General features: G+C 38.6%; 1 protein-coding gene across 2 annotated transcripts; it reads right to left on the reverse strand.

Moving 5' to 3' along the window:
* Positions 1 to 33,272: 33,272 nt before the first annotated feature.
* hnrnpr (heterogeneous nuclear ribonucleoprotein R) lies at positions 33,273 to 53,948 on the reverse strand. Of its 2 annotated transcripts, none has more exons than XM_004911580.4 (9): positions 53,751 to 53,948; positions 42,337 to 42,419; positions 41,107 to 41,232; positions 40,793 to 40,969; positions 40,115 to 40,250; positions 38,927 to 39,132; positions 37,542 to 37,691; positions 36,522 to 36,643; positions 33,273 to 35,754 (listed from the first exon to the last, which is right to left on the reverse strand). In XM_004911580.4, exons 2-9 carry the CDS (start codon positions 42,415 to 42,417, stop codon positions 35,142 to 35,144), a joined length of 1,611 nt encoding a protein of 536 aa, XP_004911637.1. In that variant the 5' UTR covers positions 42,418 to 42,419; positions 53,751 to 53,948; the 3' UTR covers positions 33,273 to 35,141. The 2 variants fall into 2 exon arrangements, with proteins under 2 accessions (XP_004911637.1, XP_002938875.1); XM_002938829.5 differs by having other exon boundaries at positions 41,119 to 41,232; positions 53,751 to 53,947.
* Positions 53,949 to 72,089: the final 18,141 nt, after the last annotated feature.

Raw genomic sequence — 72,089 nt, forward strand, 5'->3', positions numbered from 1 at the left:
TCAACTATTGATGATGTGGAACCTTGGAGCTTGTACCACCCTGAATGAGATGGTAATTCCAAGTTTCCTGGAAACGCAATCCCTGGGGGAGTATCTGCATCGTGTCTAGGAGTAATTTTCTGCTTATAACAGCCATGTTTGTCTTTAGGCCTGGCCCTCAACTACTCAAGTGCCACCAGGACTTACTGCATGAGAATCCAGTGACTCCAACAGGGGCAGGCAAGGGAGCCAAATGTTTACTGATGGGGAAGGAACCAGTAAGAACAGAGCTGGACAAAGCCAGGCAGGCCGGGTCAGAACCAATAACAACTATAGAATCTTGATGCAAACTCAAATTCAGGAACAAGTCAGGGTGTGTATATATAGAGCGGCGGTATGTAGCACTATTATGACAGTATAAGGCCACACCAGGGGCTTTCACTCAGGGCTGGGCCCTCTCTTTGTAGTGAGAGGATTATCAGAAAGGTTGTAGTGTGAATTAAGATGAAGAGTAATGGCTCCAGGAATTCTTTAGAAGGTATATTTATGTATGCAGCAACTGAAGAATAACATCTCACCACACTGAGTATTACAGTGGTGACAGTGAATGTAATAACATAAGCAATCAGGCAAACTTATATAATAGCAGGAAACAATGCAATATAACTTTAACAAAGAATATGAGCAATGCTCTATGGTCTCACCCAGCCAGATCTGCTGACAGACACTGCCTGTAGACTGGGAATCCTACCTATAAGAAACACCCTCCTTATCACTAAGGCCCCTATTCTGGGTTGCCAGACATCAACCGTACAACCAGGGACCTAACCCACTGACCTCCTGTTGGAGCTTTGGGCTGCTCAGCTACCCTGACTGGCACTAAGTGGGTGCTAACCCACTCCTATAAGACAAGCTGGCTAATTCTTACTAAAAACTAAGAGAGGATTCCTTGGGGGTCTTACCCTCTATGCAGGAAAACAATTATCTCTTTCCCAATGGCTGTCTGAAGCAGTCCCTGTAGCTACCAAGACAAACAAGAAGTAATAATTCTCTTCTGCTTCTCTAAAAATCTGGAAGAAACAATTCTTTCCCCAGAGACAGGGGATGTTGGTCTCTCAAACTATTTACAGATAGGATGAGCTAAAGATATGGTGACACCTACTGGTAAGGTGTCAAATAGCTTACCAATTTCATTAGGTCAGCAGAACATTTAATCTCAGTATTTGGTAAATGCAACCCTATGGGTTACAGGTATAACAGACTGCATAAAACATGTAGGTCACTGGTTTGGCTCTAGGTGGGATGATACACTTTGCCTCAATAGGTGCAGCAGACTTGCACCATAAAAAGCACACACAAACAATTAATTAACACAAATAATTCAATTTAAATGTCCATACAAATGGGATCCCGACTCCGAAAATGTTAGCTGCAATTTGGTACCATATGCACCAACAATGGCATTTGTTTTATGCTTGCAATTGTGCCAGGCGCAACTCCCTATGTGGCCACAATTACCCTGGAATTATGTGGGGAATGCAGTATTATGGGCAAAAACATGGTAATTTGTGTCCAAAATTGCAAATTGACCCTTAAGATTTTAGACATATGAGTGTGTTTACTTTGCAGAAACAGTTGGTATAATGGCCCTTCAATAATTAACTTTTGTCAGAATGTTAGGAGCCTAGGACTGCTTAAACAGAGTGGATTTTACAGCCCATTTTTTCAATATGAAAATACTGTTTGGTCTGGCTTGTATATATTTTCTAGAATACTATTATTATAATAATAATTATTATTATTATACTAATAATACACCCCTAGCCCCTTCAGACTTTATGCTCCTCTGAACAAGCCCAATATTTAATTTGCACTGCTCTGAATTGACAATGTTTTTTTCCTATTCATGTACAGTGGCAAGGGAAATGCTTGGCAAAATAAACTGATAATAGAATCAGGATACAGAAAATAGAATTTGTAACTAGATTCAGTCATTCTAAACATGGATAAAACATAGCAGCAATTATGAGTATGCTACAAGGCATGAAAGTTGCATGTATTTGCCATGTTTCAACTGAATAGCACAACATTCATGACAACACAAGTCATAATTCAATGTAATCCCAGAAATAACCACGTCAAAGAAAAGAACTGAAAATTATTAACAACTGTGAAATCTACTGAAGCATCAAATTAGTTTGTAAGCCCTGTGTAGGTCATAGCAAAAGCAGTAACTGAGCTCCCTTGCAGTTTGGGTTAGGTTCAAGCATTAAAGTGGTACTGACACCCAATAATGATTCTTCAACATTTTATTGTGCATTAGGAGTTACCTAAAGGTCATATTGATCATTTTTCACTGATAGGGCTGCTTGAAGTTCCTAAACCTGACTGTTTTGCCAACCTGACTGTCCCTTCTCAACCTGTCAGTTATAGCTTCTAATGCTAACAACCTATTGCTGCACAAATATGGCAGCCCCCTCATAGAGGAACTTGGGGGATCTGTAAGTTAATGTAAAAACATCAGGCAAATACTTTGAAGGCAAAATTATAAATAGCATGTAAAGACAATGTTATGATGGATTTGGAAAAGGTTTCGTTTCTGATGTCAGAATTTCTTTATGGCAAAAAATATATAAATATTGGTCTATAAAGTATTAGAATAATTGCTGATTTAATCAAGTTGTTTGTGAGCAACAATTTACTGTGACAGCCACCAACTCAAGATCTTCTAGTAGATCATAATTTACATTTTAGTCTAAATTGACATATTTGTAGATGAAATATTTCTTCATATTTTACATTGATTAAATATTTGTTATGGGTCTCTGAGTTGAAGGGATACCAAAAGAATGTAAACAGTGTACCTTCTTGTACAGGGCTTGTGTTTCAACTTGAATGTATAGGTGCCAACATCCATGCCTCCACATTAACTATGTAAGCAGTAACCAATATGCATAATGTACCTTGCAAGCTTAACTTATTTCTGAGCATTTCATTGCCATTACAATCTTGGGTCAAGTTACATAAGTTTGAAAATCAATTTGCTACGGTACAATGCATGAGAAAACTAAAGTAATAAAGTCCATATGGCATCAAGGTAAGAATCTGATAATTCTGATTACCTGTTGTAAAAAAATATATATCATATTGCCTTTGTATACTGTACGTGAAATGACATATCCTCTGATATAATGTGCCCATTCCCTAGAATCTTAACCAATGATGTAAAATCCATTTTTCATTTCACTGTTACAGACTAAAACTACAGAGCTGAGTTTTTGAACAGCCATTTGGATTGAAACTTCTACTAGCTGTCAGGAATATATAACTGAGGCCTATTTACACTCCTATATATATATATTTACTTTTTTATTTAAATACATGCACCATTCATTTATCATATGGGGAGGTATCTATCCGCTGTCAACTGTCCGCCGTCACTAGCTAGTTTTAAATGATAAGTTGGAAATTTTTAAGGAAAGGGAAAAGGGGGAAAGGGAGTTCCAGGCAAGAAAAACACAGCAGTATGGATAGTCCCATGTGTATCCAAATGGTTGTGTCATTGTTTTATACTTAAGAACATTCCCAAATATTTTGAGCATCAGTCAGTGTGTCCTGGGTAGCTACCTGGTTTGGCATACACCTTATCAAGAATTACCAAATTGTGCAGATTTGGTTATGTTAGATTGTCCATGTAAGAAGACCAGAGATGCCAGACGGCCCAATGCTTCCTCCTAGCGTCGTAAGATTCTGCATGTAGTTCCTCAAACCGCCGGATATCTTCCATCTCTGCTATCCATTCTGTAAGCGTAGGTAGTATTTTAGTTTTCCATTTACGAGGAATTATAATCTTGGCAGCGTTTAATTTGCCGCTGGGTTGCTTTCTAGTTTCATTTGTAAATTGTTGTTGCAAATATCAATAATCTCATTCCAGAATTTTTGTATTTCTGTGCATTCCCAGAATATGTGTAACATTGTTCCAGGAGATTGTTCACAACGCCAACATTTGTTCGATACACCCGGAAACATTTTGCTTAATTTAGTCGGAGTATTATACCAGTTGGTAAGGATTTTATAATTGTTCTCCAAAATTCTGCAACTTCTTTGGCCAATGTGTGATTTGGCGATAATTTCCTCCAGTTCTTGTTGTGAAAAGGTTGTGTTCAGGGTTTTCCCCCATTTCGCTAGGTGTGGTAGATTTGTTAAGGAGATATTCTCCTGTGCCGAGAGAATTTGGTATATTGCTGAGATATTTCGCAGGGGAGGTTGCTTTTGTCGGCAAAGGTTTTCAAAGTTAGTGTAAATTTGATCTCCTGTACTAACTTTAAGTGTCGCCAAGATAAAACTTCGAAGCTGTCGGTATGTAAGGTAGTCTGAGGTTGTAAGTGCGAACATCTTTTTAGTTTGTTCCCAAGTAGGGAGAGCTCCATTAGGGCAGATCTGATATAGTTGAAGAGTTGGGCTGTGTGTCCAATTCGCAAAGTAACCCTTTTGAAGACCTGGAGGAAAGTCTAAATTAGATGTTAGAGGAGTAAGCAGTGAATTTTGCGAAATCAGATGTAATCGATGCTTTTGGGAGTCCCAGCTGTTAAGAGCGTATGTTAGTAATGGGTGCTTGTTCAAAAATGCTGTCCTCTTGCTAGGGTGCAACCATCGAAGAAGCTTTAATGGTTGAGTTGTTAATGTTTGTTCAATAGCTATTCATGCTTTAGAATGTTCATAATAAGTCCAGTCTAGCAAGCGTTAAAGGACACAGGCTTGGTGATATAGTTGGAAGTTTGGTAATCCTGTTCCACCGTTTGCTTTGGAGCGCTGCAAGATGGATCGCCTGGTCCGTGGTGATTTATTACTGAGCATGCTCTTTACTGTTATACACCCTGCTAGAGGAACAGGTTTTTTTTTTATCCTAAACTCTGAGCTCAGTTTAACTGTTACAGGTCACAATCCAAGCAGGACTTTTTATCAAAGTAAGTTCTGCCTGTGTAAGCTTGCATTCTTCATTGCATTAACTTTACAGCGCCATTCCAGTGCCTTTTTAATTCTAATTTTTATCAGGGTAGTGAGCAAGACAGATGACAGGGATCTCGAAACTTGCTAGTAATAGGGCATTCATTAGCATATTAAATGTTAAATACACAATTTTTGGCTCTAAAAAGTTCAATTTGTGCAGTTTGTGGAGCAGTGTAAGCAACAGTGTTGTTTAATTAGATCAGATGGTTTTTGTATCCATGTTTTTCTGAAGGCCACTTGCACAATGAAGGTTATCCCTGCTTTAATAGGACATTTAGAAGGCACTGTTTCAAGTCGCACAAATAGAGCAGCAAATAATTCTTTTTAATAGACAGGGGACTTTAGTTTAAAAGTATGGATGAAGTTGAGGAGGGTCTATTAGTTAATTAATGGAGATGAACAACCCATAGTATGCCTGCTTAAGAAGTGGAACCTTTTTTTAATATCATAAAAGCTAGTGCAGACACAAGTAAATAATACCAAAGTACACAAATAAACCTCCCATGCTTTGCAGAGTCTGGCACATTCAGTAGTGCATGACAAGGGGACTCCTCAATTGACCCTTCGCCTTGAGGCACCCCACTGAACCCCCTTATTACATACCTTAATGAAACATCAGGAGACAGAGGAGTAGAAAATGGCCACAGCATTTATTCAAATTTTATCAAATAAATAGGACCTTGCCAGCCTAACCCAAGGCAATATTCTAAAGCCATAATTCCATAAGAGGTCATTACTATGCTCTGTCGTTCTTTGCTGAAGACTTTAATGAGTATTAGACTGCCTCTACGTACAGAGAGGATTGGCCCAAACTCTTCTACCAGCAGGAGTTACATTACCAACCATGAGAGAAGTTCAGCAGCCCTGCTGCCGCAGGTACTGAATCTGCAGTGTCTCAGTCATAGGAAATCCAAGCAGGCTGTCACCTAGCACAAGCAGTAGTAGCGTCTGTATCTATCAATCCACCGTGCAGTCACAGGAGAAAATTACCTAAAATTACCTGTGCAGTACTCTGGCAAGGTCCTACTGCTGCTGTGATAAATAAAACTTAAAATACATTATGATATATCCACTGTTTTGATCCAGAGTAAGCCAAAAAACCCAAACTGAAGCTAGTGCCAATTATGCCTCAAAAAATTCCTTCCTGATGCCCATAGTGATCGGAAACATTCCCTGGATCAAGCAATCGTAGTTAACATGAATTAGGTACAATGCTGACTCTCAAGTTTATACCGTATAAAGATACAGAAAGCACAATATAACAATGCATTCAGGAAAACATCCACATTCAGTTATTAATAGATAATATGAGAACAAAAAGAAGTGAAACACCTGACATTTTGCAAAATATGCAAAAAGGGGGAGGGTGGGTTGGATGTTTCTACCTGCTCAGAAGATATGGAAGTGAGTGCTTCTTTTTCTGACATCACATCCCTCTCTTTCTCTGCCCCCCACGCCAGTTTTCTCCCGCCTTACCTCTTTCCTTCTCACCTAATCACGCTTGTACCTGGCTCTGGCAATCTCTAAACATAAAACAGTGTTACCTGGCTGCTGGTCCTTCGGATCCCTTGTCATGCAGCCCCTGTGCTTATAGCTCCAGGGCTTTCCTTTATTTGTTTTTGACCTTTATATTATCTGATTTTGTAACATGTAATCTTGTTATTAAGCAAATACCAATATCTAAAGAATTCATTTGACTTTATTATCATAATCATTTATTAATGTTTTCATGTAATCAATGTTTCACTCATCCTTATTTAGTTTTAACTTTTGGAGTTATTTTCTTTGTACCTGACAAACATATATAAACTAATTTTGTATTTAACTTTTAGTATTCATCTTTGTGGTTTCTTTGTGCATTTCAACATCATTCATCATTCCAGCATTTATTTCTGATGTTTTGATGTTTATGACATTTATGTTAAATGTGTATACTTCATGAATTTCCTATGAATGTCAGGTGCATCATATATTAAGTGATTGTTATGCTTGTGTGAATTGATTAGGGTAAATTATGGTGATTTTAGTTTAGCATTAGGTGTTGAGGAGGTAACTAGGTGGTATTAGTAAGCATTTGTTATTGATATTTTTTAATACATTGTTTAATCATTGTGGATGCTTTTACCACTTTTGCTTATTTAGTTTGCAATTTACCGCAAACTGCAGCTTCCCTGTAATATGAGTATTTTTTCCTTCTCTTACTGGCATGTGTCTGCCATTATTGGTGGGTCTCATCAAATTGGGGTTTATCTTTTTTTCTTATATATTGGTAGTATTATTGATACTTGTCAGACATGCATAGGTTTTTTTTTTTATAAAGGTGGCCATACACATTCAGATTTTAGTCTTCTTCTGACAAACGTTTGGATATTGGTTGTACATTTAAATGCAACAATCTAAATGTAACATGTAGACTGAAATTGTAGGATAAAGCCCTAAAAATAACAGTGGATGTTCTGAACATGAAATAGTTGGCAGACACCAGTTGTACAAAATTGACTTCAATTGTAGGTCACCCAAGGATATTATCAGATACACAATACATGCACAGATTTTATCGTTATGTAACCAAAATGTTCTGACCTGCCCAATCGAGTAAACAATCAATCACCATGGTATGAAAACAATAATTCTGAGCCCACACATGGTCCGAAAGTCATACAAAACTAGGTTTTGTTTGACTTTATCGGTGCAAGTATGAACTTTAGTGTCTGCACATTAGTATCTATTTACTTAGTTCATATATATATATATAAATGGGAATGTTGTTTGTAATAACATTGTTACTATATATAAAGAGAGAGCAGAGGTATACTAAGGGGTCTAAACCTTAATAGTGGTTTACAAGTCTGCCCCTAACAGTAATAAAACTAAGTATATTATATGCAGGACTGTATTAAGCACCAGGCTGAAACATGACCCCATGATGCGGAAGTAATATCACATGCACAGGTGTGCATGATGCCACTTTTCCCCAGACTGTATGAAGATTGGCTGAGTAAGCAGGGTTAGAGAGCTGTTGGTGGTACAAAGGAGAGTGGGCTAGTTTGGGAGAGAATTGGAGCAGGTGGGGGTGTAACCACGGGGATTTCAAATTTAGTGGTAATTACCTTGCTACCAAATTTGTAATACCGCCCAAGGTCCTGGCTAGACTATTACTGGTTAAGTAGTGAAATACTGGCAAGGTGGCAACCCTACCCCTAGCCTCTTACTATTTAATAAATCTATCTTATAAAATATGAGGTATGATTATCCAATTCAAGACACATTAAGACACTTTATCACTATATTCATGTTGACAGTATTCTTTACTGTGCCTTTTTATTTTCCTTACTAATCTATGAAAATGAAAACCAGTCACCCTAAAATAGCATTTACATGAAATAATGGCTCACCTACTCATTAGATTCATCTGACCTGGTAGAAGTATTTACTAAAATAATTTTTAGCTCTGTGCCCTTTGCCAATGGGCAGAGTTAATAATACCCAGACTGCAGTCAATAAGACCATAGAATGTGGATAACAAAATACGTGATCATGACAAAATGCAGCAAAAACCAGTGTAAAATTATGCCACTGTATGAATCTCAGGTACGTTATGTTTTCACTTACTGCATAAGTAAAAAGCATTGGAATGTATTGCTTAATGATACCTAGTACTGTATATACTGATCATTAAGAATTTCATGCAAAAACAGTGGAGCAACACTGACATCTGCTGCCACAAATTGTTATTGTTGTTGTAGGGAGCCTTTGCATTTCACCAAAAACTTACCTGAAGGTTATACACAAAAATGGGGGCTGTGGGAGCACTCCAACACTAAGTAAAATATACAAGTACAATGGAAGTGCAGCTGATCTGCCCAAATTAGCTACAAGCATACAAAAGATCAGTGCACATTCTCAGTGCAAAATTTGCACCAAAATCTAAGAGTTCACCTGTGACAAGGTTTATAGCAAATTTGTGGCAAATATTCACCTAGGGATCACACGCAGGAGATATGAACAGTTAACTTTTAGTATGTTATAGAATGGCCAGTTGTAATCAACTTTCAAATTGGTCCTTATTATTTATTTTTTATAGTTTTTAAATTATTTGCCTACTTCTTTTGACCCTTTTCAACCTTCAAATGGGGGACACTGTCACCGGTTATGGTTATGTGCTATTCTCAAATTGTGAATAACAAAAAGTTCAGCCTGTTCAATATGCGCGCTCCTCTCAGTGGGAAAAAAAAGACTGTTTGACGGACTGGGAACATACATTGGCTTTGTGGGCAGAAGAGGCAGGAAATCAGCAGCTATAGATAATCCAGTGTTGCTGCTGGGTTGAAACGTGCCATCTTCTTGTAAACTTGCTGGCTGCACTTTAAACGTAAAACTTTTCAAAAACCTTTGGGCTATGCCACTGGGACCAGGCAATGTACATTGATCAACCCCTTCTCTTTTGTATGCTTAAAGCAAGGTTTCACAACTAACATCCTAACAAGTCTATATTATGAAAACCATTGCCAAACCTGTGAAAGACTGCTATCCAGGAAGTACAAACGTCAAGAAAGAAAAAGATCAATATATGAATGTAGCACAATGAACTAACATCATTTATTACATCCACCAAATGGTTAAACCCATCCCTATCCCTTAAAAACATGTAGGCAAAACTTTTGAGAGGGGCCCCATATCATATAATCATAGTATTTATGTTGGGTTGAAAACCCCAACACACTGTTATTCAACTTTGGCTTATTCTTCCGCTTCTTGTTCTTCTTCACGCCCCCCATTTTCTAAACGCTACTCCTCCTACAGTTTTAGGGGTACAACACCCAAACTCCCCACACTTCTTCGCCCTATAGCGGAGCAGGTTGCTTGTGCTTTTCTAAGGGATCTGGCCCCCCATCTTTTTGTGGCGCCCCTCTGAACACCCCAATTTTTCCATTGACTTTGACAGGGAAGATTTTCAAACTGCTGCCACACTTACAGCTTTGAAGCTACACCCCCCAAACTTGAATAACATAATAATGAGGGGCACCCCGAATGAAACAGTGACATTTGTTGGATGACCGCAAAGTGGGAGGAGCCAACAACAGCCAATCAAATTCCACCCATTGACTTTAGTGGGGAAATTTAAACTGCTGCCAATCTTACAGCTTTGAGGCTACACTCCCCAAACTTGGATCACAACCTGCTGCCATTCTCACAGTATTAACACCAGGGTCCCCAACCTTTTTAAACTTGGTCAAAAGGAGACTGCAGTTTTAGTTTTTAAAAGTGGGCAGAGCCACCAACAGCCAATCAAATTTCACCTATTGCATTTTATTGGTTTGATGCCAGAGTTCCCAAACTTTGCACAATCACTGGGTGACTACTCATTCAAGTTTTTTTTGTTTTTTTTAAACAGCAAATTGGGAGGGGCCAACAACAGCCAATCAAATTTTACCCATTGACTTTTATGGGAAAACTGAAACTGCTGCCAATCTTACAGCTTCGAGGCTTCACTCCCCAAACTTGAATCACATAGTCATGGGGTCAGCCTGAATGAAAATATGATGATTATTGGATGCCCAAAAGTGGGCGGAGCTGTGAACAGCCAATCAGATTTTCCTATTTTTCCATTGACTGACATTATGTTGTATTTCAGACAGCGTTCATTACAATGCTCTGATATGATGAGGGGCCTCTCTCATGGGTTTTGACTAAATGTTTCAAAGGGGGAAGTCTGCCTTCTGAACCAAAACCCCTATTATACCTTTCACTGTGAATAAATACCATTTTTATATGCTGAAATCTAGCTGCAAAATAGACCTTCTCTTTCTGCATTATTTGAAGTGCTAGCAAGGGAGGAGGGACTAAAACATTGATGTTACAAATTGTAACAACTTCACCACAGCATACAGACAGCATGCAGCAACTACATAGCCCACAATGCATTGCACTCCGATGTTACTTTCCTTATTGACATCACATGTGCAGGGGATCGTTGGACTTGGAGGAAGCAGGCTGAAGGCAGGCTCAGGAAAGTCAACTACTGTTACATTTTTTTTTTTAAGAGTATCAAAGTAGTCAGCCAGATCAACAGAAGAACAGGGGGCCAGGCTCAGGCAACTCTTCCAAACCATACCATTACATTAAAAATCATGAAAAGTTGCTTGAAATTATGTTTACTTTTCAAAAAGCTTGCTGTGTCTGGGCAGAGTTCCCGTTAAAAGGACAGGAATGTTTTTAAACTTTTGGAGGATGTAATAAATTATATTAGTATTAATAGTTTGTGTGCTACATTCATAGTCATTTACTTCCTGGGTTGCACTAAACCCCCCTCAGGGGTTCTCCTAAGGAACAATGTTTTACAGGACCAAGTATTTAGCATTCTGCATAGAAGACTTTGGAAAGGGCAAAAAGCCAGGAAAAAGATATCAAAATTGGATTTATGCAAATTTGGATATAGAAGCAGAAATGGCTTTAGTTGAACTTAAGTCTTAGAATGAAATTTGTGTGATAATATCATACCATTTATAAAAATGAAATTTAATTTACTTGTGATACGTGTCCTGAAGATTGCTGGAGAAAATAAGACATTTTGCTGTTCAGTTGGAAGGCAAATTTTTTTCTATAAATTAAGTGTTGGATTTTTGATAAAGCAACAGAAGCCAGTCATACATCTCTAAGCACAGACATGAAAAGATCATAAAACTGGTTTTGTGAGATTTAACAAACCTATGGCAGACCTACACAATGTAACAGATGTTATTAGCATTAATATAAAGCACATACAGTAAGTGTGTACATGAGAGTCTTTAGATTTTTTTTTGTCACACCACAATGGGTTTTAAAAATGGCATCTGCTGATAATTACATTTTTTTGACTGTGAAAAATGTTCTGTTCCCAATTTTTACAAATGATGTGTAATTTCTTCCCAATGGCATAATATACAACATTGTCTATTGTTAATATTATTGGTAACTGTCAGGAGTTACAGTATATTTTTGTGTAAAGTATTTATATGGCACCCTTGTTATGAGTTAGTCAGAAACCATGTTTACAGCTTTTTCCTTTGATATGCGCCAGTTTTTGTGCGCAACTATTCTGGTGTGTGCCAATTTTTTGTGTCTTTACTGCAGAAATGACAAAATGGAAGAGATGTCACTTGTTTTTTCGTGTGCTTGCAGTACCAAACAAGGTGTGTCTTATGGGTACTTAAACTTGCATAGAATGCCTGCTCATCAGAATCCCTTAGACAAAAGACTGTGTTCCAAAACGGGGTTCTCTCAATCCCCATGTGTCTGCTTTTACTGTTTATTACATTTTGGTGGTATACACAACTACATAATACATAACTGGTGGTATGTTTATTATGCACTGCAATTGTGTTTTCCATTTTGTGAATATTTACCATATAAAGAGCATGATATGTATATGTAATATACCATTTGCTGCCTTTTTGTGGTTAGTAGGTGCGCATTGAGTAATTGATTGATTTGCATTAATATTCTGTTTTCCCCTATGTGGGCTTGGGGAACAGATTTGTAATTGCACCCCTTTTTGTTTTTTCTGTTTTATAGCCAGCTATTTTTGCTTTAGCAATTGTGGTGTGTTCTCTGAAAGTTTGTTTAAAAACAAAATGGCATCCCTAATGCCAACCCATAAGCCTGCAGAACCAAGCCCTTTATCTGCATTACCTTTACAGGACCCATTTTCCTAGCATTAGAAGATAAACAACTATCTAACAGCCTGTGATCTTTAAGTTCCCAATAAAATCAGAATGGTGATGCTGGTACACTGAGTTTGAACCAACTGCCAAGAGAAACATTCTTACGAAGGCAGAATGAAGATACCTGGTGAAGTGTTTGCCTTTGACAAGCGGAACACATTTCAGTAAAACTATTCCAGATAAGGCAAATTATAAAAAAAACCTTGTGTATTTCACAAAGTATCTTTTATGGTATTTGGCTCTGCCAAAATAACAAGATAATAATTCTAATAGAAGTTTAGCAAAGGAAGAGATATAGTAGGTGTGAAGTTAAAAAGCAGCAGTGAGCCCAATGTTAATGGTATAAGTAACCCATTTCCCTTTAGCAGCAGAAATATTTTCCACAATTTTTCTGATTTGAGGAAATATCTAATGGTAAGAAGACAGACTGTTCAGGTCTCATTGTGCAAATCCTCACCCTACCTGCACATGTATAATTGTTTGCCCTACCCACAACTGATCTACTTCAGAATGAAGTGATGACTTTTGGGGCTGTGAGGAGAAGATGCATATAATTAATCTAAATGTTATCTTAAAATATTTCCTACTTCTGGATAAAGAGGGGAATTAGACCCCAACATTATTTTTTGTTATAGTACCTATATAGAGTTTCCAAAAAAGAAATGATTAGGTGTTGCACAAATTGGTTTGATCATTTTCCAGCAATAATCCCCTTCCCCCTAATAGCACCTCACAGATATAATGTGACTCAGTGTCTGCGGTCTGTTTAGCTGGAAATCATTTGGTAGACAAAACACAATAAACCTCCCTGTGAACAATGCCCTAAGTCAGTGATCCCCAACCAGTGGCTCGAGAGCAACATGTTGCTCCCCAACCCCTGGAATATTGCTCACAGTGGCCCCAAAGTAGGTGTTTATTTGTGAATTTGTGGCTTGAAAGCAAGTTTAAGTTGCCTAAAACCCCAGTTTAATTCCAAAGGAGCCTTCTGTAGGCTGCCAGTCCCCATAAGGGCTAACAAATAGCCAACCAAAGCTCTTATTTGGCACCCCTGGAACTTTTTTTATGCTTGTGTTGCTCCCCAACACTTTTTCCATTTGAATATGGCTCATGGGTATAAAAGGTTGGGGATCCCTGCCCTAAGTGATCACTAAAACACAGCTGTAAAGAGCATACAATGTACACTAATAGAAAGTATGTATTAATTCTACGATAGATGCTAAAGATTATTTAGGACTGGGATATATTTGCTCAAATTGCAGTTTGCTCTGTAGGACAGTAAACAAATAAAAGCATAAAAAGTGTTGTGTTAGTGCACTCTACCTCAGCAGCACCAAATGTGTGGGCCGTTCCTTGTGTGGTGCTCTGAGAAATTAGTTCTGGACATAGCATCTTCTTTTAGGTGCTTTAGAACTTGAGGTTGTTGTTTACAGGGCTGAATAGCTTGGCAAAAGTAAGTAGTAGCCTGGAACATGATCTTGCTGTGCAATTTAGATCAAAAGGGGCATGTCAGTAAATACATACAGATGCCATTACTTACCTGAGTAGAAGGGAATAGCAATTCTTGGATGAAGAAGAGCCCTAAGCAATGCCAGGACACCCAAAATTACATCCAACCACGCTGCTATTACTGCTTACTGGAATTGCATGAAAATGCCAAATATATATTAAATTCTCACTTGTAAAAATGTGCACCTCTGAGTTGCCAGCTAAGAATCACTTGCATATTCAATTTGTGGGCATACCATTTATTATAGCAGACATGGAAAGCAATTTTAGTATTTTCATGTTGCATTTGTTAAAAAAGGGAAAAATTACGTCAATTGTTTAGTCCTCAACCAAGCTGGTAATTACACTGAGCCTCAGGCCCAACCTAGATAGTGATTTTCACTGTTTCATCTGTATTATATGCTGTAGCACTTAATAGGATCAAGTCATTTTCTACTCATTACTGTATTCATTTTATCCCATATACTCCATGATGCACACTTAAAATGAAGGATACAATTGTTTGATGAGTCTATTCAATAGGGAGAACTATGTTTTATATATTTTGATGGCAACACATTGTGTGTACAATTTAACAGGCTCTCTCATGAGTGTTGCAGTTATAGTATTCTTTTCATTTCATAGATCAAGTTCCAATCCAATGAGCTTTCAATAGTGAAAAATTTTATTTTCTTGTACAAGTTTCAATAAATTAATCTTAAAGTTTAAGTCTGATATAAAGCTAGAAACACCCTCTTTATAATGAAAGCCTCAATTTATAATGCTCTACACACACCAAGAAAAGACAAAGAATACTTTAGAAAAGATTTTATTAGAAAATTAACAATAAAACAATAATGCAAGAAAAAAAAAATCAACAGTGCTAATACTACTTATCTATGGTTCTTTAAAGGGGAAGTTTACCTTTAAATTTATTTTGAGTGTGATGTAGACTTTGTTGACTGGCCTCGCTCCAGACTGGCCAGATTAATTGTGAAATTATGTCCTGTATATTAACTATCTTTCTATCAATAATCAATCTGTCAATAAAGCCACTTCACAGTTGCTAGGGTAAGTATGACCCTAGCAACCAGATAATGGTATAAATTCCAAACCGGAACCTAAAGGACAGAAACCACAGAGTAAAAGCACAAAAAAATTAATGCAAATTGCCTTAGAATTACACACCAATAAAATTTAATTACAAGATGAACTATGGCATGGAAGACAGTAACGAAGCCTAAATCAAATTTGAAAGAATTTTTTTGATAAGAAAACAATCATCAAGCATCTAATCATAGAGCATTCTATAACAAAAGAATACTGATGCATGAAGAGCAGTTAGAGGGACATACAGCAGATATTTTACACTAAAATGCTAATACTGGGCAGCACATTCAAGTACATATAGCCAAAAGATAAAACCTTCCTCCATATGTAATAAAAGGCACTAAGTTTGCCCAGGAGCATGAACCCATTGTAGCCAATAAGATGTTTGCTCTTTATACAGGTAACCAGTAAATGCTACCTGATGATTATTTGCTATGAGTTGCTACTTCTGGGCAAACTTAATGCATTTTATTACATAACCCCATTTATATCAAATAACATCACCCATTGAAATTATTTTCAGTGACTTATCAGGTTTATAATATTTGTGCTAAAAAGACATTTTGCACATATCTGAGCGTTCCTATGGGAAATATTGGGTGAAAACACAGACTACTGGTACACATAGGCCCAAACAGCCCACTAGTGACTTTCTATGGCATCTTACAGTAATCCACAGATTGACAGTGTGGGCCTATGTGCATGTGAAAATTTACTAATGCAAACCTGAGTGCAAAACTACTTCCAAGAAATGGCATTCTAACAGGTACTTGCAGCAATGCATGCTCCTCTTTCATCGGCTTTGGTGAACAAGGCGAAAAGTATAGCATGCAAAGATTTCAAGGAAGTATTGAATTAATAACTGCTGAGGTGGTGTTAGTTTCAGGTTTTCATTTGTGTGAACAAACAACTGGCTTGCATCTTATTGATGCAAGCAAAACTCAGCTTGCTAATGATTTACCAATGCAAATTCATATTAAAGTTGCATTAGGTTGTGAGTGAATTTTGAACCCTGCTCTCGCTTTTTAAATGAGTCTTTATACACTTTAAGTCAACATGTTTTTTACTTGTGAGTCACACTCAGATATAATAAATGTTGATGAAAAAAAATGTTCTTTGGCAATACCAAATAAGGACTACGATTGGCTATTTGGTAGCCCCATGTGGACTGCTGGAGGCTCTGCTTGGAGTAAAACTACACTTCCAAAACTTGCTTCCAAGCCAGAGATTTAAAAATTGGGCACCTACATTGAGGCAACTGGGAGCAACATCCAAGGGGTTGGTTACCAACTAGTTGCTCACGAGCCACTGGTTGGAGATCACTGCTTTAGGTGGTGTTTAAATCATCTACACATGGCTTAGAGAAAATGTATTCTTCCTTAACCCAGCAGACCAGACGTACAGCTTACCTTCAGCGCTTCATGATACCCCAGAGCAATAAGGAATCGTTTGTCCTGTAAAGTAAAAGGCATGGAATAGGTAATTCCAATTTGTTGTACCAAATCACTTGAAAGAAGAAAACAAATTGAAAGACAGACACCACAAAGCATTAATATTCTTCCAGATAAAATGTATATTTACCAGTTGACTTCCATGTGATTCTTTAGTCTTCACTGAACAAAACTATTCTTTCCTAGAACATTAAGAAGAATGTCATGTAACAAATAGGTAAACTTTACATTTTTAACTTGGTTACAAAAGACCTATCAATACAAATATACTTCAACATACTTACATTTGTATATAGTTACCTCTTTTTAATAGGTATCCATAATGTATTAAAAAAATGGCCAGTTAATTCCTCTGCAGTGCCTACAGATCAGTCTTCAAGAAAGCCCCAGTTATCAAATAGAAAAATAGTTATGGATTTCCAGAAGGCAGGTGAGATTATGTTTATATTTGCAGGAAATCTGGGCAGATCAGAAAAAGGTGAATCTATTGGTATTGCTATTACATGTGCATGGTTTCCTATATCTGAATAAATACATTTGTTTCTCTGTAGTTACCAGATAACTAAATAATAAAAACCTTGCAAATCATTTAATATCAAATGCGGTTTGTTTGTTGGCTGAACTGCATGGACTTCTTCCTGGTCCCAACTTATTCATTCAAAAACGGCTAACCCTATAAACACTACCTTTTTTCGTTGTCCCAATCCTTCACACTCAGACACACTCAAACATCTTTCTTGGATTTCTAACTGGCCTACATTGTCCTCAGCATCTGTTGTTAACTGAACAAGTACACTGACCACAGACTCTTTCATGCAGCTGTTGAGGTTGAGCAACGAGGTTGAGTAGGAAAACAATGGTTTCAAGATAATTTCTTCTAGTACTGACATACCTGCCAACATTCTCATTGCCCAGGCCACAATTTTTTTAGTTGTCTAAAAGTCATCCCTTGCTCAATGCACGAGTCTAGTCTGGGAGTGCGTACATGTTGGAGCATTGTGTGTCACAGATTTCTATAATTTTTCTGTCCTTAAGCGAACACAAGCACAGGTGTTGTTTGTGTATAATGTTGCTGATGCCATGCACAGAATGTTAATTGTGGAGATATCTGGTTCACTGATGCCAGGTGGATTGCATGTATACCAGTACACTTTGGTTAAAGAAGTCTATTTCCACTTATTTGAGAGAATGCAGCAATAATAGCGATTTTTATTGACAATTTGCATTTATTTCTAAGGACCTGCGCTTAAATGAATGTCAGTACTACTTTTAATAGAAAAGAGCATTTGCAGTTAACAAAAGGGAATTGTCCACGTGGAAACTTAACTGTAGAATTTTTTTTAAAAAAAAAAATCACAGCTACAAGGCAATTCTAGAAATAAATGTAAAATATAAAAAAAATGTAAAAGTACACATGTAGCCAATGCATATTTGTGCTACCCACAAATCTTGAACAGAGAATCTTTAATTTCCATGTCCTCCATCACATCCCAGAGTACTTATTACCTTCAGCGGGAACTTTCGTAAATCAGCTTCAAGATTCAGTAAGAATGGCAACCAGAGGCAAAGAGATGTCATTACAAATAAGAGTATTTAATTAATGATAATAACTTGCTTCACTAATATAGTGGGGTCTATTGTGCTTTGGAGAGATGTTGCCATTTTTATAGCCCCCAGTCTGCCCTAAGGCTTCACAGACTTTGCATATCATTATTTTAATATAATCTGGAACATACTGTATGAGAATGAATCAGCCCACAACATGTAAAACATTGGGCAACACTGACTGGGGTACACTGAGTGGATCACTGTGCTTTGTATGCAGACAAAGGAAAGCAGGTCCGTTGTCATCCAGTCTTTCATGTAGACCCACTGACAGGCAAACATTTGCATTTCCACGTCAATATTAGCTCAGTGTGTGAACAGATATGCATAGATATGCACCAAACTTTAATGTGTCAACCAGAAATTTAAACCTGCCCTAAAATTATCATTTGCCCAGAATTTTACTGTATGTTAAAAATTAACTAGAATGCAATAACAAAAAGAAGGATTAAACCTGGGTTTTAAACAAAATGGGAGCACTAATTAGAAATTCAGTATTGATACATTTAAGGTTATGCACTTGTAATAAAAAAATGTTCAAGCCACATATACCTTTAATGTGATTAAGTTATGGGGGAAACTCTTGATTGAGCAGGAGCAATTATGAAGGTTTAATCTTTAACTGCGAAAAGGGAGAGCGGTGAGCTTGTGGCATTCTCTCCCTGAAATGGGAACACATCAGGCACATACATAAGTTAGTTTTAAGAAAGAGTTGGATGCCTTATTAGTAAATGAGAAAACAAAATGTATTAAAATTAATATACATTTTAGTGTCGGGAAGGAATATTTTTCCCCTGTAAAAGAAATTGTAGATGTATTTTCACCACAAACATAAAAAGCTGCAAGGGTCAATGCTACATTTTAAAGTAGAATGCAAGTCAAAATTTAAAAAGCATACTGCCCAATAGTGCATACTGCCCAATAGTCCTCCTATTGTTTAGTAAAAACGCCACACTTTTGGCTCACCTAATCAAATATTTACTCAGTCACACTTACTTCACATTTTCTAGAACAGGCAGCCATCTCTAAAAAGGTTTTCTCCCTTCCTTTCCCTCCTTGCTTCATACTGCACATGTGTTTCATTTCCTCCTCCCCCCCCCCCCCCTCTGCCAGATCCGCTTCTGATTGGCTGGTGGGAATGTGTAGCTCAGAACAGGAGACAGGATCAAGTTACACACATGCTCAGAGAATAGGAAGGCTGCCGCTGGCAGCCTACAGGAAGGACAGAGAGATTTCAGTGATGTCACTGTAGTCTTCACACTGCTGTAGGCTGCCAGCACCATATCTCAGAGAAGCAAGCAGCGATCTGGGAATTTAGATATGCAGGAAGTACTTAAAAATAATGCCTTTAGATGTACTTTTAATTTATATTAACCTTTCATTGTCCTTTAAACAGAACTTTCCACATAGCCAGATATTATGCAAGTGAAGTGTAGATTTGTTTTGTACCCAGCTTTAAAAGACTCCTAGCATGCTGAAGACATTGATACTGGTATGTTTCTGTGTGTTTTTAATTTTTTTTTTTTTTAACTTGACCCAGACATTCTGGCTTCATTATCCCTGTCATTTCCCATAGTGTCCATTTAAGCAAAATAATTTTATATTTCTAAACTTTATATATATATATATATATATTATATAAAATTATTTTGCTTAAATGGACACTATGGGAAATGACAGATTCTTAGTTTATGGAACAGATCCTAAATTGCTGTGTAAAAAGGACTCCATTAAATCCCTTACAAACGTGAAATCTCTCAGAAAAAAACTTTTTCTTAAATTGTGTCCTCTGAGAAAAAGATTACGAAACACTGTTGTTCAAGGAAACCTCTTTGTAATGGATTAATACTTAGGGCATATTTCCGTTCTTATTTTTGACATTTTTTTCCTTAGGTGTCTTCTATTCCACAATACTATAATTCATTCTATTGCCAGTATCACTAAGTTGTAGGTTTTTTTTTTTAAATACTCCTCAAACCTGCAGCACCTGCTCCAAATAAAATTCCAAGAATCTTAACCAAGCAGTCCAAGTAGTGCTAGTTTATTCAGGCACACTGGGCTGGACAGACAAAAGCTAGGGTTTGGTTACGAGTGTCACGAAGATAAGAGCTATTGATATGACTTCAGTAAAGAATGTCAGAATCACCTTAAAGAACTGCAGAACAAATAGCTCAAGAATTGAAAAATAAAAATGTCTATAGTGTACTAAAAGTTAATTGAAAGGTGATAATTTTATTCTTCAAACAATGGGGAGCGGCAGGGAGACAATGGTAGGTAAATCCTTCTCACCCTGCAGGATTCTCCACCCATGGCCCCCTATAGTTGTAAAATAGCTGTACATGATAAGAACAGAGGAACGAATATCTCCTTAGGAAAGTAAAGAAGAAGTTCATATACTCTCTCTGAACCCTTTGGTCACCCTTCATTTTCTCTAAGCAGAAAAGATTTGTTGATGCAGTTTTACATAGATATGGTAGTGGAAGGGCCTTATTTAGTACACGGTCTGGATTCATGTGTTAATAAGGGGGTTGAAGGTAAGGTCTGCACATTTTTTTTATATAGCTATGTGATAGTAGTGCTCTGCCAAGATTTTCTGCAATTTATGCCGTCTATAAGCCAAGCATCTATCTTAGCATTATGTCTTCATTGTGCAACACAGTTCTAAAGCCAGCGGTGGCCTAACAACTCCTAAAATTACCACTATTAAAGAAGTAAGCAGTGTACAGGTGAATATATCATAATTCCCCATTATGCCTGAGCTAGTCTGGTGTCCAAGGTCCAGCCAGAAAGCCACCCAAGCATTTGGCCAGTCTAATTGGTGCCCACAGCAGTTTACTTAAACAGAAGAAACATAAGCAGCAACAACACTCATCACTTGCTTGCTGAGCTGAGAACAAATAGATTGCATTGGTATATTTGTGGATGTGGACTGTTGCACTAAAGGTCCAGTTAATGAAAGATGAAAGGGTTTTGCATGCATTTAAATGCAAGTTATTATTACTCAGCATGGAAAAACCATGTATTTGTATACATATTGAACTTTATATTAATAAGCTGCTGTAGCATTTGTCAATGTGGCCAATATGGTATGTTTAAAGTGCACTGACAGGCACAGCACTGGCCTGTGTGCACACATGGAGCTGATTTTGGCCTAAAAATGCCTACTCTTGTGTCCTTATTGGGAAAAACAACAATTACATTGTCAATACTAAGCAATATAGTTATCAATAAGATCATATCCACTTATTTCAGTTATGTAATGCCCATGTGGAAGAATTTTTTACACTGTTACTTGGTTTAAACATGCTCCTTTATGGAATACAAAGCTGAGATTTTGTTATCTGGCAAAACTCCTTCCTCAATGGTTTAGTGGGCAGGTTTATTTTGTTTGATAGCAGTTTGGTTATAATCTATTAATTAGCTTATTACGGATACACCAAGTCCAATATTCGGTTTTCTATTTGGCCGAATCAATGCGCCTGGCCAAACCGAATCAGAATCCTTAAAATCACATGACTGTATGTCACTAACACAGAACTTGAAGTGCTCTTTACCCCTTCCACGGCCTTATTTGCAAATTACAAATTAGGATTCGGTTCATCCGAATATTATATATATATATATAATTTTTTTTTCTACATGTGGGGATGCAGCCATATTCAATTAATTAGCTCAGCTGTCAAAAAAAAAAAAAAAAAAAGATTCAGTGTTGTGCTGTGCTATGCAGGCATGTTTCAAAACAAAAAAAGGCCATTTCCAAATATGTAATTGTATTACTACATATATCAGTAAGGCTCTCCCAACTTGAGGTCAGGGGGTCAAGAGCAAAGCCAATATTTCTTATAAAACTTCACGGTTATCTGGCCCTCAAACATGAGTGGATAAATGGCCCACAATATATATAACATTATCAATCTATTAATGCAAATGAAACTTTGATTTGTTGAATGTTTGTTTTTTGCAAGAGGATTGCAGGACTGATTCGCTGGGTATCACACATTGAAAAATCAGTATGCCTAAAAGCCCAGTTTTTTTTATAGCCACTGTCTTTCCCTTGATACACTTACCTTAATGCTTTATCCAACCTTGATACAGTGTTTGTAGGCATCACTGCTTTCCACACCAATAAAAAGTAGCCAAACAGGAACAGAGGGTTGGAAGCAAGGAGGTGCCCCATCCTAACTGGCTGGTCAGCTGTAGCAAGCTACATGAAGATCTGATGTTTAGAGCCTAAAAAAAGACTTCTGTGGGTGTTTGGAGAAGAAGCATTTATGTGCTTATGTTTGTAAATACTAACACAGGGGTATCAAACTCAATCACATAAGGGGGCTGAAATCTAAAACCCAGGCTAAGTTGCCGGCCAAATTTTTTATTAAGCTACTGTACGGTCGGCACAGTACAGTCAGGCGATTGCCTGACCGTGCAGCACCAAAGTCACCACAGGCCACATAAAACAGCCAGAAGGGCCGTATTCGGCCCATAGGCCTTGTGTTTGACATCAATTCTTACAGCTTATTTATTAAGCATTTAGAATCATGTTTATTTTATGTATGTATATTATATAGGTATGCCTCTGACAATTTAAGGTACCTGAACAGTTACAAAGCCAAAATGACTGTATGAATCAACTACTTAGCGTGCAGTCATAAGATTTAGCCCTGTAAGTGATCTAGTGCAATGTCTTTGTCTATTTCCAAAACAGGCTTGCTTAGACTAAAGCTGGCTATACACTATTATGGCCACCTAGGGCTAGACGATCAGATCACAAGGAAATCAAAGTAATCAAATGAAAATGAATGAAAGGCCCCCATATATAGACAGATAAGCTGCCAACTTGGTCTGAAGAGGTTGCACGGCCACTAACTGTGGGTGTAGTCAACTGTTCTGCTGAAAGGGAGACAGAGCTGTATCATACAGCTTTAGAGAACTGTACAGGGGCCTCCTAGCACTTACAAAATGGTCACGTATTGTTGCTAGCAAAAAAAACAAAAAACCTTTTCCTATCCAGTTGCATTGAATCTTGCTTTTATGTTGATATACTTCTTTCTGTGTGATTACAGGTTTCAACTGACTTGGATAAAATAATTTCATTTAATGCCCTAAGTGTATTTTAAGGCAGTTTCTCCTGCAGTGTTTTTAGTCGTCATCTCTTTATGTACTGGCCTACAAAAGCCAGTAAACTTGCTAATTAATTAAAGGGGAGACACAGCTGTCCCATTCCACCAGGCTAGTCACTTCTGGTGGGACACTGTGCAAAGTCCTGATGTCTGCAATCTACTAAGCCTTCTTAAGGTGTCCCCATGACATATGGCCACACCATGGACTCTGGAGCATAGTAAAATAGTTTATTAGCTGAATAAAGTGGATATGGCACAAAGTATATAACAAATGAAAAAAAAAAAAATCTTACCAAAATAATGCGTTGTTTATCATCTGTGAAAATGTAGTAGATCCCCATTCGAAACATGTCAGGGCAGAGCAGCTTCTCCTGATAGTCAGGTAAAAGGAAGCAGTTATTAGACATACTTAATATCCTTCTTTATGGATATCTGCATAAGAAACAATATATTGTCCACATATGCAGTATTTATATATTGAAGCATCCAAGACTTGGTAAGAATTCAGGATACCCAGAAAAAGACAACATACAAAAGGCATACAAATAGAATTTTTCTCTGAAGTTGGATCTCTTGTCCACCAGGTTCAACACATTTTACAAAGAGGCTCCAAGACACTATTGAATGAAAAGCTAAACAATTTCACAGAGACATTTATTATTAACTGCCGTTGGACAAGCTATCAATGTTAGATCAAAATGCAAGGATTGGTACAATAAAACTGCAACCAATTTGGTATAAAAAAATAAATAACTAAAAGGATGAAACCAATAGGTATTCTTATTTGTATAAATCTGTTGAAATGGACAGATCTTTAAAAAAAAAAAAAAAAAAATATATAGGAAAAACTTAGTTCACCTATTTCTGTCTATGGTAAGGCTCAAAAAATAAAAAAAGTAGAATGCTGGAAATAAGAGCACCATAAAAGATGCACTAGTAAAATGCAGTTAGGGATTTGGTTTGGGCAAAAACAGGTTTGAGTTTACAGTCTCAATTGTTAACTAACAAAAGGTATAGAATTGATTTTAAAACCATTCCACATCATTATCATACAGTATCTATGTAGGCTCTATGTAGAAAATATGAACATTTTCTGAGCATACTATAATGCCCCCAAAAGATCTGAATGTCAATTTTCAATGCAAAAATGAAGTTATATAACTTTTTAAGAACATACATTGTATATATATTTCCATATCCCCCCCATAGAGGTGCAGCAGACCGTTATTTTCACTTTCAATTAAGAACTTCTTAGATGTTGCTGCTCTCCTCACATTCCCCCTCCTTCCTCACAATCTAATTCTGTAATCAGTGCATGGACATGGGTATCAGGTCCCCCCATACTGGCACAGAAACAAGATTTTGGCAGGATGCAAAGCTTGCCTTAATAACACAAACTGGCGCCTGCCTGCTTGCTGCAATTGTAAATTCCAAGGCTGAAGAAAACAAAATAATTTTCCCTAGTGTAAGTGAAGTTTAGGTCCCCTTTAATAATTTGAATCTTCATACCTTACGCCTACTAAAAACCATTAAATAAAATCGATAACTGTTTTGCCACCAACACAGCTTAGTTTGGATTAAAGGAATACGGTCATGGAAAAACATGTTTTATTTCCAAAACGCATCAGTTAATAGAGCTTCTCCAGCAGAACCCTGCATTGAAATGCGTTTTTCAAAAGTTTTTTTTTTTATTTTTAATTTTGAAATTTCACACGGGGCTAGCCATATTCTTAATTTCCCAGGGCGCTACAGTCATGTGACTTGTTCTCTGATAAACTTCAGTCACACTTTACTGCTGAGCTGCAAGTTGGAGTGATCTCATCCCCTCCCAGCAGAACAATGGGAAGGTAGCAAGATAGCAGCTCCCAGTATATATCAGAATAGCACTCAATAGTAAGAAACCCAAGTCCAGCCTGGGACTCATCCAGTTACATGAAAGTAGGGGAAACAATAGGATACCTGAAAGCAGTTCTAACATGTAGCGCTGGTTCCTTCTGAAAGCTTAGACTCAGGCACAATGCACTGAGATGGCTGCCTACACACCAATACTGCAACTAAAATACTATACATTTGTTGGTTCATGAATAAAATTTGAATAGTTGAGTGATTTATTTGCTATGTAAACAGTGTAATTTAGAAATAAACAGTAAAATCATAAAAATCATGAATTAATAAATTAAATATAAAAATTTGCCTAAAATGTGCTCTATGGAAGATGGCTTCACATAGGTTGGAGCTTTCTGGATAATGGGTTTTCCATAGCTGTACTTGATTTAGAAATTGTGGAGCACTCCACTTTTAGATTAGGCTGCTGGGATGTGATAAGAAAACATTTTAGCAAAGCTAAGCCAGAATCACATTATAAAAAAAGAAAGTAGACAGGTTGATGAGTACCAGGAAATATGAAGTGCCTACTACATTCTCAGAATTAATATAAATATTGTTTCCTAAAGCTACCCATTCACTGAATTACATTGCTTTTAGACAAAAACACTTTAGGATAATCTCCCTTAAATCTCACTGTTTGCTTACAACTGAATAACCTGAATATTTAGTCAACTGGGCTTGAATGAATGTAGCATTTATTGTGAAATAATTAAAAATATGGGTTTGCTGATGGGCATTTATTGAAATTGCTCCTAGGAGTGGAGGCAGTTGGAACAGATATTTTACATATATCTTGTACTCAAAGAGAAACAGCCAATGCATAAGAAATAAAAAATGTTTTTCCAGTTATAAGCATTTTAATAAGACCTTTTGTATTCAATTTGGATTATTCTGAGGGATCCTATAACAAATGTGTTAATAAAAATAAAATATATTATAATATATGGGTTCTTATGGAGAGTTCAAGAGGACTATATTACTCTAGAAACAACCTGAATAATGGTAACTATACCATAACTAGAAAGCCAGTTTTTTACATCTGTTGAGTCAGACCTCAATGTAATTATTACTTCCCTTTTCCTTATAAAGTTGAGATACATTGCTGCCTCTACATGCACTGCTTGAAAAGAGTATATGGAATTAAAATGATTTAGAAAGATCTAAAATGTAACAAATCTTAACTTAAACATCGCTAAACCTTATATGAAGGCAATGGAACAATGAACAATTCTGAGAATTTTGTCACACTGGCAATTAGTAACTCAATGGGTTGGTGACAAAATGCTCATAATCTCCCCCTCTGATCTCTATGACTACCACGTGCAAACATGCGCACTGGCTAGTTGCTCCAAGTGGGAGGTGATTTCAAGCAAAGTGTCTCCCCAGTCGAGGACCAACTAATGGCTACAGGAACAAATAGCCTTAAGGCAGCAGTTCCCAAATAGTGTAGCCCTAAATGGTTCTTCTGGATGCTCCAAAATGTATATTTCATGCCACTCTGAGTTCAAAATAAGGTGGGTAGTGTCTAACCAAACATGTGAATACAAAGTTTGACCTGAGCTGCAGCCATAAGATAATACAACTGCCAATGCCTACACAAACAGATAAGTAAAACAGGGCAAAGAAAAAATAAAGTATTAGAAAAGTACAACTATATTCTGCAAAAAAGACTGTTGTACAAGCAAATATTTACACTTTATTTAAGGCACATTCATAAGGTGTGGTTGCTTATTGTAATGACTGTAACCCACTATGCTGTAGCCAGAGTTAGTATTTCACACCCTTCACTGATATAGACCAACCTGAACCAAACAGATACTTCTTGAAATTCCAGTAGGAGAAGCACCACCTCTACACAAAACCAATATAGACATCACCTTAACTCCTTTGCACGACATAAGCTGAAAAACACATAGCTGTTTGACACTGATCTCATGTATTGCGAAAGTGAAAAAAAAAAAAAAACAACTTCATTTATGACTCCCCAAAATTGCACCTCTAGCATCAAGCTGTTGCTTTCAATTGCACGCTAAAATGAACTCACCGTTAACTAAAAATATCAATTTAAGATACAGAATATTTTGTTTTTCTTTGCTAGCCTAATGCTCAATGGAGATAAAAAAATACAATTATGAGATATCAATCTACATGCTAGAAAACAGAAACAGAATTAAGGGTGCTGACGCTCAAGTGTCAGTGCTGTCGTTTCTAAGTTTCTGGGTTATGCAGTGTCTTGCATAAGCATTCCCACTTGATTTTTTGTTCAGTTACTGTTACAAATTGTAATTAAAATTGTCACTGATCTAAGGGAAAAATTCCACCCCCCCACCCCACAGGAAGAATACAGAGTGGCACAACTAGCCCCCTTTACACAACAACAGGCTAAACAAGGAGATCATAACATCATAAGTTCCACAGGTCTAGAAGCAATATGCCAACAAACCCTGCTACAACCAGGAACCCTTAGCTTGATATACAAGCTAATTAATCAACCACCTCCAAACAACAACAAACCTAACAGTATGTTAAAATGGGAGAGAGACCTTAATACCTCCCTTACAACAAAACAATGGGCCCACTATCTGGTCCCATACAGACTGAATAAACTCTACCCAACCTGCAACCCACATTGCTTCTGAGGATGCCCGGAATTGGGGACCATGCTACATATATGGTGGAACTGCAGCATTGTCTCGAACTTTTGGGACTCAGTAACCCATTTGCTATCAAGAATCTTTCACTCAGAGTTCCCTAAAGACCCCCTAACACTGCTTCTGGGAAAGAAACCGCCCATGTATACAAATTCAGCTCACAGGCTGAGCCAACACATACTAATGGCAGCCAGACTGATCATCTCCAGCAACTGGAAAAAAACAGGACTCTCATTAAGATCCCTAAAAGCAAAAATAATCTGCATAGCCTCCAACGAAAAACTTTCATATGCGCTACGGAATGACATGGAAGCCTATGAAAAAATCTGACTACCCTGGCTGCTACATGAAAACGACCCCCAATTATTCATGGCTATAAGAGCCTAACCACAGAACCATACCACTAACCACAGAACCTGGATAAAAATAAAAAAGAAACGTACCCCCCCACTCTACCAAAAGAACAGGTCCCAGCCGCTACAACACTGTTTTATACTGTTATTAGTTATTGTACTTTGTGCCTTTAATTACCCCTCCCTTATTTTTTATCTTTTCTTTTAATACCATATCTGTATCATTACTCATGATGCTAACTAATGCCAGTTTTGACAATGCAGAGTATTGAAGCGAACAGCCTGCCAATGTTGTAATGCACCATGATTAACAAAACTAATAAATAAAAAAAAAAATTGTCACCGATCTGCACAAAATAGTTAAAAATGTGGGAAAATATCTGCAGTTATCAAAATTATTACAAATACAATTAAGTAGCCTTGATTGCACTGATTTTCACCCACCTAGCTGGGACATTGTTAAAATCATTTTTATGCAAATGTTTTTAGAAGTAACTGATTATCTGAATGTGCACCTGTGTGTGAATAAAGTCTCAGAGTTAGAAAGAGATTTCTAGAGGGTCCTTGAGTTTGTTAGAAAACATATCTTAAGAAACAGGGTTGCATTAAAGGAGAAAGAAAGGCAGTCACTTGGGGGTGCCAAAATGTTAGGCACCCCCAAGTGACTTAAATCGCCTACCTTTTACAAAGGGGTGGTACCCCTGCTCAGAGAGAACAGCACCAGCCTGGGGTAGCAGTGATCGCTTCCTGGTTCCCTGCGCGCGCATGCGCAGTAGAGTGAAAAGCCGAATTTTAACAGAAAAGTCGGCTTTTCACTCTACTGCGCATGCGCCGACCGCTGGCATTTTCGGAAAGGGAAGCAGGAAGGGAGAATCTCTGCGCTCCAGGTCCCCCGGGCTGGTGCTGTTTTCTCCGTACAGGGGCACGAGGTAAACGATTAAAGTCACTTGGGGGTGCCTAACATTTTGGCACCCCCAAGTGACCTTGCCGTTCCTTTTCCTTTAAAAAAAACCCCAAAAAGAACAAAAGATAAACCCTAAAATGTTAATATCAAGGTAGAATAAGGCACAACCATGACTTAACAAAGCTGTCCACAATAACTTAATTATTGGGTAGTAACTTAGTCATTGGGTAAGAAGGGCATTAGACAGACATACTTCTGATGGTGCTGGAGAAATACACAGCTGAGAACAGAGATACAACTAGGGCAACTGTTAGCGGGGAATGGAAAAATAGTCAGGATGGAGCCTAAGTACATGACAATTCAAGAAGAAAATTCATTTTAGTATGCAAGACCCTTGCATCCTTGGAATGAGTTTGAAAAGGCCAGTCTTTAATTAAATGTCTGGTTTTAGACTGATCATACTTTGAAGGTGCAATATATTTTTATGACACAAGTTGAAGTTTTTAATCAAGTCAATAAAATCCATTGATATTAAAAGTTGTGCTTAATGAATAGAGCTTGTGCTGAACATAATTGTTATAAATGAAACAATAGGTACAAAGCCCGTTGATTTTTTTCTTGAACTAAACTCCCGAACAGGGAAACTGATAAAAATCCATATTTGGTCCTTGAGAGGTAGATAATGAGCTTTCTTCTCCATAATAAGGAGTAATATCAATATCCCACCTAGCTCAGTTATTATAAGGCTGGCCAAGTTGGGATTATTTAGCTGGATAAGAGGCACTTAAAGGGGGAAATGATAAGTATGTATAAAAATATAATATTCTCTCTAATGCTTTATCTACCAGATCCTTCCAGCAGAAATGTGGGCATCTGTTCCAATTAAAAGAAATGTGGTTCCATATAAATATTCAGAAACTGCTTTTCATTACAGTAAGAGCAATGAAGTTGTGGAATTCTCTCCCTTAATCAGTTGTACTAGCAGATACATTAGATAGCTTCAAAAAAGGGATAGCTTTTGAGCAGGTGAGGAAAAAAAAAAAAAAAAGATATATATATATATATATATATGTGCAGTAGAGGCCAGCACTCACAGGCTTCAAAATAATATCATCAGAAAAAATAAAGGTTTTACAAAAAGTATTTCAGCATGGTTTTTTATTGTCCGACGTTTCAGTTCCAAACAGGAACTTTCTTCAGGGAAGAAAGTTCCTTTTTGGAACTGAAACGTCGTACAGTAAAAAACCATGCTGAAATACTTTTTGTAAAACTTTTATTTTTTCTGATATTATTTTGAAGTCCTGTGAGTGCTGGCCTCTACTGCACCACATAAAAGGTTAAACTTGATAGTGACTTGAAAAGAGACACGCAAGTCACTATGTAAAGGCCCCCCATACACGGGCCGATAGAAGCTGCCGATATCGGTCCCTTGGACCGATTCGACAGCTAATCGGCCCGTGTATGGGCAGAAACGTGCGGCCTGGCCGACTCCAGGGCCAAACAATCGGATTATTTTTTTTTAAAGCAACTTGCTACCCGATATCGCCCACCCGTAGGTGGGGATATCGGGTAAAGATCCGCTCGCTTGGCGACATCGCCAAGCGAGCGGATCTTATAGTGTATGGGGACCTTAAGTCTAAAAATGAAAGGGGGAAGGGGTTGCATAACAGGAATCCATCTGCCTCGAAAGACCAAACATGAAGTACTTAAAGGAACAGTAACACCAAAAAATGAAAGTGTATAAAAGTAACTAAAATATAATGTGCTGCTGCCCTGCACTGGTAAAAGTTGTGTGTTTACTTCAGAAAGTCTACTATAATTTATATAAATAAGCTGCTGTGTAGCCATGGAGGCAGCCATTCAAAGGAGAAAAGGCACAGGCACATAGCAGATAACACACTATTGTATTCTACAGAACTTATCTGTTATCTGCTATGTAACCTGTGCCTTTTCTCCTTTTTTCCAGCTTGAATGGCTGCCCCCATGGCTACACAGCAGCTTATTATATAAATTATAGTAGTGTTACTGTAGCAAACACACCAGTTTTACCAGTGCAGGGCAACAGTGCATTATATTTTTATTACTTTAAAGCTCTTTCATTTTTTGGTGTTACTGTTCCTTTAAACATAGTTTTGTATGCAAGTGAAAAGAAAATGAAAGAAATTCAATTTATCTCCCTTAAAATACATTTTTAAAAATCTATGTATTTAATGTATATAGCACTACTTATGTATGCAGTACTTTACAGTAGAACAAAAAATGAATAGAACAAATAAGGTTCAATATAAAATTTAGTTACATTAAAAGTGCAAAGTGTTACAAACAAGAGAAAAAGAGGTCCCTTTGCTTGAAAAAATAGGCAGAAGTTTAGCATGAGCTCTATTCACTGAACTCACATTTAACATGGTGGCAGGTGCTATACTGACCTCTTAAGGTTAATGCCTTTGGATAAATATCCAGCTTATTATAAAAGAAAAACATCTAGCTAACATCGAGCTACAGTCTGTATATATTTTTACAAGTTCTGTCTTCATTATTCTCATATTCTGTCTATGCACTAACAAGGTTGATAAATGATTATTTATTTTAATTGAAAGACCAAGCAGTTTATAAATTCAACTTGATTCCAAACAAAAAATGAATGCACTGATGAAACCTAAATGTATTTTCTTATTTTTTTGCATTTTGACTTCAACTGCATAATTACTCATTTACCAACTCAGTGGGACATTACCTTTCAAACAAGAATCTCTCAAACTGAAAGATCCTTAAATATGTAATGATTTTTTTCCAGTCACCTGTCTATCTAGATCATTAGGAAGTCTTGAAAGAACCAAGTGCTGGAGGAAACTAACAATCACGAAAAAAAAAAAGTAAAAAATATATTGCATGTGAAAATTGCTTTAGAAGATGGATACAATTAATTTCCACAAGGATCATGGAGTGCACTTTAAGACACAGAAGTAGATTGGATTAGTCACAATTCAAATTTCACTTTAATGCTGTATAAACAATTTAATCTTCAATTTCATCTTTAATGAAATGAGTTTTGAAACACATTTTGGTCAACAAAAATCCTTTACTTTACAAAATTAATTGTACAGCTGAAATTTGGAGGAAGATTCTTGATGTAGATGCTGACACCAATGGTAATAGAAATCCACGGTCAGTAAAGTACTGAGATCTTTGAACTGACATGTTTCCTCTGCTCAGACCTGTTTGAAATATGAATTGAATTTCCATACATATAATACAGTCAGAAATATATTCTAAACACTGCTGTAAATGAGTGATCAAATAGATTTAGAAATCATGAAGTTTTCTCCACCACTCCCTACAAAAGGCTTGTTTCAGGAAGCGGTCAGGCAAATCCATTCAAAAACACAATTAATGTATAAAATATCTAAACACAGGCTTTAAAATTAATTTTTGTATTTTGTCACCATAAAGTTTTAATGGATGGCAAACCTCTTCACAAAATCAAACTGGTAAACAAGTTCAATTTCACACAAGGCTCATTTTGCCTGAAGCAAATGATTTGTATGCAGTTGTTAAAAACATTAAAATGATTAGCTTTAGCTTTTTGCCCCCTGGAGCACAGAAGAAATTAGTCACGAAAATTTTAAAACGACAAATAGTTATTTATTGGCACTTGACATTTTAGGATTTGCTTTTTCCTATTTTTAATACTAGAATGGACACTAGAATCCAGAATCTAGTTGTGACATTTAGAGCAATGACATTCATTTGTCATCCAAGGGAGTTAAGTCTTTCCTGCAGCAAAAAAAAATGTCTGACAATACCCTGTAATGCAGAAGAATGGGGACCACTGTAAGTATATTTTGCAAGCAAAAACTCAGCTTAATCATGGCTTAATAAACATATGTAAAGTGTTTTACAAGGTATTTCCGGACGCTTTATCAACCACAGGAGGAGACACCCTTCTGTGGGCAACAAGCCACTATTGTTGCCTTAAGAATTAAATCCTGGTAATTTTGATCAAATTTTCTTCATGTTAATAGCTAAGAAAATGGTCATCTGCCAAAATCTTAGTATGTGATCATTATATAACAAACAAGGCAATGCTATGAAGATAGGGTGGCAAATAAAATATCCAAAGAAAAAAAGACGTTAGAACCAAACAAAAGGGGGGAAAGCAATCTTTCCATAAAAATGCTGGAAAGAAAAACAACTTTACTTATAGGTGTTAGAATTTTGTAGCAGAGAGTACGATTATATGTACCCTAAAAACTACTACTATTGAAGGTAGCTGAGCACTGTTGGAAACAGGCAGTCTAATGTGTTACTGGATGTAAGTGTGGAGAGATCATCTATATTCTGTAAGCCACACCTTGATACCTTACAATAACTGCTCTACCAGCCTCGCTGATGCATATTGACAGCAAAAGTAACCATATTTTGGTTTTTTAGTGGATACTAGTATACAAACCTTAAGAGGGTTTTATGAGCCAGTTTGTTTTTAACAGAAATTATCAAGAAATGTAGAATTTTTGTCTTCTAAAGTCTGTATATAGTGTAGTCTGGTCTTCTAGACCATTAAAACCATTATTTGTTTTGTGGGTGTGCACAGGGAAAATTCAAAACAGAAAAATTATCAGATTAATCAAACATAAATTACTGGAAAAGCCCATTCTCAATCAATATGTAGATTGAGGTCATATGCATATATGTATATAAAATGTATACAATTTCATCTTTTGCCTTCAAACCACCTAAGAAAATGCACATCAAGATCAAGATAATTTGGCAACCAAGTGTATTTAATTGATTTTACAAATTATTAATTTAAAACCCACTTTCATAGCTTTATATCATGGATTAAGTTTGTAGTTTACAGATTTGATCACTCACATATGCAGTTCAGTCTTTTGGAAGTTTTTGTTGCAAGAATCACAACTCAGTTTTTGCATTTTTGTTTTTTTTGTTTTTTAATGATTCTTTTAACTTCATATATATGTATATTTAGAATTTTTTTGCAATAGGATTTTGTGGAGTTTTATTGAAATTGTACATGAACAATAAATTTGTAAATACAGTCACAGAACAAACGGTCAAGGCTTTTGTTACCCAAGCCAAACTTGTTAGGCATATTTTTTGCCTTCATAAAAAAAAATTAAATAAACACAACTTCACCTAGTTCTAGGAATCCAAAATGCACAGTCATTTAATACATGAATCTTTAAAATATTTTTTTAATTTTTTTTTTTTTTTTTTTTTACTTAAGACAGCACTAGTGTTATATACAGCTTAATCCTGTAGAAGATACTCCAAATCCAAGGGGAAATTGTCAATACTGCATCCTGTCAAAATCATGATTGAACATTGTCCAACAGCATTAAAACCCCTCACATAATAATAAAAAAAAAAGTTTAAAAACCACTAAAAACACTGGTAATCCTTAGTATTCTTGAACTGGGGAGGGGTTGTAACCAATTATTTTAAACAAAATGACTTAATAGCACAAAAAACATTGCAGTCCATGTATAGAAGACAATGCCACAAAGTTACTTCTCTAAATATAAGCAGACAAAAACTTTCTGCACAGGGGTGGAATGGGAAAGAAAAGCCCAAATACAGGATACATGCTCTAGTTAACTGCTGACTTATGCCCATAATACTCTCCAAATCCCCATATCCAGAACACAAGGTTCAGCAATACTTAAAATACCATAACTCTACCAGTGCATTCCATTTGAATACCAACTGTAACAGAGCAATAAAGCAAAAACTAAGGTATATACAGCTTAATGATGAAACACTGCCAATAAAATTAGAGGCAGAGTTCCCAAAGCACAAATATATATATATGAAATATATATTTAAGAGTGGGTGTATGTGTGTTTTGTCTGAAGAATATGACCTTGCCTATTTCCACTGCTGCCCATAAGTATCCTGATAAAACTCCTGGTTGTCATTACTGTAACCATAGTTACCAGTATAATCACCACCTTGCTGCAATGGCTGCTGGGCGATAGGCTGGGTCCCCCAGTTCTGTTGGTTGTTGGTCTGGCGGCGCTTTGAGTCTGGCTGGGTATAACCATCTGCCTTTCTTTTACCACCAACGTTCCCACCTCTGCTGCCACGGCTGCCCCTTGAGTTTCGCCCTCGTGGCTGTTGCTGAGCGGGTCCTCCACGTCCACCACGGGATCCGCGAGGAGGGCCCATTGGAGAACCTCTAGGGGCATAGCTGGAGCGCCCTCCACGCTGGGGAGGAACAGATCTACCTCTGGGGGGCGGTGGTCCACCCCTCCCACCTCTGCCTCCTCTTCCTCGCACAGGGTAGCCATCGTCATAGCCATAGTATGGATCATCATAACCCCCACGGTAGTCATGATAGTCGTATGCATAGTAATCATCATAGTAATCTTCATAGCCATAGTAATCTTGGGGAAAGGAATAGCCCCCTCTGCCTCCACGGCCCCTGCCCCTACCAGGAGGTGGCATTCGAGGTGGAGGGTAATAGTAATAATCGTCATACCTAATGAATGGGGGGGAAAAAAAAGTAGTATTAAAGCATTTTACAAATACATATTCATACCATTTTTAATATATTAACACATTTGAATTCTTATAAGGAGGCTGATTGAAAAAACCAAATGCTGCCTTATGCCCCAAGCAACCTGCCCAACTCAACAAGGGCCAGATGGGCTTATCGGTCATTTAACCCTTGGCCACTGAATGATTTCATCCTGGGAGTCTTGTGGTTTTCTATCCTAAATCAGATATTGTGACTAAATAAAGTCACAATCAGATATTCTTCAGGAAGGCAAAAGTTTTGACTCCATTCACAAGCCAACATGCTGCTAACTAAGCCAAATATGTCCATGTCACCCCCAATATCTGCCCAAGTACAGGCACAATAAAAATCAAAGTTAAGCCTTGGTAAATATAAGTTATAGGAGAAACAGAAAAAAACACAAAAATTAGGTTTAACTGCAGACAGATTGAAAACAATTCTACAAAAGCAAAGTAAAGGCACAAATGAAAATTACACAAGAATTTTTTAATACTGCTATTTGAAAAATCCAAACTGAAAAATTAGGCTCTAGCTTGAGTCTAACGAGATACATTGACATTTGTATTAAAATTATTACTAACAAAAACATAAAAAAAAAAAAACAACAAAAATTGGTGAACTAGCAGTTCATGCCAGCATGAATTTTATAGATTAGTTAAAACATCCAGAGCTTGACCTTTCAGTTGCTTCAGTTGACAATGTTTACTCAAAAATCTCAATATACTCACGAACTTCCCCGGGAAGCCTGACGTGCTGCTTGTCGTTCCTTCCTTTTTTTATCAGGTGGCTTAGCAAGAACTATTTCAATCTCTTCCCCCTCCAGTTCTGTTCCATTCATTTCATCCATGGCCTAAATAAGAAATTAAAAAAAAATTCAAAAAGAAAAAAGTACAAATGAATACTCAAAAGCATGTTCTAAAAGTGTATATAAACAAGAGGTTGGTGGACTAAAGAGTCTGAGGCAGATTTCTTAGCATTCTGATTTTCATAGTTTTTTTTAAACTTATTTCCACAAAACCCAGCTTTCTCAGTTCAACTGACTGGTACGAGAAGACCTCAGAATATAATTTATATGCCGAGGCACTTCCCATAATATTCAATTAAACTGAAGAAGCTCCTCATATGAGAAGTGAAATGTCTTCGGTCATTACAGCAAGTCCAGTTGCTCTAGATCAGTGATCCCCAACCAGTGGCTTGTGAGCAACATGTTGCTCTCCAAACTCCTGGATGTTGCTCCCAGTGGCCTTAAAGCAGGTGCTTATTTATGAAGTCTTGGCTCAGAGGCAAGTTTTGGTTGAATAAAAACCATTAGTACTGCTAAACAGAGTCTCCTGTAGGCTGCCAGTCCACATAGGGGCTACCAAATGGCCAATAACAGTCCTTATTTGGCACCCCCAGAAACATGTTTCATACTTGTGTTGCTCCCCAACTCTTTTTACATTTGAATGTGGCTCACGGGTAAGAAAGGTTGGGGACCCCTGCTCTAGATTTACTTATACCATGACCTAGTTGAATGAAAACCTTCATAGACTTATCTGATTGCAGATCCATTGTAACAAGCTGGTTCTTTCTGAAAGCACAGGATCAGGAATAATGAACTGAGACTACTGCCTACACAGCAGCATAACCTGGGGGGATTGGCAAGGTTACCTCTGTTGTGCCATGGCAACCAAATCAGGAACTCATTAAGCAACAGCAATTCAATTTTATACTTCAAAATAGCATTCATCTTCTCCAAACAGTCTTACCCTTACTGCAGCATCTCTTTCATCAAAGTGTACAAAGGCATAATCCTTCAGCTTTTTCACACGCTCAAGCTTTCCAAAGACAGAGAAAGCTTTTTCCAGGATCTCTTCAGTCACAGTGGAGGAAAGATTTCTTACAAATAGGACTTTGACCTGACAAAGAAACAGCAGTAATTAAGACTGGTACCCAAATTTTGTTCTCTACATTATATGCAAAATCTTGTTAGGAAGCCTACAGCCACTGCAAAGAACTTAAATCAGTGTACTAGCAAGTCTGTATAGGAGCCCTTAGACAAATGTACACTGAAGGAAGGTGAAGGTTTCAGCTTCTCTCACTAATGTAGCAAAGGAATGTTAAAAATGTAACTAGTTTCTCGATGCTTGTTTTGCACACAAAAGCTAAACACACGGGCCTATTTTAATTCCATGTGTAAATTTTACAATATAACTTAAAAACTGTAAACATGGTAATACCAACTATTACTCTGTAAGCCACTTACAACCAATTTACTGAAAGGTTTTCCTGAATGTTTGATAACCAATTTTATTAACCATTATCACTCTGATAAGCAGACTGAAAATGTTTTAACACCTAAGATGTAATTTGCAGACTTAATTCTCCTTTTTGCTTGGTTGATGTCCGTTACCTTAAAAGCAGTAGCTTGGTGTGGTGAATGTAAAAGATTTAACTATAATATTTGATAACAGTTTCATAAACACAGACTTTCTAGGGCTTGAAGTGGAACTTTGTTCAGGGCTCCCTTCGCTCATAACAACATGGATCTAAGAACATCTTTTAAAAAAAAAGAAAAAAAAAAAAAAAACTGGGACATCAATAATCCTGCTTTATTACTAGAATATCTAGAGCAGTAAATACATTTTTTTATTCGGGCACAGTATTTTGTAGAGCAACAAGGATTTCTATCAAAATCTTACTCTTTCCAGCTGAGCCCCACATGCCAGGGTGCCAGTCCCACAGTTTGACAATGGCTTTATTGTGGTTTGTTTACCTGTATATTTATTGTTTAAAAATGCATTTTACTTTTTTCCTTGTATATATATTTATTTATATAGCATCACCAATGTACATAAACACAGATATAGTTATTACAAAGTATTCAGTAAAAATAAGTCAGTCAATCTATGCTGAAGTGCTAAATGCACAGTTGGGATGAGATCCCTGTTCCAAACAGTTTATAATCTATTACTGTACATATTTAAGAGTGCATGAGTAGGGGGACATTGGGGACATTATTAAAGTGCACTTTGATTTTTTAAGTGGGGGTGTAACAAACTGCTACAGATTATGCGTAGCTATAGCACAAAATACACTAACAGAGCACTTGAACTTCAAAAGGTATAAAACTATCATAAGGCATAAATCTAACCTTTGCCATTATTTCTGGATCAGGTTCCTCAACAGGATCTGCCCACTCCACTGTCACAACATTGCCCCACACCTTCACTTTGCCACTCATCAACCGGCGTCGAGCCTGAGCTGCAGTTTTGTGATCTTCATATTCCAGAAAGCAAAAGCCACGATTTTTCTTTTTATCGTCTGGTTGATGGTAGAGGATCACATCCACCAAGCCCTCTGGAAGGTGAAGTACATTTAACTTTTTTTAACTGGTAATTCTCTATTTTAATGCTACATTTGTCAGCTTCTAAAAAACTTTTTGGATGCTCAAATCTATACAAATTTGAAAATTACAATTTACTTGTGAGATGTGAATGGGAATAAAAAAGTGCAACAATTCTGTGCAATAATGTAAATAGAACATTAATATGTGTCTTACATCATCATTCCCAAAGCTGAGAGCTATAGTACGACCCAAAAAAACCAACTCAATTTCACTAAATAATGAATTATTATCTTCCACTCTGTATCTGTGTAATGAACCCAGACATATTAAATGTTACTTGCTTTCATGAATATAGTACAAATGCTGCTTTAGATATGACATTCAAGTATATTTTATGTTTTTAAGCAATACCCACCCAATTTCCATAAAATAAATTGTTATTCTTGTGTAACAAAAAGCTCACAACAAAACTAGCCCTGAGGGTGTGGCCAAGTGACTATGATAAATGTAGTTTATACAATGTAGATCCACGCCTCTGCATTTGGCAAAATGAAAAAATATTTGAGATCAATACAGTGGAAATCATACCTACTTTGAGCCCTTCAAGATTAAGGGCCAGATTTATCAAAATGTGACATCAGAGCACACAACAGAAAAATTCAACCACTTTATATAAATTCATATGGGATTTTTAGAAGATCAATGAACTCTAACTTTCATTATTAAATATGCTTCTAAATATCAGGAATGACAGGAATGAATAGAAAGTGGGTGAATTTTTCTGTGGTGAGTTCTAATTTCTTACTTTAATAAATCTGCCCCGTGTAGTGATAATTCAAAGTAAGCTTAGCAAGAAAATTAAAAAAAAAAAAAAGAAGCCTCAGTCCGAGACAGTTACTTTATAATATATATCATATCTATCTAACTAACAGGATTTGTCAACAAAAAACTGTCCAGCAGTGAATACAGATCTCATTCATCATTTTACATTACCTGTAACTTTGCTAAACTCTTCCAAAATGTTCTCTTTAGTTTTGTTTTTTGGGATGGACCCAACAAACAGTCTGTTGTTAGCCACCGAAATGCAAACACCGATGTGTTTACCCGGACGAATTTCATAGTTGTCACACTTAATGCAAACCAAAAGAAGATATAAATATAAAACATATTTGAAGAAAAAATACAAAAAGAAAAAAAAGGTCAAGAATGAAAAATAGATTTGACCAAATTCTTTTTGTCTTTGGCAATTGCTAATCACTTACAGACTAGAAATCTGCATGTAAGGATTTTGTAGAAGTTCCACAGAAGCTTAATGTTACAAATTTGGAACACTTTTCTAAAGTTTTTTTCATGCCAAGCAAAAAGAGGAATGTTATTTATCAAACTAATCTATTTTCGAATATCTGGGAAAACATTTTTAAATACTGTATAATTAATCCTTTTATGCAGAAATAGCCAATCTGTGATTTTACAACGGCACTAGGATACTAAAACAAATCCAGCAATTTGGTGAACATCAACATTTGGTTTTTCCCTAAAAGCTACATATGAAGACTGAGTGAAAGGCATGAAACAAAATTATGAGCAAAAACATTTTTAGGAAAGTGTATTCAAAGCCCAGAATACAATAACATTGAAAAGAACCCAACAAGGAAACAGCAAAGCACTAACCAATTTAACAGCCTCCTGTGCAGCTTCTTTATTACAAAAAGTTATGAAGGCATAGCCTCGGTTCTGACCAGAAAGAGGATCCATCATAAGTCGAAGATCCCAGATGGGTCCTGCTTTCTCAAAAAGGGGCACAAGCTCATCTTCAAACAAGTCTCTTGGTATTTTGCCAACAAAAACCTTTTCAAAATAAAAAAAAAAACAAACAAACAGCAAAGCCATGATTATTAAGTAAACAGTACACACAAGAAATGCACAGCAAAAATAAAGACGTCAAAATGCTAGAAAACAATGTAAATGCAGTTTTAGATAATGACCTGGACACTGACCTCTGTCCCAATCCCAGGCTGTGCACCCGAAGACACAGATTCTGGAGGAGGACCACCATACTTTCTCTGTCCTGTTGTAACATCTAGAGTGTATCCTGTTCTTTCTAATAATGCCTGTGATATAGAAAACAATATATACATAAATCTGCACCAACAATGGCACTCTTTTGTATTTTGTATATAATGAACTGATCACTATATGATGCTGTGCCCAGTAAAAGCAATTCAAGAGGGTCATGTGAAATGGCTGACAATCTAAAATAGGATAAATCACACCACTACTAATCTGAAAACATTTCACTGATAAAGGAATATTGGTTCTTAGGTTAGTAGCACACTAGACATTATGAACACCTGCCACTGTTCATGTTGTTCAATAGAAAGCTCCCTGACTCTCACATACATAGAGGGGGTGAAATGTGGACCTACAAGCAAAAAATATATGCTTGGCCAGTTTTCCATGAGATAGGCTAGTATATCACCTCTTCCAGTTAGCCATTTAATAATAAGGAGAGGTGAGAGAAGGACAGGATGGTTTTGGCAAAGCACTGCCCTATGCCGTTAGTCTTAAATAAATATCTTCTGTTATACCTAGCTGCATGGGAGGCAGTTTATAAACCTTGACCTATAACCTTGACCTATAACCTATAAAACTTTTCTTAATTATAAAGGTCATTAAGGGCCAGAGTTAGTAGGATACTTCCCCCAGACTAAAGAGCATATCTACAAACAAAAATTACCAAAAGGTATACCAAACTCAAAATGTATTAAAAAAATTTTTAAATACAAGTTTATTCAAAATTTATATTAAAAAGAACCTGCAGACCCCATGGTATTCCACCTTACGTGTTTATAATTGAATCTCACCAATACCCACTTGCATTACGCCACCTTAAAGGCTGCAAAGTCCCCCCAAAATATAAGCATGTAAGCTTTCTCACAGTAAACTTTCACAAAAATTTTTTGTCTTTTTTTTTTAAAAAAAAAGATTCTCAAACAACCCTTTATACATGTAATATTTAAATATAAAATCCTTTCACCTCTCTCAACTGCTCTGGAACTAAAACAAATGCAGAGTGGTCAGTGGCATGATCTGATACAATAAAGGGTTTAAGGAGGCTAAAACCACAAGGCAATAGAAAAAACACAGATTTGATAGCAGATATTACCCCCACAGATGTTAGAGGTGTTTTCCAGAGACATATTGAAATATATTACCTTAATCTTTGCTTCATCTGGGGCCTTGGCACTCTCCTGTGCTTTATTCCCCTGCTTCTCCCTTTGTCTGTAGTTTTTCATGACTAATTCCGAAAAGAAAAATAATTACAAAGAATTAAAAACCTAGATTCTTGTTAAAAGTAGAAGAGCATGACGGATTAAAAAATGTTAAATTGGATGCACTGAATTAACTAAAGACCAAGAAAAAAGGCCAAGTCCATATGCAAATTAGGACAAGAAAGGGTTAAAGAGAACAAAATTGTCAACTTCGCATGATTTTAAGGATTTGGTTCGGCCAGCGGCATGGAATCGGACGAATACTGCTGAAAATTACTGAATCCGAACAGAATCCTGGATTCGCGGCATCCAAATTTTTATCTTTTCTCTTGAAGCCACCTCTTAATCATATTCCAGTCTCTATCAGTCAAACGACTGCATGCTTGCACGTGTAAAATGGACCCTAGCAACAGTTGTCTGTTGAAATGCCAAGGTAAAGAGTTGAACAAAAGCATTATAATTAAAATATATAAATATGAAGACCAACTGCAATATCATAATGTAAAGGTTAACTATACTTTTAAATTTTAGATAATATTACTCCATTTACTGGGGCGAACAGGGTGTCACAAGAAGCATGGTTACAGCTCATCTTATTTCCTAATGTTAACTCTTTTTTATTGAATCAGATCATCAGGCCAAACAATTGGAACAGCAGGAAGTGAAGATTAACTGTGGCTCCTTCTCATCTCCTCATTTGTCTATGCAGTGCCCAATGTGGTGTTTCTGGCTGTCCGATATTCATCGAACAGATGTAGGCCAGGAACTGCATGCAAAGCTTTCTGTGAGGTCCAGTTAAAACTTGTGCGCCTGTGTCTAATTAAAAAAGCCAGTACAATTGCCCACAGTGAAACATCATTCTTATTTATTTTTTGCAAGAGTTTAGAAGGGAGGCAAAACAAGAGAGGCAGCATGTGAGCACTGAGAAGAAAGAAACCTTTGCGGTATTCTTCTATTGGTGAGCTAATGCTTTTACTCTATGCATTGTCGCCAGTGATCTTACCAGAATGTCTCAGGTTTAAGGGATTTTGGTGTATTTTTATTTCTAAATTACACTGTTTAGGTAGCAATTAATTCAATCTAATTTAAAATTTTGTTGAATCAACACATTTATTGGTGCATTGTGTTGGTTCCTAAGCTTTCAGAAAGAGCCAGCACTACACATTAGAACTGCTTTCAAGTAACCTATTGTTTCTCCTACTCCCATGCAACTGGAGGAGTCCCAGGCCAGACTTTGATTTGTTACTATTAGGGCTCTGGCACACGGGGAAGATTAGTCGCCCGCGATTAACTCCCTGTTCGCGGGCGACTAATCTCCCCGAGTTGCCTAGCCCTGCCATCCCACCGGCGAACATGTAAGTCGCGGCGGCGCGATTTCGCGCAAATCGCCGAAAAAGACTCGCGGGTCTTTTTCGGCGATTTCCGGAAATCGCCCCGCCGCGTCTGCCATCCCGCCGGCAACTTACATGTTCGCCGGTGGGATGGCAGGGCTAGGCAACTCGGGGAGATTAGTCGCCCGCGAACAGGGAGTTTTATCGCGGGCGACTAATCTCCCCCGTGTGCCAGAGCCCTTAAGTGCTATTCTGATATATACTGGGAGCTGCTATCTTGCTTCCTTCCCATTGTTCTGCTGATAGGCTGCTGGGGGGAAGGGAGGGGGCATTATAGCACTCCAACTTGCATTTTAGCAGTAAAGTGAAACTGAAATTTATCAGAGCACAGGTCACAAGGCTGTAGCGCCCCGGGAAATGAAAAACAGGGCTAGTCCTACGTGAAATTTCAAAATTATATAAAAAAAAAAAAATTTTTGGAAAACAGATTTTAATGCATGATTCTGTGGGAGAAGCTCTATTAACTCACAAGTTTTGAAAAAAACATGTTTTCCAACGACAGCATTCCTTTAAAGTGCTCCTAATACATTTCTGCTGTAATCTAGGATTGATGTTAATTTCCCATTTCAGTGATCCAACTGTCATATGTATAACTAAAGGGAGTGCCGAAGGACCTAACATTTTTGGCAGTGTCCCTTTATGGGCCCAAATACCCCACTGGTTGTTTCTTTTCATAATCAAGGATGTACATGAAAGGGGTCTGGACAATATATCATAGACCCAGAAAGTGACAGGAGATGCTAGGGACATGCCTAGAATTCCTAGGCACTGAAAGGAGCATGACTTCCTTGAATGGATACTACAGGTATGGGATTCATTATCTGGACACCCATAATCCAAAAAGCGCTCAATTATTTCCTTTATGCCTGTAATAACAAAACAGTACTTTGTACTTCAGTGATCCCCAACATGTTGCTCACCAACCCCTTGGATGTTGCTTCTAGTGGCATTAATGGATGTGCTTCTTCTTTTAACTCCTGGCTTAAAGGCAAGTTTTGTTTGCATAAAAAACAGATGTACTGACAAACAGAGCCTCCTATATGCTGCCAGTCTACATTGAGCTTCCAAATAGCCAATCAAAGCCCTTATTTTGCACCCCCAGGAATTATTTTCCTGCTTGTGTTGCTCCTCAGCCTTCTTTTACATTTGAATGTGGCTCACGTATCAAAAAGGTTGGGGACCCCTGTTGTACTTGATCCTAAAATATAATCAATCCTCATTGGTGGAAAAAAAATCCTGTTGGGGTTAATGTTTTAATGATTTTTAATTAGACTTAAAGCATGGAGATCCAAATTAGGAAAATAACCCTGGCCCAATGCCTATAGCTTAATTTTTTTTAATTTTTAGGAGTTTAACAGATTAGACACAGTAGTCCAGTAAAACAGCCTTTCCGTGTGTGTAGTGACAGGAATAAACACAATCCACTGCACAAGTGTTTACATTTTCTGGAAGAAAATCCACCCCAAGTGTACAGTGACAGGCTGATCACATTAATGCTTCTCATACATGAGATAGAAAGGGGCGAGTCAGATTTTTTCCACCCCATCAGTGAAGAAAACACATTTCTTGAAGGAACACACAGATGGTGTAAAAAAAATATGTTCTTAAATTCTGCATGAGCACTGCCCTCAGCTGCCTCAAGACTAACTTTCGGTTACATTAAATATTCTGATTTCAGGTAGTCTTAAAAATTAATGAGCTTTCAAAAATATTGAATTCTATTCCAGAAAACAGACCACAGAGAGTAGAATTTGTTCCAAGTAATGGACCTCAGATATCACTCATGTAACAAAACACCAGGTATGAGTTATTCCTATTCAAAGTCTATAATTTTATATCCTAGGATTATGTACACTAATAATTCCAGTATATAAAATTAAATTAGAGACTTTACACACTTGATGCGCTCCTCTTCCTGATGGGCTTTTTAAACCTGCCCAATCAACATCTGCTTGATTTTTGGCCAGTTACCAGGTAAGCCCATCTGAGGGCTACATACACAGGCCGATAAACTGCCTGCTCAGACATGTTTGGCTGAATGCATCAATGAGTGGCAGAGTTGTATCTTTTACTCCCACACTACTTCCGGTTACACTTAGAACCTGACACATATCATCACAAAAAAATGTAAAAAAACAACACTTACATTATATGTATATGGGAATTTAGTTAGATTCTTTAAAAGGTCATTTATATTGTAAATTATCTGTTGGTTAAAAGGGAGCTGTGTCACCTTCAAAAATCATAGTAAACTTTATTTACACTTAAATTATAAATCTTGTTTCCTTCATTCTTTTGGAATCCACAATTACAGTATACAGACACTTGATTTTGTGGAATAAAAGATCTAAAATCAGGACCTGATGAATGTGCCCATGCACAGGCTACACAACTATAGACAGAGGGCATTTGAGGAGAATGATTTTCAAACAGGTATGGATGTTTTAATAAAAAAACAATTCAGGTTTCATACTTTAAAGGAAAAGGAAAGGCAAAATCTATAAAGGATACCATTCAATAGTCCTACTACTGTTAAAACGCTATAGTTTTGGCTCTATTATTGCAAGAATGACTGAATTAAACTTGCTTCAAAGTTTATCATCGCTTTAGTGAACGGTGCCACAATCTTGGAAGTGGGATGCCCACTTCCTTTCCTTCAGCGCACTACACTGCGCATGCGCAACATTCCCTCCCCCGTGAGCCTAGGCACGCTGTTTGGATCGCTTCTGTGTATAGCACGTCACCATAGCAACCAGACACTTGCTATTGGTGTGCACTCGTAGCGGGAGGGTGAGAGGGTCCGTGTGAAGGGGAGTGCTCCTGTTTGTGCGCGCTCACAGAAGAGGTAGATGGGCATGCGCCGCCTAACGTGCCTCTTAGTTGGTGGTCTTAGTCTCTGTGCAGGAGCAATGCATTATGGGAATCCTCTTTACCCAGCTCAGCGTTTTTTCTTCCTGTCTGGCTTCTGATCATCTGAACGGTTGAAATCTGGGGAGACTTAAGGGCACTATTGAGACAACTGAATGTATGCCTACAGCTTGAGATTAACTCTTCAGTAGCCTTTCCTTGTCCTTTAAGCATAGATCTGAAGAAAACAACCAATACCAAGAAAAAATTTATTTTTCTCTGCCCTTTGGTTAAGGTGGCCATACACCCACTGATACTATTGTCCAGCAGGACAACGACCCTAAACATAAAGCCAGGGCAACAATGGAATGGTTTAAAACAAAACATATCCATGTGTTAATGATGAATGCTAATGACTAAATAGAGTGCACCTGTGTGTAATCTAATGTCAGTACAAATACAGCTGCTCTGTGACAGCCTCAGAGGTTGTCTAAGAGTATATTGGGAGCGACAACACCATGAAGTCCAAAGAACACACCAGACAGGTCAGGGATAAAGTTATTGAGAAATTTAAAGCAGGCTTAGGCTACAAAAAGATTTCCAAAGCCTTGAACATCCCACGGAGCACTGTTCAAGCGATCATTCAGAAATGGAAGGAGTATGGCACAACTGCAAACCTACCAAGACAAGGCCGTCCACCTAAACTCACAGGCCGAACAAAGAGCGCTGATCAGAAATGCAGCCAAGAGGCCCATGGTGACTCTGGACGAGCTGCAGAGATCTACAGCTCCGGTGCGGGAATCTGTCCATAGGACAACTATTAGTCGTGCACTGCACAAAGTTGGCCTTTATGGAAGAGTGGCAAGAAGATAGCCATTGTTAACAGAAAACCATAAGAAGTCCCGTTTGCAGTTTGCCACAAGCCATGTGGGGGACACAGCAAACATGTGGAAGAAGGTGCTCTGGTCAGATGAGACCAAAATGGAAAGTTTTGGCCAAAATGCAAAACGCTATGTGTGGCGGAAAACTAACACTGCACATCACTCTGAACACACCATCCCCACTGTCAAATATGGTGGTGGCAGCATCATGCTCTGGGGGTGCTTCTCTTCAGCAGGGACAGGGACTTGAGACTGGGGTTCCAGCAGGACAACGACCCTAAACATAAAGCCAGGGCAACAATGGAATGGTTTAAAACAAAACATATCCATGTGTTAGAATGGCCCAGTCAAAGTCCAGATCTAAATCCACTCGAGAATCTGTGGCAAGATCTGAAAACTGCTGTTCACAAACGCTGTCCATCTAATCTGACTGAGCTGGAGCTGTTTTGCAAAGAAGAATGGGCAAAGATTTCAGTCTCTAGATGTGCAAAGCTGGTAGAGACATACCCTAAAAAACTGGCAGCTGTAATTGCAGCAAAAGGTGGTTCTACAAAGTATTGACTGAATAATTACGCACACCCCCCTTTGCAGTTATTTATTTGTAAAAAATGTTTGGAATCATGTATGATTTTCATTCCACTTCTCACGTGTACACCACTTTGTATTGGTCTTTCACGTGGAATTCCAATAAAACTGATTCATGTTTGTGGCTGTAATGTGACAAAATGTGGAAAAGTTCAAGGGGGCCAAATACTTTTGCAAGCCACTGTAGGTAAAAGCCTTGGATATTTGTCGTCTCATTGATCAAGCAGGACTGATCAGATGATCAGGGTGCCTTTGAAGGTGCCCAAACATTGGTAAAAGTCAAAGCTAAATCATAAGAATTCCTTTGTTTTTACCAGCATATCTGAAGGTTAATCTCTTAAAATTATTGGGGTGGACGAACAATCTTTCCTTTTTCCTTTCTTGTGGGAAAGATTGTAATGGTGTATGGTCACCATTATTCTGTACAACAATTTGAGTCTGTGCATTCATTTTACATTTGGAAGCAATGTCAGCCCTTATCTGTAAATGGACATTCCTTGATATTCTTATCAAGTTCTATTTTAACAATAACATGCAAGTTTAAATGCATCTTTATCTAAGTAACGTCAATGTCATAATGGCTGTTTTGACCACCGTTATCACCGAAAAATAAAAAACAGCAGCAGTCAAAGCACTCCTCTTCATTGGCCACCACTGCCAACATTAAAGGAACAGTAACACCAAAAAATTAAAGTGTATAAAAATAATTAATATACTATGTACTATTGCCCTGCACTGGTAAAAGTTGTGTGTTTGCTTCATAAACACTACTGCAGTTTATATAAATACCCTGTTGTGTAGCCATGGGGGCAGCCATTTAAATTGAAAAAAGGAGAAAAGGCACAGGTTACTAAGCAGATAACAGATAAGTAGCAGATTCCCATTGTATTCTACACAGTTATCTGTTATCTTCTTATGTAACCTGTGCCTTTTCTCCTTTTTTCAATTTAAATGGCTGCCCCCATGGCTACACAACAGCTATTTCGATTAACTACAGTAGTCTTTCTGAAGCAAACACACAACTTTTACCAGTGCAGGGCAACAGTACATTATATTTTAATTATTTTAAAACATTTTTATTTTTTAGTGTTACTGTTCCTTTAAGCTATTAATATTGCAACAAAATACAAATCTGCACCAATGCCAAAGTTAAAAAAAAACTAACTATTGCAATCCATTAAAATAAACCCCAAGCAATAAGCCTAACGCGTTTCATGCTTTTATTTTAATGGACTGTAATAGTTATTTTTTTTTAACCACGGCATTGGTGCAGATATATATTTTGTAGGTGTTTCCCTCTTTGGCCACTAGAGGGTTTAGTTTCCACTGTGTATCGTTTTTGATTTATGGTATAATTAATTTAATTGACTATCCCTTGCTCTGTCTTTTGAGTAGAGTCTATTAATACTGCAAACCTTAAACACATGTAGACATGACAGCTGGACCTCTTTCCAAAATGCTCTATGTGGAGGTCTGTGCCACCAAAACGTGTCTCAAATACAGCATTTCCCTCAGATCATTATGCAAAGTGGTACCAGATAGAGATGGATTTTTTGACTCCCACTGTTTTTGGTCTAATGACATTTATAGTTAAGGTCTGACATTAGCCTAACAAGCCAATCTGTGAAATAATGAACCCAAAACAGTGAACTTGATATGCAATATCTACTGGTTCTTATCTAATAGCGCAGCTATTGATTATTTTCAAATTGCAACAACGTGACCAACTAAAACAAAGCATATTCAGCAGCCTTGAATGTTTACAACCTTGGAGGATAAATAATAGGTATGATTGTATGGCAGCGCTTCACAAAAGCACAGGGAAAGCCAAATGCACAATGCCATATTCAGTCAATCAAGGGTAGAGCTGGACTATAAAAAGTGTAGAAGATGATGTAGATGTAGAAGGTAATATAGTTAGTCAAAAAGACAGTATTAGATGGATTCTTTTATAGTCCAGACCAGCACATTCACTGAAACATAAGCTCAGGACCTTAATAGAGCCCTGATTGTTAAAGAGGAAGTTGCCTAGAGACAAGAGTATCCCCTTGCTCGAGACTCTGGTAACCATGCCAACATTACTCTGCACAAAAATGCATTTAGCCACCCAAGCACTTTTGTTTCAGGTTTACTTTCACTGATTTCAGATAGCACTCGAAAATAAAATTATATTTCCACATTCTGCAACAAAGTGTAATACAGTAGTTTTCTATTTTAAATAAAATTCGATCAAGGTCCTGATTTAATAATGGCATTAAAAAAAACCCTCCTCAAATGATTTAATAATTCTACAGAACCCTCTTACCACTTTATGTTTGCACCTGAAAAACTCAGTCCTTCAGAAGGTACAGTATTTAAATTACTTTACATTTTGGCAAAAGCAACATTTTACGGCTGTTCCTACCAATCCTTCGGACATGTCTTAAGATCTGCTTGTTTGGTGACTTTCTTTCCCACCTGATGGGAAAATATAGGGATACTTCGATCGCTTGGTCCTAGGGCAGCAGAATTCTAACCTCCCAGAAAATTCCTTGCCATAAACCAAGACTGGGATCACCACAAGTAATATTTTTTGATGACGGGAAAGAGTTAAAATGGATTCCATTCCATGCGAATTATGGTGATAAAGTAATTAGATTATAAAAAAAAAAATCCTTTTATTTAAGGATGCAACTGCACTGTAAAGTTTCACAAGGGAAAATGAGTTAAGATGGAAACAATGATACGTTCACATTTTAAAGGTCACTATTAATAATAAGGTGTAATAGCTTGTATAGCTATAGTGTACATGGGGTTTTTAACTGCCAAGGCTCATCCTGAAAGCACGGTGTTGATCAAAGCCCCATGGCCACCATTACCATTAAAAAGACTGGCAAATGCTCTGCCTATAGCAGGTGCTGGTGGTAACAGACATGGATCATTAAGAAATGCTTATTTCAGTATTCTAGTGTTTTTTTTCAGTGCAAAGTGTCAATGGGCAAATAAAAGCATTAATGAGCCAGACTAAGACCTAGGCATATACATGTTGCAATTCCACTACTTTCATGTCCTCGGCAAATATGCACTACTGCAGTAAACCACAGCAACCATGACTGATTCAGGTAAAGAGTTACTTTTATTACTTTACTTGTAGAAGACTAATGGAAATCCTGTACAAATTAGTTGCAGTGGGGTATGGAATGTGGAGTGGGGTATGAAAACTTAACTCAACCTGCAGATTTAAGGTTGTCATACACGCACAGATATTATCATATGAAACAAAGTTTTGTACGATAATCGGTGTGCGCACAGTGGGAGACAAGGCGACCGCTACTGGTAAAAGCCTTGGATATCAGTTGTCTCACCAAGGACTGAAAATTTTGAAGGGGCCTGAACATTGTAAAGTTAATGCTAAATTGTCAGATGGGGTAAATAATTTCTCTGTTTTTACCTGCATACCTGACGATTCAGCTCTTAACGTTACTAGAGAGGATGAAAAATCTTTCATATGCCCAATGGTTGTGGGAAAAATCGTAATTACCGCGTGTATGCTGCCAATGTATGAGGATGGTCAGGCCATTCCTAAACACCTCTCATAACCTCCCTACTCTTCAAAAGCCCCTTTCAAGAAACCAAATCTGATATTACTCGGAACAGCTACTAAAAAAAAAATTTTGATTGAGAAGAGATGTCCTCATCCATATGCAAAGCAGAAGGAATTTTTTGTAAAGGAAACTCCATTTCACACCCTATAGACAGAAACTCACCACTGGGTTTTAAAGCACAGCCAGGGTAGAAATCCAGTCAGCCTACTGTCTTGGCAGTGCTTTATAAACCCAGTGGGTAAGGATAGGGTATAGAAATTAAGAGCAATCCTGGGCTTCCTTCCCAGAATTCCTTCTGCTAGGGATAACTACACAACAGCATTTTAATTTGGTAGGTAAAATACCAAGCATTTCTTACAGGTACTATATTAGCTAAGTTGACAGCACTTTAGATGAAGCAATATGGAGCTACTAGTAGCAGCTACTTGTCACTGCTACAAAAACAGACATTTACTGATAATCCTCTCTACGAGTGTTTAGCAGATGCAATTCTCAGTATTGTCTATGGTAGGGTATTTTCTGGCATTTAGTAGCGGTGACAAGTAGCTGCTACTAAGTAGTTCTGTGTGTCTTTGCCCTTATCCCATTTGAATAAAGTATAGGCATCATTTTTCTTATCTCCCCAGCCTGTAAAAATGTATATAGTAATAAAGAAAAGGGCTACTAATCCTGCCTCTACAATCTTCAATCCATTGACTAAAGGCAGCCATACATGGGCAGATTTTGGCTTCTGATTCAGCTCCTATAGTCCAAGTTGGTAGCTTATCTGCCCATGGGGCACTCCAATGGGCCTACCTGACCAGAGACCCAGGCAGGTGAACAATTACAATCACTGGGTTTTTAATAAGATAATTGCTTAAACCCCAATCACTTAAACACTAGATACAGTTTCCATGTGTTAAATTTTTTTTAGGGTTGATGGTGTGCTTTTAAAGGACTGTGATCTTAGCATCAAATAGTTCAAAATGAGCACCAGAACTGGGGAAAAAATAAGATAAGAAATGAGGATCAACATCAAGTTATCTTAGAATGCAACTCGGCTTTTTGTTATGTTGACAAAATTGCAGGGGAAGCAACATATAAGAACCATTTAAGATCTGTATGTATTTACATTTAACCAACGGAGTCCAACTTGTGCGCCTGTTATCCACTATAGTACATTTTCAGCGAGCATATTAAATTAAACAATGTCAGGCAGTTGTGTCATGCGCCCATAGGCAGTCAGGGTCTCTCAACTGACAACTAATTTACTTTGTTTAGAAAACAACCACCATAAACAATCAAAAGTTATGGCAAAATTCCTTGCCACATTACCGATAGGTAAATCACAACACAAAACGGTTACTGGAGCTTAGCTCCCTTTATAGTGAGAACAAAAAACACTTTCATTTTAACGCATCATTTTAATTGCTACTAATTAATTAACTGTACAATTAGAAACTGACACCGATTCCAAGTGCCAAGCCAGAAGAGACTAAACTGTGTCTCTACAGCTGCTGCAAAACCTCACATATCAAAGCCCTGTCCAACAAAGCTGGAAACTACATTTTCAATAGCTATGAGTTACATAACATTGCACACTATGCAATATAAATAAGAGTATAAAGGGCACATATATTAACAAATGCAATAAATGACAGCCCATAAAAACTAGCCCGTTTACTATGTTAGTGCCCTAACGCAATTCAGCACCCAAGTCATGGACCTCTACATACACTGAACACAATAGATGCTGCCCATTTAAAATGAATGGCATACACCTTCAAACAAGCTACAATGAACATTTAACCATTCCATATTTTTTCCGGAATTCCATTAGCATTATACATTGTTTTGCAGTGATTTTTTTTATTGAGGTCTGAAGGATAGTATTCATTACTGCGGAATACACACCTAACTGTTCATACAGTTTTACATCTACTCCAATTTAAAACGCAAAAAGGACAAGTACAATGGCGGCGAAGGTTGTCATACTTGGCTGCTATTCAGGTTCAAACATTACAGCTTTGCGGAAACCGTGGCCGGACGCTCAGAAGCGTACGCAACGAGAACAGAGGAAGCCTACTCACCTGCAGAGCTATGGCCCTCTTGCCTCACGCCCGCTGTTACAGTGAGCTAGTAAAATGGCGCGCCTCACGGACTGCGAACCACCGCCTTCTCTATCCCTACTAAGCCAATCAACAATACTGGCCGCGGGGTCCACACCACCAGCTGCCAAGGACTAGCCTATTGCGGGTAGGAGGAGACGAATAAGCGGGAGGGAAGGCGTTACACCTCAGCCAATTGGGAAGCGGAGTACATAATAGGCAATGGCAGACTTATGAAAGAAGTGGTTCGGATTGGTGATTGCGAGAGAGTTTGTAGCTAATGAAATAGCTGCCTCTGGGATGGCTAAGGATGGAAAGGAATGGGATGTGAAGCTTTTCGGGGTGGAAGACAATGCTGCTGGCTTTCAATGAGCTATTGTTTGGACCGATTAATATATATCGCATGTACCAATATAATGTCTGTGCTGCATGTTTAAGTCCAGTTTCGTTTACACACACATATGCATACATATATATGTACGTACAAATATGCGCACTTGCAGTACATTCGGGTACAGCTTAGATGAAAAGATGAAAGGCACGGTTATATGTATGGGTGTAAAACACCAAAGCTGCCAAGGAGAGTCAGTGTTCGCAGCGTTGACATTTCTACTCTGCATATACCACAACTTTCACAAGCAGTGATGCAGTGTAATTGCATTTTTGTTGTTCATATATCATAAATACCAGTATGGGCTCTATTACCCGGAAAGCTTGGGACCTGGGTTTAAAGTAATGTAATGAAAATCAAGATGGCCTCATAATGTGGAGCTTTTCTGGGCATTGGGTTTTCAAATAAGAGACCCCAAATGCTGTTGCTAAAAGCAGTACATTTACAACAGAGGGAACAGTGCTTGTTATACACAAGTTTCACAGAGGAACGTGACACAGGTTATCACATTACATTAGTAAGCGCTGTTTATAGATATAGCTATTAATATCACTCACAATGATCTCTGTGCAGTGTCTGCAGTCATATTAGTCAGTTCCAGTAATTCCAGGGCTGGTGATCAAAATCCAGGCCTAGCCCATAATAACAATAATACAAAATTTGCTAATTGTGACACAAAAGGGGTGGAATTTGAAAACTACATTCTGTGCATTCATGAGTAATATTTACAATTTATATGGATGTATATTTATATGAATATGTTTAGTTATATAGGGTTACTTGTGCCCTGCATCACTATACCTAATATTAGGAGAAAAGACAGATGTCAATATAATAATAAAATATAAATACAAAACATAGGGGCACATTTACTAATCCACGAATCCGAATGGGAAAAATTCGGATTGGAAACGAACACTTTGCGACTTTTTCGTATTTTTTGCGATTTTTTCGTCGCCGTTACGACTTTTTCGTAGCCGTTACGACTTGTGCGAATTGTAGTGACTTTTTCGTAGCCGTTATGATTTGCTCGTATATTGTCACGACTTTTTTGTATTGAGCGCTCGTAAACGGCGGGCAAATCTTTCAGACTTTGCATGATTTTGGAAGCCTCCCATAGGACTCAATGGCACTCTGCAGCACCAAACTGGCCCAAGGAAAGTCACGATACTGAAGCTTGAATGAATCCGAAACTTTTGTACTCAGCGCGACGGCTACGAAAAAGTCGCGACAATTCTCGCAAGTCGTAACGCTACAATTACGAAAAAAGTAATCAATTACTTTTTTACGAAAAAGTCGTAACGGCTACCGATCATTACGAAAAAAACGCATTCGGACGCTTTTCGGACGTTCGTGGATTAGTAAATGTGCCCCATAGTGTTAGAGACAAGAAGAACTTAAAATATATTTCCTTTAGAAATACATTGGTGAGCTTGTTTTTTCTACAGTCCTGACTATAAGCAGCGCTGACTTGCTTTGTCTGTATAGGGCAGCTGTTACAAGTTATGCCCCACAAAGAACAATGGAACACTTTATTAACTAGAATTCAGTATTCCATCCAGTCAAGTTTTAGGGGCTGGCTTCCTGGACCAAGGAGATTTTAGCACAAAATGAACAAATTATGTTGGAGGTCTGCCATTAAACTGAAGGAAGCTTTTGTAGACATCACAAAAGTGCCTACAGGCATGGGCCTTCTGAGATACTTGACATGGCTACATATGGCAGAGGCTGGAATTTTATGGGAACCTCTAACTCTAATTTGCTTTGTTTAATTATTTGTACTATTACAGTTGGGAAGTGCAAATTGTTGTAAGTCTGAAAATGTAGCATGGGAAAAATGTTTTAGTAACGCACTTTGGAATCCTGAAATCAACTGTTTGGATAGTGTTACTAGACCAGTATATATAATCAGTATGTCACTAATTTCTCATAAACTGTTATCACCCACATCCTGTTATTACTGCATGTGCATTGTTTAAAATGTGCACACATATCTGAAATGTGAATGACTGCATATAAACAACTGTACTTATATCTGTACACAGAAAGAACAAGCTTTGTTTTGGCATTACACAGTTTACCACATGCCTTTCTTTAACTGGGCCATGTTACAGACAGACTATCTTTCTAAATAAGCAAATTTTATCTTCCTTTCCCTTGTCTGCATAATTGCCTTTTAACTTTCAAGTAAGAACTGCCAGATTGCAAAACAGGCATAGAGTTCATCGCACCACTCTCTTTATTTGTATAGTACAGGTATGGGATCCCTTATCCGGAAACCCGATATCCAGAAAGCTCCGAATTACGGAAAGCCTGTCTCCCATAGACTCCATTATAAGCAAATAATTCAGATTTTAAAAATTGATTTCCTTTTTTTCTGTAAAAATAAAACAGTGCTTTGTATTTGATCCAAACTAAGATATAATTAATCCTTACTGGATGCAAAATAATCTTATTGAGTTTAATTAATGTTTTATTGATTTTTTAATAGACTTAAGGTATGAAGATCCAAATTACGGAAAGACCCCTTATCCGGAATACCCTTGGTCCCGGGCATTCTGGATAATGGGTCCTATACCTGTATAGGTTTTACCCTTTCTAAAATCCTACAAAAGTGAACAAAGAGCTTAGAAGCAGGAGAAGAATTAAAAGCAATTCATTACCTCTGTATAAGGCATGTTAAACAAGCAAATGTATAAATACAGTATCCACATACCTAAGAAAGGAAAGTTAATGTAAAGGGATGCCCTGCCCAGTCTATTATTTAGTGAAACTTATAGTACATCACTTCATTGACAGAAACATGTCAGTATCACTTTAAATCTTACCTTTAATGAGGGTATATTCTATATTTAACACAGAACACGTAAAAGAATCCAAAAGGAACACACAGAAAACATGTATTCACATTTCATTTTCCTAGGCATTACAAGAGATTGTCTAGTCATCCGACAATCTCCAGCTGCCTTTTGCAAACAATTGCTCCAATAATAAAATTGATCCTGATAAAAAAAAAATGCCCGGCACTAGATGAAACCTTTTGAAAGATATATTTAAATATATACACACATATCCATTTGGATAACAGTAGAAATAGCTTTATTGCTGAGTTAATCCTTGAAAGGAGAGAAAAAGAGACGTGAATGTCATTTAAATGGGTTTCGTAACAGCAGGTCCTGAACAGATGGTCAGTGACAATTGCATGCATCTGACAGCTTATTGTAAGGTACCAAGCTGGAAGGACAGGTTAGTTCTGTTTATAAAAAAATGTAGGCTCAAAATAAAATTGTGTACATTTGTATACGGTGGGCAGTCTAGGAAAAAAAGTATTTACGCTATATTTTTCAGATACGTTTTTTCAGTGATGATCTATAATAGATTTTGATATTTGATACAAACGGAGAGCAACAGATCTTTCAAGGCCGTGACTACGGTGACTGTAATTCTAAATTGCTGTCATTGTTTGACTTTGGGTCAACAGCATTAGAACACAAAATAGACAATACTAATAATAGAGAGACAATTCTCTGCCAAAACACAAGTAGAGACAATTGTCTATGGCAGGGTATTTTGTGGCGTTTCCAATCCGCGACAAGTAGCATGGCTACAAGTAGCACCGTGTGTCATATTCCTTAAGCTTTATGGCATATGGGTCGTTTTTCTCCAGAGAAAAGTCGATCTGCTGCCTTTCACACCTTATTTGTGCATGCTCTGACCGGCACAGGATCAGCCTGTTAGCACACAGAGCATAGTTCAGTGCCAAAATACATTCTGTGTATGCCAACAGGCTGATTCTGTTCTGTGCACACACATAGGGTATGAGGTGTGGAAGGTAGCAAGTCAGCTTTTCTCAGCTATGTACAGTGGTTAATTCCCCAGCTACATACAAATCATAATGAACTGCAACAAAGAGTTGAAGCACTGCATTAAAATCACTGTACAGAAATATATGCAGTACAACTAAAGAGGACACTTAACCCCACCTAAACCACAAAACTGTTAATAACTTGTATCAGTCCAACAGTTTTATTAAAAATATGTTTATTAATCTCACCAAAAAATAGGGAAAATCATAACAGTGTTGCGGAAGGGTGCCTCCGTTTGCTACAAAGTTATCTACATCCATATAATAATTACCACAGTCCACCACAGCAGTGTCAAACTGCAAACTGCCCTTCTCAATAATCGTTCCGTTGCTACTATTTTTTAGGCGATATTAATAACATAACTGTTGGTTTGATATGGATTATTACCAGTGTTGTGGTTTAGGTAGGGTTAAGCCTCCTTTTTAGTTGTATTGCATATAAATAGTTTGTTGACTGGAGATACCCACCAGCCCTGATATATATATATTAGGAAAAAGGCTTGTACTTTCCTAGTTTAGTTTGTAAGTACAGTTGTGCAGACACAGTACTCAATCATGATATTTTTTTTTTATATATGAATGTATATACAGTCATGGCCAAAAGTATTTCTCACAGAAAAGTATTGCAGCAACTCATGTTTTGCTATACACATGTTTATTCCCTTTGTGTGTATTGGAACAGAAGAAAAAAGGGAGGAAAAAAAGCAAATTGGACATAATGTCACACAAAACTCCAAAAATGGGCTGGACAAAATTATTGGCACCCTTAACTTAATATTTGGTTGCACACCCTTTGGAAAAAATAACTGAAATCAGTCGCTTCCTATAACCATCAATAAGCTTCTTACACGTCTCACCGGGAATTTTGGACCACTCTTCCTTTGCAAACTGCTCCAGGTCTCTCTTATTGGAAGGGCGCCTTTTCCCAACAGCAATTTTAAGATCTCTCCACAGATGTTCAATGGGATTTAGATCTGGACTCATTGCTGGCCACTTCAGAACTCTCCAGCACTTTGTTGCCATCCATTTCTGGGTGCTTTTTGACGTATGTTTGGGGTCATTGTCCTGCTGGAAGACCCAAGATCTCGGACGCAAACCCAGTTTTCTGACACTGGGCTCTACAGTGCGACCCTCAGATTTCATGATGTCTTGCACACATTCAAGGCACCCAGTGCCAGAGGCAGCAAAACAAACCCAAAACATTATTGAACCTCCACCATATTTCACTGTAGGTACTGTGTTCTTTTCTTTGTAGGCCTCATTCTGTTTTGTAAACAGTAGAATAATGCGCTTTACCAAAAAGCTCTATCTTGGTCTCATCTGTCCACAAGACGTTTTCCCAGAAGGATTGTGGCTTACTCGAGTACATTTTGGCAAACTGTAGTCTTGCTTTTTTATGTCTCTGTGTCAGCAGTGGGGTCCTCCTGGGTCGACGGATAGTTCACGCTGACACTGATGCTCCCTGAGCCTGCAGGAGAGCTTGAACTTCTTTGGAACTTGTTTGGGGCTGCTTATCCACCATCCGGACTATCCTGCGTTGCAACCTTTCATCAAATTTTCTCTTCCGTTCACACCCAGGAAGATTAGCTACAGTGCCATGGGTTGCAAACTTCTTGATAAAGTTGCGCACTGTGGACAAAGGCAAATCTAGATCTCTGGAGATGGACTTGTAACCTTGAGATTGTTGATATTTTTCCACAATTTTGGTTCTCAAGTCCTCAGACAGTTCTCTTCTCCTTTTTCTGTTGCCCATGCTTAGTGTGGCACACACGGACACACAATGCAAAGACTAAGTGAACTTCTCTCCTTTTTATCTGCTTTCAGGTGTGATTTTTATATTGCCCACACCTGTTACTTGCCCCAGGTGAGTTTAAAAGAGCATCACATGTTTGAAACAATCTTTTTGTCCAGCCCATTTTTGGAGTTTTGTGTGACATAATGTCCAATTTGCTTTTTTTCCTCCCTTTTTTGTTCTGTTTCAATACACACAAAGGGAATAAACATGTGTATAGGAAAACATGTGTTACTGTAATATTTTTCTTTGAGAAATACTTGATTTTCTGGAAAAATTTCTGGGGTGCCAACAATTTTGGCCATGACTGTACATACATAAGATAAAACATACATATAATAACATAAATAATTGCACTCCATTGAAAGGTGATATAAAAATCTATATGAAATGACTGCAAACATTCTAGAATGAGTATTCTGCTTACAAATAAAAACTGGTTGCTCCTCTGGTAGAATAAAAGGCTGGCCTTGGTGTCTTTGTTCCACAGAGTCCATAACAAAGCAGCTGCTGAATGCTATGACAGCTTAGCTCTGCATTTAGCCTCAGCACCATCTGACAGGGGGGACGTATTTAGAGTGAACACATGATACCATGAGCTATGCAATGAACACACAAACTTTCATTTAATGCCTACAGATTCTTACTACAAGTCTTTAATGTCCAGGCTGTTACAGAGCAACAATAATTACATGCAAGCATTTTATTAATACAGATATATACAAATCAAAACATCCCAGTCTCTAGAACAGCCTTATGGGCATTATCTTAATTTGAAGATTTTCTGCAATCCTCAGATCAAAGGATTATTTTGATGGTTATAGGAGTTGGATTTGGCCTGGCCAAACTGAACCTAAAACCTTAAAATCATGTCACTTAAAGCTTTGAAGAAATGAAAATGACAATTTATTAACGGATTCTGAACGTTTATTAATTTTTTATTAATTAGGGTTTGGATTTGGCCAAATCCAAAAATACAGATATGGCGCAAGTGCAAAAACTTGCCCTGCTGGGTGTGATTAAATAGTCATAAGAAGTTCATATATTTAATAAGAATCTGGTCCTCCAACTGGGTGGGTGGGGGGGAAAAAGGTGACAGCACAACTGCAGTAATGGGCAGTAGGGCAAGAGCCAGCTAAGGATATAAGGACAGGTGGGGCAGAATGACTAGTCACACTCTAGTGCATTCATGTGGCTGAGGGGGGGGCCTGGGGCTCCCATGTTAGGAAAGCAAGGTAGCAAAGCTGTATATGGTACAATATAGTGGGATTATGTAGATAATTTTAATTTACCATTTGCAATTTTTTAATATACTGATATAGGATCTACTATTAATAATCACAGACAGGTCACCAAACAGACAGAGACAGAAAGTGAGAGAAAAAGAGAGAGAGCTCCAGAGAAAAGATTTGATGAACAAATGAAAGGTTCCCTGTGTTATGACAGTTTGTATGGAATACTGTGTTACTAGCATCAGTCTGGATGCAGGGTCGCTTTCCGTTTCGGGAAGAGAGCATGGATGGGTAACCATGATCCAGGGTGTAAAACTAATTGCTGTTTCGAATCAGGAAGGACTTTTTTCCCTTCAGTGCAGACTGCAAGTTTTTTTTTCGCCTTCCTCTGGATCATTTTCTGTTCGGGATGCACAACCCGCAATTGACTATTAATATCAATGAATCCTGTGCCCACTAACAGGTTTCCAATAAACATGTCTCTGTGGATTTCTTCAGTTCCTAAGGTAAACATTGAGGGGAGGGAGCTCCCGTGATTCATTCTGCTAAAGGTGACTGGCAAATTGGGTAAAGTGCCTCTAGGACTGTGGTGCTTGCCGGCCCCTTCCGGGTGTCAAACGCGCACGCATGCACAGGTTTATTTTTTTTCAGATCCAGAGCACTGGGGATTACGTGGGAGATTTAAAGAAAAACTATACCCCCCAAAACAATGTAGGTCTCTATAAAAATATATTGCATAAACAAGCTCATATGTAAAACCCTGTTTCATCTAAATCAGGGGTGGCTAATACGTCGATCGTGGTCCACCAGTCAATCCCCCGTGGATTTATGGTGGACTACGATCAAGCCGGGGATGCGTCAAGTACGTACCCATTCATGCCGCACTTCCACTTTCCACGTCGGTCTGGTCGATCGCGACCGGACCGAGTCTGGCCACCCCTGATCTAAGAAAGTTCACCCAGCACACCCTTACCTCCTCCAACAATTCTTTCTCGGTACACAGCCCAGAGAGTCGGCACTCCCAGCACAGTCCAGCAAAAAATAGTTGACCAGCACAATGAGTGTAATGCAAGCAGGGCTTAGCCTCTGCGTGTTTATTAAAAAAATAGCACCCCTGATCTAAACCATTTTTAGAAAAATATACTTTTTAAGTAGTATATGCTATTGGGTACTCCTAAATAGAAAAGTACCATTTTAAGAATTAAGTGCCACCTCGTGGGATCATAGGATTCACAGTGCGCACAAAAAGCCAAGGCACACATACATGCTAGGCCACATCAGCCAAATGGACAGAGTTCTGCCTTTTGCTTCCACACTTCTTCCAGTTACAGGTAGAGCTACTTTATTTCTGGTCATGTGATCTCTGAGGGAGCACACAGCCCATCACAAAATGGTGGATCAAGGGAAAGGATGTAATCTTCACAGATATATTATATATATATTATATAGTTTGGGAGATTCTTTAGTAGGTTACTTAACATAATATAAACTATCTGTTGGTTACTTATTCATTCAGGGGGTATAATTTTCCTTTAAATACTAATCAAATCTCCTGCACATCCCCAGTACTTTAGACCAAATTTGGATGCGGCAGGGCAGAATGCTGCTCCTAAAATTCTGCCACCCTAGGTCTGGGGTAAAACAACCCCTTTATCAAGCTCCTGCTTGTAATTTCTCTAAGTGCCATTGCTTTCTATTTATTGAATTGTTTGGGAGGGTGCTGATCCCTCCAGCATTGTGCACCAAGCCTCTCATTTTTGGAGTGCTAGGGTGTGCGAGGAAGGTCTCCAAATTGCCTTTGTGGACTTTCCACAAATTGGGGCCTGACTGCTGGGGGTTGGTTGGTGTTGCTGAGGTTAAGTTAAAGGAGAAGGAAAGGCTAATAAAGAGTTAATCTCAAACTGCAGGCATACCTTCAGTTGTCTCAATAGTGCCCTTAAGTCTCTCCATATTACACCTGTTCAGATGATCAGAAGCCAAACAGGAAGAAAAAACGCTGAGCTGTGTAAAGAAAGTTCCCATAATGCCTCACACCTGCACCGAGACCAAGTATACTGTACATGCTCAGATAGATAATTTGTAAATGTTACAGCTTATTGACAGTCGGTTACTCTTAAAGCGGGTTATTTTCAACAACTTTTTTTTTTTGTATGAAAGTTAGGAGAGGGTTGAAGGGGGGGGTGAAGGGGGAGAGGGGGAGTGGGGGGTGATGGGGGGGGGGGAGAGGGGGGGAGAGGAGGGGGGGGCAGGAAGAGGGAAGGGGAGGGGGGGGAGGTAGTGGGTGGGGGGGGTGGTAGTAGGGGGGGTGGGGGGGGATTGTTAGGGGATGGGGGGGAGGGAAACATAGTAAAACCAAAACTAAAACTAAGACTGCGCCTTGAGTGGGATAGTCTGTGAGGGAAGTGAGGTGGTTGGTTCTGGTGTCCAGAGCATCTCTGGGTCCTGTGGTCCTTAGGTTTCATAGTGGTTTCTAATGGGGGGGTTGAGTGGAGGTCGGGTTTAGCGTTCGGCGTTTGGGAGGAAATCCAATGGTGTTTGTGGGTTTGCCAGTCCCCGGAATTCCCATATTTGCCAAATGTCCATGTGTTTTTGGATTTGGTTTGATAATCTTGCTATTCTGTACTCAAAGCCTTTGTTGCTGTTGGTCCGCCTTAGTACTTCTGTTATGGTTGGTGGGGTGGGTGATTTCCAGTTCGCGATAATGGATAGTCTTGCTGAGGTGAGTATATGATTGCTTAGTGTTTGAAGGTGCTTAGGCAGATTGGGGAAGGGTTGTCCCAACAGGAAGGTTGTTATGTCTTTTTGTAGTTGGGTTGGTATTAGTGTATTTAATATGGAGGCAATATTGTCCCAATATGGTTGGATTACAGGGCAATCCCAGAATATATGTTCCAAGGTTCCCCGTTGTCCACAATGCCTCCAACAGGAGGGGGAGTGAGTGGGGAAAAGTTTATTGAGTTTGTCTGGTGTGTGGTACCAGAACATCATAATCTTGTATATATGTTCCTTTTGTTTAGTGCACGTTACCATCTTTTTGGCGTTATTCCAGATCTCACCCCATTCCTTGTTGGTTAAGGTGCGATTTATGATTCTATGCCACTTGGGTATGTATGGGTGTGGAGGAAGGGAGTCTTCCGGTGGCTCAGTGAGGAGTTTGTATATCTGCGATATCAGTCTTTTTTGGGGCAAACCTCCTAGCGCCATGCATTCAAACGATGTAGGGGGGGTATTTTGTCTTTGTCTAATGTAGGGTGATAGAAAATGTCGTAGCTGGAAGTACTCGTACATTTTTATGCGTGGTCCAGGTGATTTGTCTGCGATTTCTGTGAAAGTCAGCATTTGATGCGTAGTGTTATGTAGCAGGTCCTTAATGGTATGGAGGTTTGTGGTTGCCCAGACATCCTGGAAGGATGGGCTAAGGCTTGGGCTGAAGTTTGGGTTCCTGAGGTAGATGGTATTTACTGGGTAGGGGGACGTCAGCCCATATTTAGTTTTTAGCTTGTTCCAGGTGCGTATGGTGAGGGTAGTTGAGCTTAGTAGTGTTGGGGTCAGTGGTAGAGGTTTGCTGGTGGACCATATTATTGAGTTCAAGTGCTTGTCTCTAGAATGTAGGCTTTCGATTTGGGCCCATTTTGTTGTAGGGTTCCAATGTGACCATGCCAGCAGCTGGCGTAGATTGGCAGCCTCATAATATTTTTGGAGTAGGGGCACTCCTAGTCCGCCATTGTTTGTTGCTGTTGTAAGGGTTGTTTTGGGGATTCTGTGCCTTTTCTGGGCCCAAATAAATTTGTGGAATGCCGTTTGGATTTCCTTAAGTGTTTTGGTGTTGACTGCAGATGGTTTCGAATAAGTAGAGGAATTTGGGGAGGATGTTAATTTTAATAGCTGAGATTCGCCCGAGCCAAGATATGGGAGCTGAATTCCATTTCTGCAGTTGCTGTTTGATTTGTTGAATTAGTGGTGGAAAGTTGGCGGAGTATAGGGATTTATATTGAGGTGTGAGGTGGATGCCAAGATAGGTCACGTGGTCGTTTTTCCATTTGTATTGGAACTTGGTCTGTATTGTTTCCAGGGTGTGAGGATGCAAATGTAATGCCATTGCTTCTGTTTTATTTATATTGAGTTTGTATCCTGATAAGGTGGAGTACTGGTTGAGGAGTACATGGAGCGCAGGAAGAGAGATCAGAGGGTTGCTTAGGGTCAGCAGCACATCATCAGCGAATAAGGCAATTTTGTATTCTTTTGTGGATACTTTTATACCTGTGATATCTGGTGTATTCCGGATAGCGGCTGCCAGAGGTTCGATGCTTAGGGCGTAGAGTAAGGGGGAAAGGGGGCAACCTTGCCTGGTTCCATTGGTTATTTTTATGGGTTTATGCGATTGACCTGGTAGTTTAAGGTAGGTGGATGGCTTGCTGTAGAGTCCTTCAAGTGCTCTGACATAGGGTCCGGATAGATTTAGGTGTGTTAGGAGGCGGAAGAGGTAAGGCCAGCTCAGGCGGTCGAACGCTTTTTCGGCGTCTAGGCTGAGTAGAACGGATGGAGTTTTGTTTCGCTCAATTATTTCCAGGAGGTCAATTGCTCTTCTTGTGTTGTCCCCTGCTTGTCGGCCTTGAATGAATCCTACCTGGTCTGGGTCTACTATTTTGGGCAGCAGTGGGGCTAGGCGGTTGGCAAGGATTTTGGAGAACAATTTTAGGTCCGAATTCAGCAGTGCGATTGGTCTGTAATTGGAACAGCTCGTCGGGTCTTTCGCTTCTTTCGGTATGAGGGACAGGTATGAGGTTAGGTCCGTGGTGGGGATGGGGGTGCCGGTCAGATATTGATTAAAGAGGCGGACTAGATAGGGGGAAAATATGTGGAGAAATGTTTTGTAGTAGAGGTAGGTAAGCCCATCGGGACCTGGTGCTTTTCCGGATGACATTGTCTTGAGAATGTATGCTAGTTCTTCTGGGGTGATGTCTGCGTTAAGGAGGGCCAAGTCATCTTCTGTGAATTTGGGCAGATTGGCTTGCGTGAGGAGTTCTGTGAGGGGGTCTGGTATATTTGTGTCCCCCTGTGGGATTTGTAAGTTGAGGTTATATAGATTGGTGTAGAATTGATTGAAGGCGTCTCCTATTTGGTCGGGTTTATATGTAAGTTGACCCGAGGGGGTTTTAATTGATGTTATCCTGGATTGGTTTTTCAGGTCTTTTAGTTTGTTAGCCAATAGGGTGTGTTGTTTGTCTCCTTTTTCATAGTATTTTTGTTTCGTCCATAGGATCGCTTTTTCTGCTTCTTTGTGTTTGAAGGAGCGCAATTCGTCTCTGAGGGCTAAGATCTGCGTCAGGAGAGTGTCCGTTTTTGTTTGGCCATATTGTGTTTCAAGAGCTTTTAGTTGAGCTTCGGTTTTAAGTCGGGTTTGGTTGTATTGTTTTTTATTCTGTGAGGTTAGTGAGATGATGTGTCCTCTGATGGTGGCTTTGTGGGCCTCCCAGAGTGTGGGAAGGGAGGAGACAGAGGGTTCATAAAGTTGGAAGTATTCCTTTAGGGCTGCTTCAATGTTCTTGCGGTTGTCTATATCATGTAGGAGGATTTCATTCAGCCTCCAGTGGGGCTCCCGCGGGGGGGCTGTATGTAGTGTTAGAGAGATACTTATTGGGGCGTGGTCGGACCAGGTGATTGGATAGATGTTTGTTGTAAAGTCCAGTTTCAGGCAGGGGTGGGATAAGAAAAAGTAGTCAATGCGAGTATGCACCTTATGTGGGGCAGAATAGAAGGTGTATTGGTGTTCCCTTGGGTGGTTTATTCGCCATGCGTCGAATAATAAGGAGTTCCTGAGTAGGCAGCGGAATCTTCTTGAGGTGGTGTGGGTAGTTTGGTCTGGTGACTGTTGTGATCTGTCCATTTGCTGTGAGAAGGTGAGGTTGAAGTCTCCTCCTATTATAGTATAGGTGTTGGATTGTGTGAGGAATTTATTCAGGACTTTCTGTATGAATTTAAGCTGATTCACATTGGGGGCATAGATGTTGATTAAATTCATTGGGATGTCTATGTATTTTCCTTCTAGAACCAGGTAGTGGCCCATTGGGTCTTGGTGTAACCGCTCAACTGTGTAAGGGCAGTTTCTGTGTATTAGGGTTGCCACCCCCGCTTTTTTCCTAGGATGTGAAGCATAGTAGCTTATCGGGTATAAGCTGGAGCTCAATTTTGAGGTTGAGTGCGCCTCGAAGTGTCTCTTGTATGAATGCAATGTCCCCCTTGAGGTTTTTAAGCTCTTTCAGGGCTAAGTATCGTTTTGTCACACTGTTGAGGCCTTTGACATTAAGTGATGTTATTTTCAGCATTTGTATTTGGTTAGTTGTGGATGCTTCTGTAGGGTTTTGTAGATAGTTGCCTTCTGTAGGTTTTGTGTAGTGAGGACTTTAAGTGGGTGCGTCTGTGGATCTTGGTTCATTGGTTTAGGGTTCATATTCCATGGGAGTCCAATGGCTTTATTTAGTTCCCTATTAGGGTAAGGAAGGTTGTTGGGCGCAGTGTAACATAAACTCATAGTTTGTAACATAGTAGAATAACTTATGTAGAAACTGCAAACGTGTCGTTTCAGTTGTAGCATGTTGTAATGTTTATGACCGGGTACAGGTAGAAACTATAATACAGGAATAAATGTCTTTGCAGGCTCTCTTTTGGAGCCTAGTGGAGTAGTTGACTCCCGGTGTGGGGGGGGGGAGGTGATGGAGGGTCAGCTGCACTCCCGGCCTCAGCCTTTATGTTGTGTTGGTTGTGCAGGGGTGAAATATCCAATTGTGGGTTCAGTATTCTGCTTATTGCTTTTCAGGGTGGTGTTGGAGGTGGCGGGGTCTGCGTTTGTCTGGGACCTTTTGGAGGGCTGGGAACTTTGTTCCAGGTTGGGCTAGGCGCAGGCCTGGGTTGAGGTGTGCGCTTCGTGGGCGCCGCTTCTTTAGCTTTGATTCCTAAGGCCGCCAGTAATTTGTCGCCATTATTTAAGTTCTGTAGGATGTGTGTTTGCCCGCGGTGGTTAACCACCAGTTTAAAGGGAAATCCCCATCTGTATGGAATTTCGTGTTTTTGCAGTTGGTGCGTGATGGGCCTGAGGTCCCGTCTTTTAGCTAGAGTGACTGGCGACAAATCTGCATATATTTGTATTTTGTAGTTGTGGAATTCCACTGTTGTGGAGTTGCGCGTAGCAGTTAATATGGCTTCTTTGCCCTTGTAGTAATGAAAGCGCACTATAATGTCGCGCGGTGGTTTTGTTGTTGGTGGTTTGGGGCCTAGAGAGCGGTGCGCCCTGTCTAGGGTCCAGAGGTCGGATGGGATATCTGGGCATAGGTTGCAGAAAAGTTCATGTAGTAGGTTGAGGATCTCGGGGCTCCCAACCTCTTCTGGTATGCCTCTGAATCTAAGGTTCTGCCTGCGGGACCTATTTTCTAGGTCCTCACATGTGTCTCTTAGTGTGGCTATCTCCTCCTTCATGGCCCCATTTTCTTCCTCTAGCTGTGAGAGTTTTTGGGCTATGTCGTCCGTGTATACTTCTAACTGGTCTGTGCGTTCCCCCAGTTCAGTGACATCCCTCCGTATCTCTCTGAGTGCGTTTGTTATAGTGCTTGTGATTGTTTGGGCTATGTCTGTTGTAATGCGTTCTCGTAGTTGTATTAGTTGTTGTGACAGTACCTGAACGGTCACCTGTTGGGTTCCCGTATCTTGGTCAGCGTGTGGAGACTCTCTCGTGGGGGAGTCGTAGGCAGAGCTGCAGCTGTTTTCTGTGGAGGCGCTGGGTGAGATGCGCGCTTGCTGCGTGTCTGTAGTCTCAGCGCCATCTTGGCTCTTGGCCTGGTGTTCCTGCGCGGGTGCTCGCCGTAGAAACGGAGACATGGTCTGGTGCTGGAGCCGTTTTTTCACCATTTTTTTTTAAGCTGCTGGTTTTCCCCTGCTGTTGTGTAGCCCGGAGGAGTAATTAAGGTGCGTCTGTTTGCTTTTTGTCGGGCTTTATAGGCTATGTGAGAGCGGAGGTCCCAGCAAGTGCGTGCAGACTCTCTCATGGCCAGCCACGCCCCCGAAAATGTACATTTTAAGTACAAAGAGCCACCCCCTCTGGGATCATAACGATTTACAATTCACACAAACACACCAAGACCACACATACATGTTAGGTCACATCAATTAATTATTGAACTAAGTTCTGCCTTTTACTCCCACACTTATTCCTGTTACAGTTAGGGTCTTATTTATAATACTCTAATTCGAGTTTTTAAGTGCAAAAAGACTTGAATCTAAATAAAAAAACAAACTTAAATGTTGATAAATCACCCCCTTAGAGTTGCATTATTTCCTGTATCAGACCATTACAAAATAGTGGCTCTAGGGAAAAGATGTAAAAGGGCAATATTTACTGATACATATATTACAGTTTGGTAAGGTTCTTTAATAGGCCACTTAATATGATATAAACTATCTAGTGGTTAAGTATTCATTCTGAAGGTATCATCTTCCTTTAAAGGAGACTGAAAAGTATGTTTATGTATCCTGTACATTTAGCCAATTGATTGTGACTGCACTGCTAAGTTTATTGTTCAATAAACACACTCTAAAGGTGGCTATAAAACTAAAACTAAGTAAGCTTTATCAGAAAAGTCTATGTAAATACAGCCATAAGCACTCACAGAAATGCTGCACTGAGTTTTCTGTCAAAAGATTTGTTGTATCGGTTTTCCTCTGCCAGAGACACACAGCTCCCTCTTCTCTCCCCTCTCCTGCTCTCCCTTCCTCAAGAATGCTAAGAACTCCCTCCCCCCCCCTTAGGAATGTGGATCTGAGCCAATCAGCAGGAAGCTTCCTCATAGTGTTACACCAGTCTTGCTCTTGGTGCAGGAGCGAGGCATTATGGGAACTTTCTTTACACAGCGTTGCTGCCCCTACATGGGCCAATATGCTGCTGAATCGGTCTAAGGGACCGATATCGGCAGCTACAATCGGCCCGTGTATGGCCATCTTAACACTAAATTTTGGCAAAGGAATTTTTTCTTTTTCAGTCACTTTGCTCTGCTGTCTTTCTTCCATCTGATGTTATTTTCCCCAAGCACTAGCTGCTGACGTGCAAGCACGGGATCATAACGATTTACAATTCACACAAACACACTAAGACCACACATACATGTCACATCAATTAAGTATTGAACTAAGTTCTGCCTTTTACTCCCACACTTATTCCTGTTACAGTTAGGGTCTTATTTATAATACTCTAATTCGAGTTTTTAAGTGCAAAAAGACTTGAATCTAAATAAAAAAACAAACTTGAATGTTGATAAATCACCCCCTTAGAGTTGCATTATTTCCTGTATCAGACCATTAAAAAATAGGGGTTCAAGGGAAAAGATGTAAAAGGGCAATATTTACTGATACATACTGTATATTACAGTTTGGTAAGGTTCTTTAATAGGCCACTTAATATGATAAAAACTATCTGGTGGTTAAGTATTCATTCTGAAGGTATCATCTTCCTTTAAAGGAGACTGACAAGTATGTGTATGTATCCTGTAAATTTAGCCAATTGATCGTGACTGCACTGCTAAGTTTATTGTTCAATAAACACACTCTAAAGGTGGCCATAAAACTAAAACTAAGTAAGCTTTATCAGAAAGGTCTATGTAAATACAGCCATAAGCACTCACAGAAACGCTGCACTGAGTTCTCTGTCAAAAGATTTGTTGTATCAGTTTTCCTCTGCCAGAGACACATAGCTCCCTCCTCTCTCCCCTCTCCTGCTCCACCTTCCTCAAGAATGCTAAGAACTCCCTCCCCCCCCTTAGGAATGTGGATCTGAGCCAATCAGCAGAAAGCTTCCTCATAGTGTTACACCAGTCTTGCTCTTGGTGCAGGAGCGAGGCATTATGGGAACTTTCTTTACACAGCGTTGCTGCCCCTACACGGGCCAATATGCTGCCGAATCGGTCTAAGGGACCGATATCGGCAGCTACGATCGGCCCGTGTATGGCCATCTTAACACTAAATTTTGGCAAAGGATTTTTTTCTTTTTCAGTCACTTTGCTCTGCTGTCTTTCTTCTATCTGATGTAATTTCCCCCAAGCACTAGCTGCTGACGTGCATGCACCACTATTGCGATCTGCAACAATCGGACTTGCAAGTGTTCGCCGTCATTTAATGCATGAATACATAATGTTTGTTTCCTATTAAGGGCACTCCTTCCATGAGGCAAGGTAAGAACCTTGATAATATGGCTTAACCTTGCCTAGACTGTACAGCAAATCAGGGTTATTAATGAGCCCAAAACAAACAAGTAAACAGACTTCTTAATAGTTAGTGGCGGTAAAGCGAATGAAAAATCACAAAAGGTCAAGGCCAAGAAGTTATACCTAAAAAGTTCTTAAGCCTGGGTGTATAAACCCCAGGCCCGCCACTGTTATATGCACTCTCGATAAAGGTAAGTAGAATAAATCTCACCAAATTCAATGTATGGTCCGGGTGCTGCCAGCCCCGAACCCGTAGCCTGGGGAGCAAATTTCAATCCAATGCAAAAACGGCTTCATCAGCACTCGGAACAGCCATGGTATTTAAAAGAAACCTTTATTCATTCCATTTAAAAACACACAGAGGCCTAACGCGTTTCGTGCACTGGGCACTTAATCATAGGCATATATTGAACAAACGGAACAAAATTTAAATAGTCTATGCATTAGTGACATCACACAATTAAAACCAATGAAAAACAAGGGGAGGAACGAAAAAAGGCAAAAAATACAAAAGACGTAAAGAAACAATCAATTTACCATAGCAACTTATTTGGGAGGGACATAACAGTTAATGTCAAAAGCAGAGTTTAGACCATGCGGATGGCGAGTGCCTAAAAGGAAAATCCATTTAACTTCTGCTCTTAAAAGTCTAGTCCATAGATCACTGTCTCTCTCATCTGGAAGGATTCTATCTATTACTTGGATTCGCAACAAAGAATCATCCCCATTGCAACAATTCATAAAGTGTCTTGAGACTGGACTGTTTCCATTCCTTGCCACTATGTGTCCAATAT

Source organism: Xenopus tropicalis, chromosome 2, assembly GCF_000004195.4.
Source record: "Xenopus tropicalis strain Nigerian chromosome 2, UCB_Xtro_10.0, whole genome shotgun sequence".
In the NCBI taxonomy this organism is placed as follows: Eukaryota; Metazoa; Chordata; class Amphibia; order Anura; family Pipidae; genus Xenopus; species Xenopus tropicalis.

Bases quoted from the DNA above. Each gene is read 5' to 3' on its own strand.
- hnrnpr (XM_004911580.4), bottom strand. From the start codon at position 42,417: ATGAAAAACTACAGACAAAGGGAGAAGCAGGGGAATAAAGCACAGGAG. The intron at 40,251-40,792 runs GTTAGTGCTTTG...GTTTGCATTAAG, and splicing joins CACAGGAGGCTGTTAAATTG to TGTGACAACTATGAAATTCG. The intron at 35,755-36,521 runs GTGAGTATATTG...CCCATTCATTAG, and splicing joins CAGGCTTCCCGGGGAAGTTC to GTATGACGATTATTACTATT.